Source organism: Gavia stellata, chromosome 30 (genome assembly GCF_030936135.1).
Source record: "Gavia stellata isolate bGavSte3 chromosome 30, bGavSte3.hap2, whole genome shotgun sequence".
NCBI classification, from domain to species: Eukaryota; Metazoa; Chordata; class Aves; order Gaviiformes; family Gaviidae; genus Gavia; species Gavia stellata.
In genome coordinates, this window is record NC_082623.1 from 1,171,646 (window position 1) to 1,241,028 (window position 69,383).

At 47.5% G+C, this 69,383-nt stretch overlaps 1 protein-coding gene across 1 annotated transcript; it reads right to left on the reverse strand.

Annotated features, from left to right (window-relative positions):
* Nucleotides 1-8,475: 8,475 nt before the first annotated feature.
* PKP1 (plakophilin 1) lies at nucleotides 8,476-50,815 on the reverse strand. Its single transcript, XM_009809261.2, has 13 exons — nucleotides 50,614-50,815; nucleotides 43,315-43,415; nucleotides 33,291-33,715; nucleotides 24,431-24,575; nucleotides 22,487-22,694; nucleotides 21,584-21,761; nucleotides 19,350-19,464; nucleotides 17,967-18,122; nucleotides 17,687-17,863; nucleotides 15,461-15,614; nucleotides 14,765-14,951; nucleotides 9,828-9,912; nucleotides 8,476-8,547 (listed from the first exon to the last, which is right to left on the reverse strand). Exons 1-13 carry the CDS (start codon nucleotides 50,813-50,815, stop codon nucleotides 8,476-8,478), a joined length of 2,205 nt encoding a protein of 734 aa, XP_009807563.1.
* Nucleotides 50,816-69,383: the final 18,568 nt, after the last annotated feature.

Sequence of the window (69,383 nt, forward strand, 5' to 3'; positions counted from 1 at the left end):
GGGCTGCGGGTGCCATGCATATGCTGAAGCTCTTCTGCATATGCCTTGCTTTTATGGGGCAGAGCTTTCTGGTATGGGCTGCCATGTGTCCTCCAGCAGTGTTCCATGTGGGACCGTGGCACTCCTAAGGCCTCTGGCCATGAGGCCGGGATGCCGTGGCAGTGCCTCTGCTTGGGGTAATCTCACCCAGCATGTGGGAAACTGAGATAGAGGAACTTTGTTGAGCAAGTGTGTCCCAGCAGGAGATGTTGGTACTGTGGGGTCATTGGTGCTGTTGCGGTGTGTGGCTTGGGCTTGGTGTTTCCTAGGAATGCCCTGTGCAGCACAACGTGGTCTCTGCCGTGAAATTGGGAACTGCTCTTAGCTGGGAAGTGATGATCCTCTGGGGTGTGGCCTGGGGAAGTCGGGTATTTCTGGGCATGCCTGGGATCTGTGGGGAAGGTATCTCATGGGCCTGAAGATGGAGAGTGCTCTGAAAGCATCATGGGCAGTGATAAAGGACTGAAAAGTTGCACTGTGGGATGGGAGAGGGGGCTATATTGGGGGCTGCTTTGCTGGTGGGATAAGGCTTTTCTGGCGGAGCCCCATGCAGTATTTGAGATTCCATGAGCTGTAAGGTCTCCAGGGACTTAGCGCTTGCTCTATTTTGGAGAAGGAGTGGTCTGTGGGCACTCTGCACCCTGCAGCACCCATTTTCTTTCCCTTGAATCCTGCTGCAATACCAATGCTTTTGAGCTAAATCAGTGCATCCATGACTGTCTGCCCCCAAAGAAGTCTCTGGTCTCTGACCCAGCTTCTACAGGAGATGCATGTTTCATCACATCTGAATCACATGAGGAGGACCTCAGTTATCTTTTTCTTGCAAACTGCCCTGTAGTCTTTATGTGTGTCTACAGACTGCTCTGTCTAAAAATGGGCTTTTCTTACATGTTCATACATGGGATACAGGTCCCAAAATAAAAACACATAGTTTTCTTGGTATTCATTTTACATGCTGCAAGTGGACAGAGAGAAATCCAAGCATGTAGTCATCTATCAGCTCCATTGCTGAGCAACTCTTAATTTCTGAATTTGAGGCATGTGCTGAGAGCTATGATGCCACGTCATGCCCTTCTTCAGTGTCCAGAGAGCCTGCTCAAGAATATAGAGGCAGGACTATCTGCATTAATTTTAGATGCTCTGTATCTATGCAAGACCCAGTAGAAGACAACTTCCTCTTCTAGCTTATAATTTATATAATCTTTCTTAGCTGTGCCTTCAAATGCGATTTGTGCCTGAAGAAGCTGCAGAATGGACATCACCAGTATGTATGCGATATCAATATTTAGTCCTATCAAGGAATTCTGGTTACACTGCTCCTTAATGGACTTTTGTAAGACAATTACTTAGGTACTACATTCAAAACCAATTGCAAATATGCCTGCTGCACTGTGGACTAAAAGCAGCTTGAGTAAGGAATGATCACAGCTGTCAATGCAATTTAGGTTTTGAAGTGATGCTGAATAAGGTCCACCCAAAACTGGCTAAGATGTTCGGGTTTGGGTGCTTCAGTTTGTCCCTAATCCTTTAATGATTGCCCACCCTTCAAAAATCTCAGCAAGGCAGCAGCTCCTGGAAAGGAGCTCTGAGCAACGTGGCATGGGGTGAGGCTTGTCCCTTTTCCCATGCAGGGATTCAGGATGTGCCAAGCCTGGCTGATAGGCTGTGAAACCTCTTTTCATAAGATGCTTGTCAGTGGTAAGGATTATTCCTCAGCCTTGCCTTGAGCAAACGAACTGAACACACCTTGTAGCTGAGATCACATTCCCTTTTGATGGGTTTCTTCTTTGAAGAGCCATCTTCTGAAGGAGATCAAGAGGATGCTGCTTCTTTATTTCTTTTGTAAGGCTGCTGCCAGTGTTCATACACTACAGTGTTCCCCAGTACTGGAAGTACAAAGTCTTTTGTGCATCCTGCACTTCAGCTCTCCCCATGTAGACTGGGCTTCAGTTACTGCAGGATGTGATGCAGAGACCAAATTCTTAGATGCTGTCGACAGCAATTTCATGATGCAGACTGGGAAGTCCCCAAAACAGATACAGCCTTACATTTGGTCCTGATTAGCATGAAAAGTCAAGTCTGGCCTAAAATCTTACATTTATAGAGCTGCCCTGTAACTTCAACATCTGGATCAACAAAAGCCTAAATATCCACCACACTGTACTCATCTTCCAGAAGGGGAACTTAAAAGGATGATGCTTGTTAAGGGGAAATGAAAAGAGAGAATTAAACCTTACAGGCAGTGTGGACATTGAAGCACATTCCCAGTACGTCCCACCAGTTCAGAAATCCTTGAGGAAGGGCAGAAGGGAGCTGGCCTGGTTAAGCAGCAGGAGAAGGACGTTATCAGAAGGTGTCTTTCAAATAGCTGAAGACAAAAATAGGAAGGCTTCATAACCTCTGCCAGGTTAAACATAAACCATACTAAGTATACCAAAAAGGAGTTGAAGGAACAACTAGCTGAAGTCAGAAGAATAAGCCATAAATACTAAGAGCATCTTCAAATACATGAGGGCATGCCAGGGAGACTGGAGGGCAAATAAATATCAGGGAAGAAAGGAGTACTCAGAAAGGAGAAGAGCAGGAAAGATCACAGAATCACAGAATCACTAAGGTTGGAAAAGATCTGTAAGATCATCAAGTCCAACCATCAACCCAACACCACCATGCCCACTAAACCATGTCCCACAATGCCTCGTCCACACGTTCCTTGAACACCTCCAGTGATGGTGACTCCACCACCTCCCTGGGCAGCCTGTTCCAGTGTCTCACCACTCTCTCAGTAAAGAAATTTTTCCTAATATCCAGCCTGAACCTCCCCTGGTGCAACTTGAGGCCATTTCCTCTTGTCCTGTTGATCATGTCGATGACCCTGTCGATCATGTCGATGATCCTGTCGATCATGTATTTACTTCTGCTAATTTGTGATGCCTGTAAGAAATGGGAAAGATTTCTACAACATCCTGTACCTGATACAGGGAAACCCACACCACCGCATACCTGAAGACTGAAGGTGATATCTGTATATAAAATTTTGCGGAACTACAGGCCAATAAGGAAAGGGTGGTAAATGACAGACAAACATCAGCATAGAGAAACGTTGTGATACACATGGGGTGAAATAAACTTATCTTCACATGTAAATGATGGGCTTGGAGATGACCAAAACCACTTGGAGGGAACTCTAGGATGGACAGCCCATCCCAGTGACAGCTCGACACACAACAGAGCTGCGGAAACCAAGGTGTATGTTAGGAATTGTTAGGGAAAGAGAAGAGAACAGAAAGGTGGCTATGGTGTCTCTACATAAACCCATGGCTTATTCACTCTTTGCAAATTGTATGCCATTCTGGTCTCCTTGTCTCAGAAAGGAAATAGTTTAATTGGGAAAGGTTCAGAGAAGGTCACTGCACGTGATGAGCCGATGGCTCTATCTGAGGTCTGTGAGCTGGGGCTTTCCAGCCTGGACCAAAGAGAATCTGGGGAGGATCAAATGGTCACACTTTTTAAATATAAGTCCTAGGGAGTTTCAAACACAGCTCATACTAGCCAGTTTCAGAAGAAACTAAGGCGTGGGGTTTTTCCCCACAACAAGCTGTGGATCCATAGAGCAGTGGCACAAATGATGATATTGATAATGAAATTTTTCATGGGTTGAAGAGGTGACTGTAAAAGCTCACGGGATAGAAACCCACTGAGGCTTGCCAAGCATATAATGGTGGAGGAAACATGATTTACAGCTTCATTCCTCGTATTGGCATAAGGTGGAGCAGTCCAGCCTGATCACTGCTGCAGGGTAACAGGCTTTTACAAACCTTTCAAACAGATGCTTTATTCTTTCCTGACACTGTGGCAAGATAACCAAAATAAAACCATTCAAAACAGGAAGCTTGAAGAAATTCCAGCATTTTTTATTGATTTCAGCTTTTCCAATGAAGCAAATACATACAGTACAGCCAAAACAAAACTCTGATACATTATTCTCACATACCTATATCTTACAGAATACACTGTATAGCTATGGACTGGTAGGCTAAGTTGGTCTCAAACTGGTGTGTGGTCAGAAAGGAATAAAACTGCCTACTGCCTTCTACTCGTCCATGAGGCTTCTGAAATGCTGGGGTGGGTTGGATTGTACATACACAAAACAAACAAAGCATTTATGATAAAATAGACCAAAAAGCCCTGCTAAGCCCAGGACAAACAAGTATGGTATTTATTTACATGGTTGTGTGTCCCGCGCACAAATCAGGCCCCAACTGCTCTTATTTCTGCTGCCGGCAGAGCTAACGGTGGTGCTAGCTACAGTCCTTCCCTCCTCAGTAATTCTCCATCACTATGACCCAGGGCATGTGCTACGTGCTGTAGTCCTGCCCTCGTAGGGGGTACGCCCTACCTTGGCTCTTAAAAAAGCAAGAAACAGGAAACCAGCTCATCGAAGAGGATGTCACAGTTAAAAACATGCCTTTTAGAAACAATGCCTCCCTAGAATGAAAAGAACTTTGTATTGGAGGTGAAAACAGCATCCATTTGTGATGGAGGGAACCTCTCTGAGCTCCTGAAACTGCTAGTTATAAGCAAAACTGTTACTCGGATAAGTCTGATTTTCCTTTCTCTTCTCACAACTGGGCATCAGTGTCACTTCACCGACTTGGGTAGAGTCTGTAGTCCAGATTTCAAAAAGAGACAATGAGAGACAAATAAAGTTGAGTATCAGAGAATTTCCTGGGGGGAAAAAATAGCTGCAAAATAGCCCTGGGATGGCAGAGTGGTTACAATTCACACAGCCCACTGCTCTCTCGAGTTAGCTATATTTTGAGGTATGAAAGCAGTAACATACAGCATCATAAAAAAAAAAATCAGATTGGAAAGAACATCTCTGGTCTGCCCAGCTCAAAGCAGCGATAACATCAAAGCCAGTCATGTTTTGAACATCTCTGAGGATGGAGAGAGATTTTATTTTTATCGTTTTATTAGCTTTGGAAAAACAACTTCGCTGTACTTCACCAAATTTATGTGAATGATGTATGTGTCTTTTTGAGTCTAATATTTACTAATGAAATCTCCATTACTTGTAAATTTAATTGTGAGATGATAATCATATAGCTACAGGTCTTTGTGCCTTATATAGTGATTCAGTAAATTACATTACCAGTGAAAGCAGCAGCAGTGTTTTAAAATAAAGCTTAAATAACAGCCAATTAGAATGGATTTCCTCAATATTCCATCATTATATTTTGTCGTTAGGTTTCCCCAATTAATTTTACAGAGAAAAACATTAGCTCCCAGGACTTCTGTTGAACATGTAATTACAGAAACAAATCTGAATGCAAAATTGCACGCAACATACTTTTACACCAAAACTGTAACAATCCTGCCTGTGGATACTGCAGCCATTTTGGACATCCATAGTCTTGGGTCCTGCCGAAAACATTTTGAACCATGCATCTGAGAACATACATCCAGCTAGGTAACAGCTGGCAGGTATGGCAAGGGCATGCCCACGGGCTGGGGCTCCTTTGCTGCTGTTTAAATGCTCCTGAAACTGTCCTACCGGATTCTCCTGGTTCTAGCTCTCCACTTCAAAGGTGCTTTTTTTCTCTCTCATTTGGCTGGGAGCTCTGCGCAGAAAGCTCTCGACTGAATGTGGGTGAAGGCAAGCAAATAGTTGCTGCTCATTAAAGTGCACAAGATTAAGCCACCCTTTGTAGTCCAAGAGAAAAACCAGCTGGAAAATGATCTCCCTCTGTGGACACGTGTTCTCTACAGTCTAAACGGGGGACGAACAAATGCCACCGTGTCGCTTAGGTTAGAGCTGTGGCAGAGCAAGTCTGAACTCTATGGACGGTTCTTTAGAGGGCACGCATCACCCCATTTCTGTGAAATGAATGGGGACATGCTGATTTCCATCAACTGAGGAGTCTGACACTTGCAAAAAATGAGACTGTTTTTTCCTTTCTAGACTCAGCTCCATAATTCACCCTTCCCAAGCACCTCCTGCACCCCTGATATTTGCAAAATGGGGTCCTGTGCCCCTCCACAGTTTGACGAAGCAATAACTGTGTGTGTGGGACAGCCAGCAAATGCATCCTCAGCTGGTCCTTTCCCTGTGGATCTGAGTTGAATCCCCTGTGGGGACAGATAGAGGATATTTTTCTTCCAGAGAGAGGAAGATCAGCCTCTTTCATCACACGGTTACTGTCATAAGGAGTGTGTTGCCCTAAAATGAGCTCAGCAGTCCCCTACCACAGCCTTAGCATCACAGGGTGATCATGTAATTAAAGATACCGAGAAATAAAACATTTCCAAACCTGACTTCACGCAAGTGCTTACACTCCTTTGCATATTAATATTATTTCTTTACATTGATCAATTAAAAACAAAATGTCATTAAAAAGGCCACATCCCTCACTTTTTTCAGTCCTGTGTGGCAGTCAGTGATCCCAGGGAAAAAACACTTTGCCTGTCTCCAGCTCAGCTTCTCAAATGCCACATTTGTCCAGGTACAGTCACGAGATTGAGTTGTTCTGGCTCTCAAAATGATTCGGGACCCAGTAATATTCATGCTCTGCAGATGTGTTGCGATTGTCCCCTCACATACAGCTTCAGAGAAGGGTTAATGAGACCCGGGAGAGAATTTGCAGGCGTCAATTTGCTTCTTGAGATAAAGAGTTCACGTGACAGGAAAGAAAGTACTAATAACTATAAGAGCTCATTGGAGAAAAATTCATAAGCAGAAAAGAAGCCCGTGTTCATAAACTTTAGGAATAACCAGCCTTTGTAAAGAAGAGTATTGTTGTGTGTATCTGTTTATAACGGCCATATGCTATGGGGGGGACTCAACCTAAAATTGGCAATTTGTATACTTGTGAGTAAAAATAGGTTGTGACAAGTTTTTAGTGTGGCAGTATTTGGTGCATGAATCGGGTGAAATTGGACAAAACTCTGCAAGGGGGTTAAACTGCACAACGCACACCAACTTTTGGTGGAAGACAGGGGACTAAACCTGTAGGAAGATCCTACTCACCACGTGTGCGCATGTATGTTGCCTGCATGCACACATACACAGCGACACGTACATAGTTACACAGACACACTCTTTGCAATCAAAAAAATAATTATTGACATCAGGAAAGTATAACCTCAATAGAAGTCCCTTCTCACCCCCTAAAAAGAAGAAAATGCTAAAAAATATCAGTATCATCCACATGAAATCCATATGTTTAGTTTGCTTTACAGTTGAGTTAAACTCAGAAACACTCTACATCTTTAACATCCTAAGTAATTGTGAAAGGGTTGTCTTCCTGGACATGAAACAAATTCCAAGTTCTGAAATGGAGAAAAACAAAGAAAAACCAAAAACCCAAGTAATTAAAGCATTCAAGAAATCTTTCCATTACATTCAAAACCAACTTTTAATCTTTTTTCTTGGCTTGTACCAAGTTTCTGTACTGCCCATCGCTTTTTCCCCCAGACTTCCATGCTCCTCTGAGTCTCAGTGGAAACATCTCAACAGAGCAAGAAGTGAAATCCGTACCTGGGCAGAGGAAAGAAACGGGCTTTTGCACCGTTTTCTCTTACATCAGCACTGTGCTTAGTCTGATCGCAAAGAGCATGTTAGGGAAGGGAGCAAATAATTAATTCTGAATAATCTCAATCCCCATCATAGAGAGAGATGGTATTTGAAAGTGCAGAACTGCTTAACACTTTTCCCTTCATTGGGAATTATGAATCAAAAGTACCTTACAGATTCAAGCCTCATTTCACACTGAATAAAAAATCATAACGATGCGCTGGAAATTCTGCTCATAATTTCTCTAACCTGGTTTCTCTATTGGGATTATTCAGATGTCAGCATGTAGTTCTAAATTGTGACATGAGGCTTACAGGTAGATGATTAAGTAAGTGCTCAAAAAAATCCCTAAGGGTAATGGTTAATTCCATAGCATGTGTGGAATTAATTGCATGTTACTGACATTATCTGGATAACATTATTCAAAATTCAGGAATGAAAGTACTGTCAGAGAGATTCCTGTGAAAAGCCCCACCTGTGAGGATTTGGTAAAATGCAATTAATCAATTATTGCTTGGCAAAGTAAGAAAGAAAAACACAGGAGGCGTAGTCAAGTCCAGCAGCTTTGTCTGTCCTACAGCACCTGCGCTGAGCATGTCTAAAATGCACAGCTGCGTACCGCCGGCAGCATCCGCACTGAAGCCAGGAACAGCACAACTTCTGACTTTTCTTCTAAACAAATACTTTGCACTTTGGGCTGATAGGATTCGTGATGAAAATCTCACAAACCCACGTTAGGGGAGATTAAAATTAGCAAAAAGCCCATGGGGTTCACGCACTGCTCCTTTGCTCCCAAAACCACCCCTTCCCCACGCACGAGGGCCCCATTCTCACCTGCAGCCTGAATGTGCATGGAGAGGCTCCTAAAATCTGGAGGAGAGGGTCCTGAAGGTTGTTCCAGCTAAAGATCCCATCATGTTCTTATCAAATCCTTGCTGAAAGAAGTATATGAAGAGCAGTGAGTGTATATCGGTTTCAAAACTGACAGCTATCTACTGTTGTGAGAGAGAGCCTCCTGCCCCACTTCAGCTGCTGTCCTCCACTTTAACCGTGTGCTTCATCCTCAGCCAAACTCTTCTGTCCTCCCTCTGCGTGCCTTCAACACGTGAACCGTCACCCTTATTGGTGGACTTCATCTTCCTTGCCTTGCTCTCCATCCGCCCAGAGCTGGACTTCCCCAGCTTTTCCGGAGGAAACCTTTACTTTAATCCTTCACTGAATATTATTTCATCTTATTCCTCACCCTGGAAAAATAGCAAAGATACATGCACGATGCATATATCCTTGCAGACTCTCATCCTTCTCGTCTGAGGTATACCTATGCAACGAACATCTGTGTCAACACGGGAGTGACTCAGTCACATCAAAACGAGTTGGCGCAGGCTCCTGGCGCAAAGCTACACAAGCTCCTATGGAGAAAGTCCCTAACCGTTAATATGGGAATGATATTTAGGTACTCTCTACCTTCCTGCCCCCAGGGCACTCCCCTTTGTGGATGTTACTCCTTCTCTTTAATTTGGCCCTTTACTCTCTGCAGGTGCTGCTGTTGAGTTGGAAAAACCCAGCTTGTTCAAAGCAAGCCACTGGGAGCTGGAAGCTGGCTCTGCGCCTCGTCTGGCTCTGCACTTTCGCAGTTTCTATTGCAGGGAGCAAAACAAATCCTAAATACTCTTCTTCTTGGTTTAAAAGATTACCCTCACTGTAGGGGTGATGTAACCACAGGGTAGGGTTATGGACACAGAAGAAAACGGGGGGAAAGAGAGGAGGAACCTTGCCAGGGTTCTGTTGGGACATGCTGATCCTACCTGATGGACCGCAATGAAGGGAATCTCCCAAGCTAGTGCGAAACATCCGGGTCTGTTCCCAGTACGGAGCAATGCTGTGCACACAGGACAGCATTGACTCCAGGAGCATCATGGAAGAGCCCACCCAAGCTAGCACCATCCCCAGGGTGCAAGCTGACCGACGCAGACACGCCGCTGTCCTCTCAGTCCCTAAAGTCAGTCCCGGCAGCTGCGGTTGCGACTCGCTACCTCTCGCTCAGATCTTAGGCGGGTGTGCTGAGAGCATTGTGGTCCTCCCAGTGCCCCGGGTTCCTCCCAGCCACTGCCCATACTCGCTGCTGAATCATGGCCTTTGCAAACTCACCGACTTCAGCGAGTGAGTCAAGACCAGGGTTGTTCTGTCAGCTGAAAAGCAGAAGCGTTTTCCTTACCTGCTTGAGCACACTCTGGAGCTCCCTGTTTGACCAAAGATCTGTCAGGAGGAGGCGAGCAGCTTCGGCCGCTTTTGGACAGGAGCTGGGAAGATGAAAGCAACCCTGGTGAATTATGGCAGGCCACAGAGCAGCAACCCATACATTACCGACAGCCTTTAAATAAGCCCGTCTCCAGCTGGGAGGCTGGCTAGACTTGATGGAGGACTGTCAATAAAACCATCCTTGCTCTCTCAGCAATGTTACGTGACAACAACCTCTGGGACCGGAACAGGACAAATGAAAAAGAGGGGAGGATTTGAGTGGAAAAATGGGCATTCAACTGAGCTGAGGGAGTGTTTCTGGAGTGTGAAATTTGGGAGAGGGAAAGAGAAGGGAAATGGTGCCAACGCTTCCCTGGAGTCTGTAGGAACGGTGTGGGCGAATCTCTCAGGAGGGCAGCAGAGGAATGGGCTCCGTGCTGCCCGGTGAGGATGCAGCAGATGGGAACATTCGTAATAACATCTGCAACCATAAGTCCTTACTCAGCACGTTAATAGATACTTGCTCAACGTAACAGCTCCGAAACCGTGAGTCATAGCAGTACCTTTTATAATTTTGGAACATTTAATACAACAACCTAGATATAAACCTCCTTGCTGGTTCTTATCACTGCTCCTGATCTGCTGGACCTTGTCCTGCCTGTGGGAGACTCCTGATCTGGGTTCAGTGCAACAGCCCCAGGCTGTCTGAACCAGGATGGTGGAGAGGTACGGGACCAGACTCAGGTCCCTCCTTGTATGATACGGCTTCACTAAATGTTGTGTCCTCAAAATAGTCCTCATCAGACTATGAGAAATGGGACTGACAGAGTGGTCATCAGGAACAACCTGGGACCTGCAAGAACCATAGTCTGAGTGTGAAACGACCGGAATGTAACTGTATTCAGTAAATTTTGAGGCATATCTCTAGTATACACAGCAGTTGTTACCAAAGACTGTGTAACCTGAAAGAAATTAGCAAATTTAACCTGGTCATAAGCTCCAAGGGGATTGTGCAGCTCACACACGCTGGTATTGCATGGCAGACTGCAGGAGCTGCGGATAATCAGAAATTCTTGAGCAATGTTTTGGGACAGAAGAACTAGGTTTTGTTGCAAAATCACTTCTCTGGTTATAACCGTCCTATGCCCTGTCACCAGAATGACTATGTTTAAAAAAACTTTATGGATGAAAAATTCTTTGTGATTGAAAAGCCTTTAAAAACCAATAAACTCAGAGATATCTATGATTAGATAATTATTTTTTTTCTATAATTTGCTTCTAATGATGCCAAATATGTGCTTTTTGCCATTGTAACTTCAGAGCACACCTCAAAAGAATTTTTCCTTTCAAACCAAAATTACCAGCATCTCGTATCTGAGCCATTTCCAAATTCAGATGAAGGAATTTGCCCACTCTTAATTCGAAGGATTGATACTGTCTCTGTTTCATACAGCATCTACTGCTATTATTTAGGTATAAAAAGATTAAGCATGGACTGATGGAGCTGTGATCACAACTTCAGTATGTAAAGTAGCATATCCTAAACAAAAGTGCTGGAAACAGTGTTTGACTATAGCAGTGTAGAACATGGAGCAGAGTGTCAAGGACAGCTGATTTTGGGGAAAACTTTCACAAAAACAAGTTACCTGAAAATCAAAGTTGATTTTAAGGACAGTCTGTTTCTTAAAAATAGAATTATTTGTAAAAATTTGTGGAAGGACAACAAGGAAGATGTCCACTGGTGGCAGTGGCAGCAGTCATCCAAAAAACAATTGACTCAACAAAACACAAACAAGAACCTGACCAGAAGGAGATGGTGAGGCTGGGGGAAGCGTGAGGGCAGCACAGAAGATGACATTTTTGTACGTGCATATCAAATAATGGGGGGAAATGCTTCCTCAAAGGACAAAAATATCAAGAACCTTATGTATGTCACAGGAGATGCCAAGGAATGCCTGGAAGAAGGACTTCTTCAGGATGTAGTGAGTTTATAAAATTGATATCAAGGGGCAATCTTTGGAAGAAAAGAGCGATTGGAAATCTGTGGATGAGAACAACTCTCTTCTGCAAAAAAGAATCAAGGAAAGACCTAAGCTTCTTCAAAGATTAATTTTGGTAAAATGTTATGGTAGAATTAACTTGCAAAATTAAATTGTATAATATAAAAGGTGTGAAAAGTGAATGAACAAAGAGAAACTGAAAGAAATCAGTGATAAAGGGATTGTGAGACGAACTGCAAATCTGATGCTCTAAAGTTACCGAAAGAGATTTTAGAGAAAAGCTTTTAGTGCACTCAGTAGAATTATTGAGAAAAATGATAATTTTATCAGTGAAATAGTGTCACTTGAAAATGAGTAGAGGAATATTTTTCAGACAGTTGGAGAAGAAAGATGAAAAGGATATCAGACATCACAGTAAATCAGTAATGGTAGCTTGATTTTCAGAAACACCAACAAAAAAAAGAAGGTAATATTCAATATTTTAGCAACTTGGATTAAAAATGAGAAAGAGTGAATGAACACCATCATTACTATGAAGCCCGTGTCATAGGTGAGGATATATGCAAGAGACGGAGACAATTATTTAATTGGGATGCTCCAGGAAGGAAAAGAAACCACAGCTATCAGATAAACTGCTGAACTGTTGATGCCTTTCAATCAGAATACAGCTACAAGAAACATCCAGAAAAAGAAACCTCAGCTTTGAGGAGTGCTGGTTGACATTTGAGAAGTACATGGGAAAGGAAAGGAAAAGATCCATAACTTACTTGTCTGTAGCCTGGAAGCTCTTTCTAAAATATGAATATGAGTATATGAAATATAAAATATGAATTGCTTGAGCATATTAAACTAATGATTTACAGCTTCAAATGCAACGAGAGACCAGTTCAAAAATACAGGTAAAAAACCATTTGTTTGGTGGCAGAAGCAGCGTGTGCCAGGGAGGCAGACACGCCAGCCGAACCAACAGCAATTCTGGAGGTGATGGAAGTGTGTCCATAGGGAAACTGAAGCAGATTAACACAGAATACTCTGAAAAATACTAACAAAGTACAACATGGCATGGTGTTCTCCATGGCGATTTGGTCACCCCCGAGACCTCCTCTGTTCTCTATTTCTGCTGGCTGCTGTGCTGGGAAGGAGGAGCTTCATAGCGTGGGACTCACCACACTCAACATCAGCGTGGCGAGCATGGGCTCTGCATCCAACCTAGGCAACAGCCCCCAGCAGAGGTGTTGGATCTAGTGGGTGAGGCTCTTTCTGATCTAGGGCTGGACAAATCCCACCCTAAAATTTCTTGTTCATCTTCACAGGCTATACAGGAAAGTGGGACAATTTAGCTAACTTGTGAGCTAGCAAGTGTCCAAGTCACTAGAGGGGACATCTCTTTCACATCTACTTTATAGGAACAGTCTGAAATGACATAGCTTGAATAAGTAAGATTAGTCCTTGGTGTAAATTGTTGTCATTTTTTTGTAAGAATTGAACAGCGTAAAAATTTTTGGGGACAGAAATGAATAATGGAGGAAAAAGAACAATTCACGTTTTGGGCATTGTAAGAACTGGGGAGTTTCTCAAAAGGAATTAATGATAAAGACAAGAGGAAGACACTGAAGACATCTCCAGAGTTTAGTAACTCCTTGCAGTTTAGTGAGTCATTGCAAACAAGCTCGTCGCACAAAACAGTCAAGACAATTAAGGTTCGCACAATCCCACTTATGCAACACTTTGCTGAAGTAGTAAATTGGCTGACGACTGGTCTGAGGGATCCAAAGCGGGACTTTAGGCAGAAGTTAATACCATTCAAAACAACGAAGACTTAGAAGCAGGCTGGGTTTCATGTCAATTGGGCTTGTTGTAGAATGGAAGCATATAAAAGCAGCAAACTGACCGACGTTCATTGGCTGAGGTCCAAACTAAACAAGGACACCACTTCTAATGACTGAGAGTCTCTCTGCTGCCATGAAACAAGTGGTAGATTGTAAGTGGTTTATCAAAGGATGATGGAGAAGGCATGTGAATGTGTTTTCACAACAGAAAACAATAGATCACTTGTATAAGGTATTTTAAAACAAAGACAGATGGTAGGAGAGATGAAAGTCTAGGAAGGAGATTATGTGGTCAAAGACCATGGAAGTTTAACACCAGTTTGGCCAGAAATTAACATACAGTTTGGCAAGGGGTGACAAGCTTTTGCACAGGGCTGTAGGGAGTATGGATAACAAGCAGGACAGAATTACTACCACCAAACTTCAAACCAAGTCCTAAAAGAAAAAGTGATAAAATACGTTGGGATTGCTCAGTTTTTGTAAAATACATGTGAGTAGACCAGGGGAGGTACTTATAAATATATATACACACACACCCCCCCTTCATCAAAGCTGCGTCTTTGCCACTTGAGGTGTATATTCCAACAGCAAGATGAACAAATCTGAGCATTAAAGCTAATCACGATCCCATTATATCAGCAGTGCTTGAATCTCAGACCTGACCTTCATGGTAAGGTTTGCAGGAAGCTGTGAATGGGAAGCCCAGGTGCTAGGGAGTCAGGCTGGGTACTGACATCCCCTGGTTTGAGGGCTGGAATTTTTAACAGGGTTTAAGATGTTGGTCATTCAATTCTTTTTAGAATTTCTTAAAAGTCAGCCAGCAAATTTCCTGAGGCCTCTTTACAAATCCCACCATGGATGGCTCATGCCTGTTTCCAAGAAACCAGTGCTGAGGATTTGTGTCTAACCACATACTTGAATTTTTTTGGCTTTCTCAATTTACAAGCACAGGGAAAGAATAATGCTGTACTATGGCTCTGAAGGGTGTTGGGAAGGCTCTGGGGATTAATCTGGCTTTGCACAGAGTGCATGGGCTCATAAATGTCTCTGCACAACCCTCTCCATGCCTTCTGCCCCAAACTCACCCATTTCGGCACAGGCTTACTACATTATTTAGCATGTTGCTTGTCAAGTAAGACTTTCCCAGGTGTGGGTTGGACATGATGAGGTTCCTCAGAGTGTAACAAGCTGATGTCATGATCTCGCCATAGCTGTTGGTATTTCCAGACTGGAATGACAGGAGACGTGATACATCTGGGAGCACCTGGTGAGCTAAAGAGGTGGAATGTTCCAATCAACATTTAAGTAAAACCTAGCACAAGTGAATGATACTATTTGTGTCAGCATTATTCAGTACAAGAATGCATTGTTGTCTCTGGAAGGAGGCACTAATAATGTTGGGCAGTAATGGCATAATAGTCATCACTTTTCAGAGACAAAGTGAGTGCTGCAGGCCTCTGGAAGGGCAATGATATTGGTCGTGGGTAGTCATGTCCAACTTATTTCCCAAAACACTATCACCATCACTATCCTGCAGATTTGTCATTATCTATAAAGCATACCACATGCTTGTAGAGACTTTGAGATAGCACACATTTTGTTAATTAAGCCTGCAGATATCACCTGTAATTGTCCTTTTTGCCAGAAGAAATGACACCGCTTTGCCCAATTTCGGCGCTTGGTTAAGTACTGTTACGGGGTTTACAAAGCGAGGTGGGCAGATATTAGAGAGTTAGAAACTAGACATTGTTCTGGAATACACTGTAGTGGGAATTACTTACCCATGGTTTTGTGGAGAACAGGATGCCGGGACATGTTGCTCAACAAAGAAGCCCCAGATCGGACAACTTCAGAGCTGTTGGACTGGAGGAGCCGTGCGATGCGAGGCAAACCTTTTTCCTTCAAACCAATCAATTGGCTCATTGCATTGGACATCTAGGAGACAGAACAGAGATGTCGTCTGACTTTTAATGCCAGGAGGACACAACAGGAATGATGTATGGGGCCAGATAAACATGACTACACTATAATATAAGCATCTATATAATACCTTCTTCTGCTACCATAATCCCACTTACTTGGTCATTTACCCCTCTTCGCCACAGGCATTTGCAAAGTCAGCCTCTCATCCCCTGTGATATGGCTGGGACTTATGTGCTCTTTTTGGAGCCTGAGGGGGGACAGTTGCTCAGCCAACTGATATTCTCATAAGCTGGAGAAGTTTCACCTTCATGTTCGGGTTGCCTTTGCTCTTGCACAACGCCCTTGCAGCTCCCTGCCATGTCACAAGTAATAGGTTGCTTTGGAATAGGAACAGCTAGTGATACCTTTAAAAAGCAAGCTGAAGACCAAAAATACTCATCTTGGATCCTGATCTCATGTTTGCTTATGTCAATCTAGAAGAGCTCAGGACATAGCCAGTGCAGATGAGTGTTCATGGATGCTGAAGCACATGCCCTTAATAAATTGCCCTCTTATTGATAGAATTTAAATGGAACTTCTCAGCTACTGCTCCACCAGAAAGCCTGCTGAAGATTGTCGCACCACCAGTGACACATGTCCATCAACAGTGACATGGGGATGGAGGGAACGGGCTGGAAAGCGACCCTCTTCCAGTGGGCTGAGACCCAATTTCCCTCCCATGCTCCAGGAGGCACATGTGCCCCATTACGGATCCACACCTGCAGGACTGTGATGGGTAAAGCTGAGTCCGAGAAGAGATTCAGAGTTCTTCTCTATAAGCTAAAGGGTTCTAGTAAGCTTTGTAAGCTTGTCCTCAGTTTCCCTTTCCTTTAAGTGACAGCAAACCCAGCAACCCACCCCAACTCCAGCTCTGGGCTGGAATAAGACCTTTGAAAGGAGAAGCCACTTCTGCACATCCAGGCAAATTCCAACCATTCCCTTCCTGAAAGCTGAAATAAGTTGCTTCAACACTGTCAGAGCTGGTTTTTATTTGTTTGTTTTCTTCCCCCCTGCCCAAAAGACATTCTTGTGTAATGATCTTGATTGCTGAAAGCCTTTTCATTTCCATGGAGCACATAGCTCCAGCCCCATTTCTCTGATCAGCTTTACCCATATGTGACAGCCTCTCTCCACCTTGTTAGTGCCACTGTTTAGTTCAACTGCAAAAAAAAAAAAAAAGGTTCCCAAAGTATTCCACATTGAAAGACTTGTAAAAAAGCTCCCAGGAGATCAGAGCTGGCAGGTTAATGCTGTCCCAGCAGCGAAGGCTCCTTTCGTGAGTCACTCCGTGTTTCTGGGTGGAACGCTTCGCACACATGACACGCCTCTCCTACGTATGAAATAATTATCTCTTTATCTCCCTAGCCATCTTATTTAAATTGGAATTGATGAAGTTCGACACAAACAGACAAGTTGAGCTTTGTCCACGTGAACCCAGCCTGTGGGGACATGCCCACGGTAGTGATATTGGGCACAGCAGAGGTGCTGTCGTGACGTGGCCCTTGCCGTGCCCTAGCTCCTGCAATACCCACGGCGTCACACAGCCCGTGTCACCTCCACGCTGCCATACCTATGGGTTAGGACATCTATCAGAGCTACTTTACAAGCAGCTCTGATGTGAGGACAAGCCACAATCCACAGCACAACCCACCCTGTTATTAGAGCCACCTCCCACTTAAAAAACGCACACAGGTGGAGGCGCACGCACATCCTTTCTCCCTCCTTTAATGACATCTGTCCACATGTGCACATCTGTGCACATCCTCACTGTGTCCTGCGGGGAGGGTGCCAATGCTGGTAGATGCTGGTGGTATGACCAACCAGCCCCTGGCACATGTTTGGATCTGGGACAGACCCTTGGGATGCTGATTATAACCCCCCATGAGACCCTATTTTTGACATTAATAAATACCTCAGCTGGAGCACCCACTGTGGAAAGACCTGCAATAGTGCCCTGAGGTTTAAAGAGGACATTTTCCTTTCTGATTACTGTAAGGTGCTGACACTTTTGACCGCACGTGTGCAGAGCAGAGAAGAGCGCTTACCAGCCCTCGGCTCGCAGTGAGGTTCTGCAGAGCTCCAGCACAAGCTTCCAAGGTGGCATCCTTCTTGCTATGATCCATCAGGGACAGGTACGTGCGGATGGCATCAGAGTGGTAGAGCCAGCTGGGTCCTTTGGGTTTAAAATCCTCCTCAGGAAGGGGGACACCGTACTCGTCATTCTACAAAGAGATGACAAACTGGACGCTCAGATACCGCTCCTCTCTTGCAGCCCCTGCCCGGGGCTGAATATCAGATTTCCAAGCCCTCTGCAGCACATCTTACCTCCATTTTACCACTCCTACTGTTGAAGCAGCCTGTGAGAGTTTTGTCCATATAAACGCTCCGGGCCATGTGGTTGAGCTGGGTGTATTTGTTGGGAACTTCGGCATCCAGGCGGTAGGAGAGGTTGTGCAGGATGCAGATGCAATTCTCCACAGACTGAAATCACCGCCAGAATAAAAATGCAAGCATCACATTAGGCAGAAAAATATGGAGCAGCACCTACTATAGCTACAGAGAGGACACATACCACGCTATAATTAGCTTTTTTTAGCAGTTATACTGTATAAGCTCCTGACCCTGCTTAAGGCAGCAATGGATTGGAAGGAAGAAGGAGGTAGAGTAGACATGAATGAAGGCCACATAGCCTAAAAGCTGTACCGTGGATCTCAGTGAGCTGACTGACTCAGGGAACCTTGTTAGGTTCCACTGCCACAGACAAGTTGATAAACAGGAAAAGAGAGCGTGCGTGGAGAGGGTGGTTATATCAAACTGCCCGCCATGAAATGCCAAATCTTGAAAGTCTTCCTCTTGCCTTAGTCATCTTCCAATGACTTTGTCCAAGTCACAGTTACAGATTAGGGGACATTTTTTACCAAGAACAGGCTTTTAAGCCTCCTTTACCTGGATGTCAGAGTGTCCAATGTAAAGAGCAAGGGAGAATTTTCACTAGATATCTGTAACCAACACCAAAATATGTGACTACATTTCCAAAGAGCTGTGCTCAGTACGTGCTGTTGAAACTGGTCTTCTTGCAAAAGCCATCCCCAAAAGAGGATGTGCTCAATTCTAAGCTCATTTGAAACAATTTTGGTACTTTACTGGGCATTGAGAACTTTAGGGTGTCTGGCTAGTATCACAGGTGTTGAACTCCTGAAAATGTGGCTATGAACACTATTTTGTCCAAGGTAAGTGACGTTTACACATAGCGATCAGAATCACAGTTAGAGGACTGGCAGAAAGATGCCAGCTCCTGTCTTCATGCCGAATGTGATGCCAATCTGGGGCTTATATACTTGAGTCCTGCTGGATGAAGAGATGTGGTGGTGGGAAGAGCAAGAGATGGAGGTTAAGATGCTGGAAGGATCCCAGGGTGGGAGGGGAAGGGAGGAAAGCATACTGGGGGCTCAGGAGCCAAAATATTTTGCTGTGTCTCTGTGTTTGGTAAAGGGAAATTGTAAAACCCACCGCTACTTCAGGCCCAGAGCACAGAGGACTTGCAATCCTACAACAGATCGCACTGGGATTTGGAAGGACAAGAGCAGCCACAAAGAGTCCAGCCCCCTCTTGTGTTTGTTTGAAAGGGATTTTGAGATATTCCCAAAGTTGCAATGATTAACTACGGGGCTGAACACCAGCAAACAACTCGGGGTGAGCATCTGGTACCTTATCATCAGGTCGGTTAGAAGCCACACAGTTCTGGGCATAAGTCATGACTGAATCGATCAAGCCAGGGTAATTCCTCATGGTCTGGCGCCCCATGTCTGCAGAACTCAAGTTTCTGAAGAAGGCCATTGCAGAGCATGTCAGGAGAGAAGGAGGAGAGAGGATTAGCTGGATTCACTTACTAGTGTCAATGGGCTCTGTCCTGGCTATGACTGTAATTGAATTCAATGATATTTTTGTAGATTCAACCAGGCTGGTGTAGTGCTCTTATTTTGGAGGCCTTCTGTAGGCCTGCACTGGTGTATAGCTCTCTTGTTGCTCTTCAGGATTGATTCCATCTAGGAAAATGCCCTGTTAAGGAACTCTGCATAGAAGACATCTTCCTAGTGAGAGTTACTATCAGCAATATTTTGCCTTAGAGGCTATAGATGTGATATTACACAGACTCATCACCTCCTTGGAGGTATTTCCAAAGAGAAGACTGAATAAAGACCATCTGGGATCATTGTGAAAATCAGGAACGGGCAAATGGTTATAAGCATGGAGCTACAGAGGGTCAACAGCAATATTTGCATGGGAAACGAGGGCAGAGATGCTGAAGAGCAGCAACCACTCTGACCGGAGGGATTGACCAGTTTGCAATGTTGTAATGTGTTCCTGAGCACTGGTTCCTGCCAGGACAGAGGAGTTTTTCCAGTAACAGGAAATGTTTTTTGTTGTTTTGTTGTTTTTTTCTTCCCTGTTTTATTGCCTTGTAGCTTGCAAATGAAAAACAAAGAGAGGTTGGCAGTCGTTGTGAGATATTCACTCCAGGCATTCCAGAACTGGATTTGATGTTCACTGTGATTTGCAGCCTCCTCATTAACATGAATTCATCTGCAATCCAGAAATGCTTGAGCAGCAGTGGCTCGAGCCCAGGGCAAACCCAAGGCTGTTCTCATCTCTGCGTTATGATGTGGCAGGGCAGTGAGTCAGAGCAATCCCAGCTCACCCCTCGGAGCGGGGGCTCTGGACCCAACAACCCTGCTTTCCTTACTCAGCTTGCTCCCCAGTCCTGCTCCCCCCAGCCTTTTGAGCTCCCTCGCTGACCTGCATCTGGCAGTCTTCACTGGGGGTGTTGGATATTACTGCCACCAATAAGTCTCAGGAGACAGAGCCTTGAGTTAAATTCCACGGAAATCTCCTTTTACAAGCTATCATCATACTCTTCCCCTCATTTTAATGGGCTGCTTTGTGGCATCGGTGAGTTGAGATGGTCTGAAAAGTGGAGCACCTCATATGCAACGTACACCACACATCCTGATGTGCAACTGCACAGGGAAGGTGCCTTCCAAGACAGGGAAGGGAGCAGCACTCACCATCTTTCAGACACAGTTCCCAACCACAGAAGACGATAGTATCATGTCTCAAAAGGCCCCTACTGTGTTCACTCATTTCGTTTCATAAGCAGATACAGCTCCTACTAGCTGCATGTCTGGTAAGGGTGCGGTCGGCGCTGCGCTCCCTCGGGGAGAGCTTCAGTTGATGAAAGTACCTAATTATACAGGGTATTTTTTTTTTCCCACTTGTTCCCAGTGAGACAAGGAGCTTGCATCCAAGTGGAGGAGGGTGGTAGGAGAAACAGCAAGTCAGGGCGAAGATCCTCTACAAAAGGGCTCTGGCTTTCCCGTGAAAAAAAATAAATTACTCTGGGCTCAGTCCGCACCTCCTATTTTGTAGCTGACCTGCCTGATGAAATGAGCCAGGAAAAGTCCAGGGCAATGGGACTGCTCTGTACTAAACCACTTATTAAAATCAGTAGGAAAATGCTTGTTTTCCCCACATACAGAATTCTGTCTTTTTGTCACCTAAAACCCGAACCAGTTTGTTTTCTAGCAACCAAAAGTTTCTCTGGAAGCCTCAAAAATCTAAGGACAAAAAGTGTCATGTTTCTGGGTCTGAGCTGAACACTGTCAGCTTTCAGTATTGCAGCTCTCCCATGACAAAGCAACTTATATTTTTTGAGCAGAGACTTAGTAAGAACAAACTTATTTTTAAAAAAAAATCTACTAGAAAAAATATTTACCATGTAATTTTTTCTGCACCTTCTCTTAGTCAGGAAAACCTTCTTAAGGAGAATTTTTTATTAATACAATTGCAGTGAACGTGTCTTCAGATTATTGTACGAGGATTTAGACAGCTTCAGCTTTTGTCAACGGACACAAGCTACAGTAAGTCCCTGTTTGATGACTCACCTCAAACACCCTGTAGCATTGAAGAATACTTCTGGGTCAATAATTTCTCTTGTCCTATTGCAGCTGCCATCAGACCAGCCAGAGAAAGGGATGATAACACAGTCTGTCAAGACGGGGAGTGCCTCCTGTATCAACTCTTCTTTTAATTCATCGGTGGAGGAGAGGTTCCAGAGCAGTCCTAGGAAGGAGGTGGGAGACAAGCTCAAGCAGAGGGTCACCATGCATTAGAAACTTTCTTTAGGTCAGAGTGAATTCCAGCAACAAAGTCCTTCACTCCATCCCTCTTTGAACTAAGGGTGCAGAGGCTGCCCTAAACCCTAGTCTCTGTCCATCCCTATGGGAGACAGGCAGGATGGGCACCAGGAGCATGGTGTCATGTGGAGGTGGGCATCTAAGCATCCTCCTTCTTCCCAAAATTGGTCTTTATTGCCATTACGTTGCAGGGGGAAGGCATCTCTCCAGGCTTGCACATTAGAGCTCAGTCACAGCTGAGGGTGACCTGCACCACCAAACTCAGGTCAATCCTTCAAGAAAAGGTGAGACACAATGAGATAACCTGCCCAACCATACTGGGATTGCCAGCACCCTTGGCGTTCCCTGGGAACAGCATGGGGGCCAGGGGTGCAGGAAGGCATGGGAATGGCAGGGTGACCACAGCTGTGGAGGGAAACACAGCTTCTGCAATGGGCACTTTTGATGTCAGGAACTCTTACAGGACATCAAAGGGCCAGGACCTCCTCTGCCTTCTGTTTCAGGTTGCCATTTGGTGTGACAGGAGCATAAAATGTCCTCTTTGTGGTATGGCAGCACCATAGCTACTGGGCCTCTGCATGCTGGAGCAACACGGACCACAGGCAGGGAGGAGCATGGTGCTTGCTGAGGGTTGAGCAGTCTGCTGTGTACCTGTCAGTTGTTTCTGAATTTCAGTGTTCCCTGTCCTCCGTAGGAGGCTCACGCACTCCCTTATCCCATTCTGCCGCCGGGTTTCTATCTTGTTGGTTGGATTCTTGAAGACCAAATTTCGGAGGGCTCCGGCTGCTGCCCGCTGTACGTTCTGGTTTGTGCTGCGGAGCAGCTCAACAAGCTTGGCGATTCCCCCCAGCCGATAGACCTGTACCAGGAAAGACATGCTGCCATCAGCATGGTGTGCAGAGCATCACTGGGACAGGGACAGCTAGAACCGTCATGGCAATGCAAGGAGTCAACATGGCACATACTCACTGGAGCTGGAAAAGCAGACATGGCAGTATAGGATGGCTAGAGCTTGTAGATGGCATGTCTGGTTCAGGCCATAGGTCATGAGCACAAAGGTGCTGGCCTTGAGGTTGGAGCTTAAACTCCAGAAGTGGATGTCTATGAGTAATGGCCATGGACCAAATCCTTTGCTGATGTAAATGTGCTTGCTCCCACAAACTTTCACCTACCTCCATCAGTTTGCATCAGGTGAAAATGCTGCACTGCCTATCTGTAGAGGTCATTTATAGCAATATAATGACAAGATGTGGTAATTTATCTGCATCCTGAAATCACAGGCTGAGCTTAGAGGGATGGTCATGGTACAGTGTAAACACCCTTGAGGTCAGCCAGAAGCAGTACTGGGCCATACTCCAGCACTCAACAGGGGCAGCATTGGAAAGGGGTGTGAACCCCAACCTGCAGGACACCACACACATGCTGGGGAGGTTTGAAGGCAAATCCCTCCAGCTGAGCTCTCCAAAATGTTGAGGGTTCCCACTGTAGCATGTCCTCTGTACCAGGTCTCCCGGGGACATGATCCTGCATGGAGCCCCTCCCGGCACAAACCAGCCCATCAGCTGGGGATTTGCTGACAATATAAAATGAATGAGCACCTTTTGGAAAGGAAAGAAAACAAGTGTGTGCTCGGATGATTCACATACCTGCTCTGACACATCTTTCTGGGAAGTGGTGGGACAGGTCAGGGCTCAGAGAGTGTTTTCAACGGTAACGAAGGGTGTGGCCACCCCAGAATTAGCGACTGTAACGTGGGCTGGGGTACCTGCACTTGGTTCAGCCGCAGTAAGGGCACAGAGGTATATCCCCATGCTGTGCCAGCATGTCCAGCTCCACTGTTGTGCCAGGAAATGGAATGCCACCTCTGTAGGGATGGCATCTTGATACACCCCTGTTTGCATGACTGCAACCACACCAGGGTGGGGATAAACTTTTGTGACAGTCTTGCTACAGCAGATCCACCCTTAGGACTGCCTCCTTTGCTGCATGTTGGCATAAATTTAGTAATTGGAGAGTAAAAGCATAAGAAAAATAAGCTGCACTATAAGAAGGGCTTCTGTTTGATTAAATATCTTTGTACGTCATCACTAATTAACCCATTGACTTAGATGACTGAAAATGGCTGAAATGGCTGAAAATGTCTGAAATGTCCCTGAGCAATGCACAATGAAGACCACTGTTGGATTCAGGGCAATTTTGTCTGGCTCTGACATGGCACCTCTGAGATAGCAGAAGATTTATGTGGAACCGGGTGCAATTGCATCCAGAAGAGCATCTGGATGGTTGCTCTCATATCCCCAAAACCCGTCAATCTGTGTCATGTCAGCTTATGGCGATAATGTGGACAGTCTCCTCTGCTGCCTGGTAACTATTCCCCTGTGTTAAAATCCTGACTGACTGCTATTAAGAGAAAGTGGCCACTAATAGTTGAAAAATCTGCTTAATTAATTCCTGAGTGTGACTAATGAGGTATAAGGCTCCATCATGAAAATCAAGGGGACCTATGGATCCTTGGTACTGAGGAAAACCAGTTTCATCTATCTCATGTGCCATCACATCCAGTGTGACAGCAGAGCTCTGAAGGAGTTTGCTCACCTCTTGCTTGGCAGACTCATCCTGGAAGCAGGTGTGCTGGAGGTAGTAAGCACCCATAGCCTGGTATTTGTCATCAGAGGAGCACAAAAGTTGTATGGCTTTCTGGATGGTCATTGTACCGCCATCTATCTCATCACCACATATTCTGTGTTAAAGAGAAATACAGCATTGGTTGAGTGCTCAGCCAAAAGGGCTACATCAGTAAGGGGAATTATTAGGAAGGAACCAATTACAAAATGTAAAATATTATCACATCACCGCATAAAAAACATGGTGCACCGGTAGTGCATTTCTCTGTCTCAGAAAAGGAGATGATAGAAGTGGAAAATATACAGTGGAGGACACTAAGGCTAATAAATTATGGATCCAGTCTATCCAGAAACAAAGGAGACAGAAAATAAAAGCTCAGCTGAGGTGCTAGATGTCTAATCATGTCTAAAGTGGAAGGTTTAATGAACAGAGAACCAGTATTCACTGTCCCTCAAATAAAAGAATTAGTGGACGAGAGTGAAACCATCCGTCAGGTTATTAGGACAATCTAAAAGAGGCAGATGGTTTTCCCACAGCATGTGATCCTTTGATGTGAGATGTGGTGGAAGCAAAAATATGAGAGCAGTTGATGGTCTCGGGAAGAGCAGATCCCTTAGGAAAAAGTGACAGGCATGTCTGGAGTGATGAGATGGACAAATATTGAGTTTATGAAATACTAATAATAGCACTGAGACATTATCCTCCCAGGGTATGTTTACATTGGTAGTCTCCAAGCTCTTCATAAAAGTTGGCTACTGTCATCACCCCCTGTTATAGGAAAAGAATGTGCCTACAGACTCTAAAGGGTATGAATACCTCTGGCTTGGAGCAGGACTGATACCTTTGGAAAGACACTGGTCTCTTTGGCTTGTACTTTCTTAGCATCATCTGCAATGTTTTAACCACATAAAATTACAAAAGGGTACAAACTTTCAGACTGATGGAGGGGCTCTGAACTGCAAAGCTTGTCTGTGTTTCCAGTTCTATCAGTTCATCTAATAAAAGTTGCTATCTCTTCTTAGCATCCTCGCACCTCAGGCCTGCAGCTGGCTGCAGCAGGATGTCCGCTCACGGCAGCAGTGTCTGTGTTAATTTGCATCAGAGTAAACAACCACGCAAAGTTCAGGACTGAGAAGAGTCAAAACCCAAACTCCTGCTTGGTTACTACTATTTCAGCAGTGATGGGATACAAATGGGAAACATTTTGTTAACAGTGGATGAAATCAAAAAGTGTGGGGGCTTTGCTAGGACAACTATGTCACCGTTGTGCCTGACTGATGTTATTCTTTGTTCAGGATCCAGTTACAACTCATGGAGTTTTACCTGGAGATCAATGAGGTCAGTTCCTGTTTGTACCACGTTAATTTGTATATAAGCTCTTGCTCCATGTCGTACTAGTGAGCGACTATGTAGAAGGGCTGATCATCTTCAGACAATCCAATAGACTAACAAAACAGAGTGTTTTTTAAGAAGTTCTTTAAATGAACTTATTAGATTTGAAGTATTAAATATTACTATGAGGGAGTGACTTCTTCTAGGCATGGGATATGTAGACTCATTTTGATTGTGCCAAAGAAATATTAAGAGTAAAGGTCTAGAAAGGGCACCCAAGTGTGGTCACCGCCAGCAGTTTACAGTAAGATAAAATATTTTGTCCTTAAGCATCCAAAGGTTCACCTCCACACAGCACGGGCCAGGGAATAATATCCACAATTCTATAGCAAATTTCATACAAAATATCAAAAGCCAACAATTATGCTGTGACACTGGAAGACAGCATGAAAGATTGTTTTGTCTCCCCTACCCTCACTGGTAGAAAGTTGCAGCCAGTTTAAATTGCTCATTTAAGCACCTGTGTAGTCAATGGAGAGGAATAGGTGCTTCCAAAGAACAATTTGCCTTTGTGTGTTAGACATTTTTCCTAAGACAGGAGGACCTGCCCTCTGGAGATACCTGCCTCTGTTGCTATACAGGAATGATGGAAAACAATCTTGGATTGGACCTTAAGCATTCAATGTCTAAGGTTAGATGAACCTCATTCCACTTTCATTTCTACACTACTAACAATAAAACATCACTTCATGATATGATTTTTCATCAGTTTGAACCTCTCTGAAAACTTGACCCCAAGAAACTTCCATTACACTTGCAACCAGGAAACACGAAACTTGAAAGACGAAGTTTAAGCTAGAAACTATGGAACCTCAGAAATCTTTGGCTTGGATCCAGGATGCTGTGATTTTCTCTTAGTCTTTCTTATGTTCCTGAGACACTCAGGAGCATGAGAAGGCTCATCACAGCTGAGACACCAATGGATCTAGCATGAGTAGCACCAGAGGGACTTCTGCTTTGAGAATTCAGACCTGGGCTGGCAGTGTGAGGAGGGAGGCGTATTAATAAAAATACCAGGTCAGTGGCCATGCAGCATATGTAAATATAGTGAATATTTTTTTTTTTCTTTTTAATTTACCAAATTGAGAAAACCCCTAAATGAGGTGCACTTTTTATGAGAAAGAAGAATGTCAACTTGGTCCAGCTACTCAAGGAAAGCAATTTTCTACACGTCTACTCCGTAAGAGGGACAAGCCCTCCTTCAGCAGGGAAAAACTAGGCATTCAGGTCCAGTTCTTTGTGGGAAAAGATGGGGAATGTTCCGTTTCCCCTGCTGGCTCACCAACAGGAGAATTTCACAGAGGGTGAGCAGCTGGGCTCAGTCATGCTGCCCAAGAAGAAGCAGTGATTTCTCCTAGCTGAGAGTATAATCACCCTGGCAAAGCCCATGCTAATGGGAGATTGTTCATCAGCCAGTCAGGGATATTCCTAACCAGATCTACACTACGTGAACAACAGTCTGCTCCAAGACAAATTCTTGGACTGTGGCCATCTCCAACCTGGGCCAATGTGCCTGGTAGGAAGAGCTCCAAAGGTTGTTCTTCTTCCACAAGAAAGAAGCAATCAGAATAGGGAGAGACCTCAATTAGAAATGATTCAACAGGAGACAAATTAGATGATCAGATTCAGGTGTGGAAGGGAAACAAATACTTGAGAGGATCAGTATCACAGAAAGGCAAATTCCCTCATTTGATACTAATGCCTTTCATTTGTATTAGCAGATTGGTTTGCGTTAATAAGATCAAAGTCTCCATCCTGGTTGTTAGGGCTACTAGTCCCAGGAGAGGAGGAAGCCAGAAAACTCTAACAAATTCCATTGCTCATTAATAAAATCAGAGTGAAAGCACTCAAAACAGAGTGTCTAGCACATCCAAGCCTTCCAGAGTCAGCCCACACTGGAGTGTACCCAATAGCCATGCTCCACACCAAGCAGCCATCTCCGCCTCTGGGACATGGCACCAAGGTTTTGATGCCACTGAAAGCTCAGCTGGAGCTTCCCCTCAGGCTTTGCTTTGTGGTAGGTACCAGGGAAGATGAGCACAGTTTGACACTGAGCCAGGGAGGAGGGGATCCTCACCATGTGCAATGATATGAACCCTGCCAGGACACCATCATGCACAGCTCCACAGCAATTGCTTTGCATGCAAACACACAGTGCAGACAAGTTCACGTCACAAAGAGCCAGCACGGTGAAATAGTCAATTTTAGAGAGAGTTTATGCCAAATAAGAACAAACCAAAATGAGGGTGCTTATGATCGTACTGGATTCTGCTTTCATTGTGTGGCATAGCCCTGGAGAATTCATGTTTTGATACTGATCGCCTTTATTTATCCCAAAAGAGAGGAGATGTATCAGAAAACACCCTCAGTACCTTTTCTGACTCTTTCAATAACTCTTGTATCTTTTCACTGTTTATAGTATTTACAGAGAGACTGAGCTCCTGCCTAGGAATGAATGGTTACAGGACACACACTTACTGTCCCTGAACTTTAGCCACAGCTCACAGAGGCTGCTGCAGCTCGGCTGGGGCCAAGTCAGCATCACCGTAGACAAATATGACCATACGGAAAATCCAAAGGGTTGCCCCAGCCTTTACTGCCTCTTCTATAGCTGCCAGCCAGGGTATTCAAGACCTTTAACAGAGTAGCACCAAAATATTACATATTTCCAGGTGCCTTGAGAGGCACTTGCTTTCACATGTTCTCTGATGAGGTGGTTTAGTCTCTTTCTCCCATACACAGAGAACACCAAAGGGAAATGCATCCATGTCTTAAAAGGAGGCCAAAGGTACATGTAGTATTACGGAAGACAACACACATTGTAGGTGTCCATTAATGGCTCCTGATCTATATCAGCAACCCTTAAGCAGGGGAATGTCTGCAGACACCCCAGCTCACCTCTTCATCTTCACAAATGAGAATACCCTGAATCCTTCACAAGGGGTGAGATTAGTCTGGCCTCTCAGTAAAGTCTCCAGACCAGACACCTGTGTTTCCCCTGAAATCAGCCAAGAGGCACCGACTTTGTCAGGGGGTAACTCACTGACCTACCTCAGATTTCGGCTCCATTGGCCACTGACTGCATCTCTGCAAGGGCAACAGGGGCACCCAGCTCAGACGCAGGCATCTCCTAAAGAAGTGACACACACATAACCAGTTGACTACTGCACAGACTATTGCAGAGCCACAACCACCACATATGATGATCTAGCCTGGCCCTGGGCTGTCAGTCTCATGTGCACGTGGTATCTGACACACTACGTGCAACACGTCTGCAAGCAGAACTAATACAATGTCAGCCAGTGGTAGGCACAGTTTTCTTGTACCTCAAGTTTCAGCTGGAGGGGCACAAAGACTCAAAGTTTTCTAGGATGCATTAAACATCGCATCCTTTACTATTGCTTCTCGTTATCTCTACCTGATGACTAAGGAGGATGTAGAAACTTTTTTACTGACTGGGCTGAATTGCAACATGTTATTTAGCTAAAAGCTGGCTAGCTCAAGATGACACACTGTCACTTGAAGCATGTTGCAAGTACCACCCATCAGAGGAAATGGTTAAAAACAGGCAAATACGCATAGTCTTCATCAGCTGCTGAAACCACTGCTGCTGCCAGTTTCCAGGATGAAAGGCTGCAGAGCTGCTGGATGTCATAAGAGCCCAAAATGGAGAAGGGTTCCAGGGAGAAGAGGGAGCCCTGGACATGAAGAAGACTCTCTCCATCTCTATCAGGTAGAAGAACTGACTCCAGAGAGCTGTATGGTGGCAAAATGTGAGTGTCTTTGGGCAGGAGCCACCAGAATAACCCATGAACTTCTGAGTGCAGGACAGATATACTGAGGTTGGAAATGTTGTTCCAGATATGACATAATGCTTGCAAAGGCTTAAGTCCCTGGGTGGTTATAGAGAATTATGTCTGGAAGGGACATCAGAAGGTTGCTCTCTGCTCACTGAGGCAGGATCATAACAACAGGGTTGGTGGAAGAGAATATACTTCAGGAGGAGGTTTCTCAAAGCAAGTCAGTACTGTTTAACCTCCTGATCTGAACAAACAGTGCAAAACTCAGATTTCATCACCAGAACCAATACTATGGGATGAATAAAACCCTACATCATGATTTAGTTTTTCCTAGAATCATAGAATGGCTTTTCCCAAAAAACATTTAGGTGTTAAAATACTCATCAGCTGGCTGGAGGCAAGGTGCTTTCATCAACTACAGTTTCTTCTGTAAGAGGAAAGACTCTTCTGAGAGATAGTTATCGAAGAGACAGCTCTTCCCTGTCTTACATAGCCAAAGCCAGTTCAATAAATGGAAGCCATCACACAGTCAAGAACAGTTGCATCAATTAAATAACTTTGTGACCAAATGCAGAGGGACTGTTCAGTACAGATAGTTTGACAGTTCTTGCTTACTGAGTATTTTGATATCTACACGCCACTCTCACTGTCTGAGAACATCCAATGACCCCTTTTTCATCTCACACCATCTAAGGAGATCAGATCTGTAGCACAGGACACCTGAGAAGCACCACTCTTGAACCGGTACTGACACTGTCCACAGTCACTGCATTACAGAGCAGTTTTGTATCACAGTCAGACCCAGGTGCCAGTGTAATCACTCTCACAGCAATGGAAATCGCCCCACTGGATCACCTCTGAAAGCACGGAAATTATCTAGTCCTCCCCTTGCTCATACATATGGTTTGCTAACCTTCAGACAAGATATCCACCTACACAGGAGATTTGCAGCATGAAAACTGAACACAAAATTATCCTTGTTATAAAGGCAAACACTCTACCTGAAGAACGACTAGAATAGGAAGAACAGAGCCCCAAACAGGGAACTACCAGCAGCTATTACCCAGCTAAGCCCTCTTCCTGCATGCGGAGGTTAATAATGGGATGCCTACAAGCAAACCTCTCCCTACTCAAAGACCAGGCTACCCAAATGAAGATCAAGCTCTCCAAGTGCAGAATCCTCCAACCAGAAACAGTCCTATGCAGCAATGAGAGCCGAGATATGGTCCTAACCCATCTCTGAAGGCCCCTTCCCAACAAAAGCACACTACAGACCAAGGCTAACAGTGACCTGCCAGATAGTTTATAAGGGCTAATGGCCTTCCAAACAAATAATTTTTTCAAAGAGGACAACTCCTTAGTGTATTTCCAAAACTTTAAGGACAACTGCTGCCAACCTCATCTCCTATGAATCAAGAGCAGAAGCACTTGTACACACTGCCCTCAGAACTAATCCAGCTCTGCAGTGAGTTTCACGCGAAGCAGGGGAGCGTGCCCCAGCCAAATCAGATTTACCCAGGGGACACAGCCCCAGCTGAGCCTACGACTTGAAGCCCAACGTTTCCACATCAGAACCAGTTCCACCAGATGAGCCATGCCCCAAGCCAGGAGAAGTGTATAAATGGAGCCACTCCCTAACCAAAGGGCATCCAGCGCTGGAGAGTATACCTCTCACAACAGCAGTTCTCTTTCTCTTCACAAAATGCCATTATTCTTCAAGTGACCTTTCCAAAGCAATGATCAAGTCTACAACCGTGCGTGTTGCACAGTGCAGAGCAGGGTTTGCTTTGGAGAGAGCCTGCCTGCCTGGTACTAACTTCTCAAAAGCAGTATTTTCCCTAGGCAGAAGCCAGCTGCAGTCACATGTTTAATCATTCTGTCATCCCGCCCACTACACTTTTATGCTCTTCAGTCAGAAATTCCCTAGAACAAGTTGCTTCCAGTCTCTGTTTCCTATTCCAGAGGAATTACAAAGCTCTGAAAGTAGCAAGCCAATGCCACCAGTGCTCCACGTTGGCCAGGGCTAATTTTGCATGTGTTAAACATGAAGCAACTGGGCAAGCATGAAGCACATGGGAAGCTAATGTTTCATGACAACATGCTAACAGGTCAGTGACATTTCTTGGCATACACACTCTGGGACATACTTCTCCTGCTCAATACAAAATGAGGGAGGCTGAGCAGAGAATTAGCCAGAGAAATCTGGAAATCAACATTCAGATGTGCAAAAGGGCATGATTTGGCTCACACTGCTGACGGTGAGGGGGGATTTTCTCAATATCTACATCACGCCTTGGGTCAACAACTCAACAATCTCAGGTGTGACTTCCGACAAAGGCTATGAGCCCTGATAATTAGTCTCACACTTACGCTGCAGTGTGCAAATTCTGATTTGGACCAGGGACCACCAGGAGTGAACTTGGGAGCTTCTAGGGTTTGTGTGACAAGCTGCCACATCTGTCTGGGAGTTGTGGTAACTTCTGGGTTGGTGGGGAGCAGGCCCTGTATGACAGTGATGCAGCAACAGTAGTGCAGTAGCCCCTGCGAATGCTTGTGGAAGATGCACACCCTCCTTCTCCAGCCCAATAAAATGTTGCAACCTTGAAATGCAAAGTTTTGCAGTTCAAAATGTGCAAGCCATAGTCTTCCAAGACTGGTTTGTGCAGACCAAATCTCTTCCAAGACTATGGCAGAATATGGTTGGTGCTCCAGAGCCGGAGGCAGTGTAGCCATCAGCAGCAGGGCAGCTTCGAATCAACATCACTGTAATGCCATCAAACCCTACTAGGTTTTTTTACAGTGAGAGCTCTGTTGCATTGCACAGATATATCTGTGCAATAGCTTGGGAGTGTCTGAGCTCACTGGTGTGTTTTACATGCCCTATTGTTGAAGGCAACATTTACAAGAAGGGACCTGATGCTAACTGAGACATGAAGGACCATCCTCCACCCTTGCATAATTCCTAGCCCCAATGGGACTGGATGCTCTGGACAGGAATAAACTGAACAGCTTCCATTCCCTCCTCTTTCCTGGCTAGGTAAACTATTCCAATTAGGCTATTTATTTCAATTTCTGACTCAATTTTTTCTGGAACACAAATCAGACCTTTTGGGCAAACGAAGCAAGGGCTGGGTGGAAAGACAGAGGGGTAAATACAACCGCTCAGCAGGTTCTCAGCTCTGTTCTGAGTCAGACCCTCAGGAACCAACTCCTTCAAAGTTAGTTGAATTTTTAGATTTGTTTTCTGCCAAATCAAAGCAGTGTGACAGCCAGGAGAGGAACCCAAACTGCACACCAGGCTTTCCGCTCTTCACCTGCCCACCCTCATCTTGCAAAGGAGCTGTCAGCTAATACCGCCACAGAGATGGGGGATCGTCTTGCCCAACATCACACAGCTACAGCAGAGTGAACCAGTCATATTGGTTTCCCTCTATAGCCCATGAAAAGAAATAAGCCCTTTAAGAGCGTGACTCATCTGACCCACTTTAGACTCTACTGCAGGATGCGATTAAGCGCTGGTGCACTGGTGAGCAGATCTCCAGTGGCTATAAAGCAGCTCAGGTGACTAGCTCTGATGGACAGACCTCCACAGCAGATGTCTACATTTACTCAGATTCAGCCCATTGCAGCAGACTTACTTGGAGCTGGACTGAGCCTGTCCATAAACCACGTCCTGCTTGCAGCTCATCATGGGCTGGGCATAGACCACATCGGGCTTGTTGCTTGAGGGGCAGGAGAGGGCCCGTGCTGGCATTTTTTTACTTGTCCTGGTAGTTCCTTGCTGGGTGCTACAGCTGCTGTAGATGCTCTGGCGATTCAAGGTTGCCTTGTGCTCTGCCCGGCCCCCCACCTGACTCTTCCTCAGTGTGCCCCGGGGCGGTTCGCAGTAGAGGTCGGGCTCACTTCGGCTGCTCTTGATGTTCTGCACAAAGCAGTAGTCGCTGCCGGCCCTGGCAGGGCTGCAGACAGCTTTGCTGTAGTGCTTGCTGCCCCAGCCCTCCATCTGGCTGTACGAGCTGTAGCGCCTGTTCTCCACATCCCGCTTCAGGGTCCCGTTGTAGAGCTGGTCAAGGAGAAAAGAGGAGACAAAAAAATTAGGAAAGGGTTGAGCTGCAGATCGACATTACCAAACCCACTCTTGCATGGGTATCATGGCTACCAAATTCCTATGCCTTTTAGGGGTTTTTGTGGCCCAAGATTTACGGGAGGTTAGCCCACCTGCAGCCCTTACAAAGGCGCCAAACCCTCCCTTGAAATCTGGGGACACTTAGTGATCAGGATATGGCATTCAGGAACTTGAAAGCAGAATTGAAAGCTCAAACGTGACCCTGGCATTACAGAAAATGCCTAATTTACAACACATGGGGTCTAACCCAACCTGTAATTAGAGGAGCTCACACCACACCCCTCGCCATCACAGAGAATGATGCCCCCTTCTGACCTTCCAGCACTGCTGGCATTTATTTTTATTTTCCTTATGCTATTTTGTTCCCCTTTCATCTGTAAGTTCCTTAGGAAGGGAGTAAAGGGAATGAAAAGTCAGTAAGAAGGGATTCTTGAATCTCATTGTGCCAAGAAACAAGTAGAGACAATGAATATCTGTTTATGAGTTACAAGGTGTGTAGTATCAGCTCATATAATGGGATGTCTGAGAACAATGGGCGATATGCAATAAGAATTGAGATGACTAAGCCAGGAAGAAAAAAAAAGAATAAAAGACAGTAAAAAACCAACTGCAATTAATCAAATGAAAAAAAGGCTTTAGCTGGCCTGCTGTCAGTTCAAAATGTCTTCACCACTTCACCAAAAGGCCTCCAGATTTGCCCCAAGTACACCAGTATTCAATCCAATATTCTTTTGCAATAGTAAACCTTCTGGATGTCAATGCCAGTACCTGGAAGCCTGCAGGGTTGTACCCAAGTAAGAGACAAGTCACTAAGGTGTGTACTCCAGAAAGGAAAATAAATAAAGCTATTTTAGTGCTGTTTGCACTGTGATACTGAGTCTTTCCACTGCATCCCTCTCAGCATGCTGGCAAGCAGATCTCCAAGACATACAGCAAACAGTCATAAAAAGAACTAAAGAATAAAACTGCCTGCCCCATCCCCTTTGGATTTATCTCGGGAAAGCTCATCCGTGCTCTCTTGTTGGGCCAAGGTTTTTTTTCTCACCTAACTTTAAGCAGCAGTACTTTGGATGCCTCTTTCTGCAAAAGCCACCCAAGGATCCCTTGGGCTTGGAGAGAAAAGTCAACACTGTCACCTTGTTATTTCCATGGAGGTTCAAGACACAAGGTGTGAAAAGCCTGTGCCTGGTGCAATGTCACTGAAAAAAAAATCCGTATTTCCTAACCTCGAAACACCACATGACAGAGAAATTGATATCCTCTGCAGGCTCACCCTGAGTCCTGCTGCTCTGCCCCAACTTTATCCCGGCCCTGAGCACACTCAGCATCATTCCTGTCTCCAACACTCTGCAGAATTGTCATTATGTTAATTAATTAAGCCAAATATTTCCATTAACAAACTGATCTTCAGGAATGCAGGGAATCCTCTCTGCTGTGTCCCAGAGAGTTGCACAGATAACGGCTGAAAACTTTTAAAAGGGGTTAGCTAGCAGGCATGCCATCTGGATAAGAAGAAACCCTTTAGTCCAGCTATGCCGATACCCAGATTGCTCCGTCATTTGAGCACCAGTCTGAATTAGTTTTCATACTTTCATTCTGCAGGTTTGCATCTAAACAGGTGAATTGCTGGAAGGGGAGAAAAGGGGAGCAAATTCTCTTTGCGTTTACTCCAGAGGACACAGAAAAAACCTGTTAGTACTGCAGCAGAGCAGGTAACAGGTTGGGTGCTTACTGCTGAGCTCCCAGGGATTTGGAAGGAGAATTTGCATGTGATAAGAAGAGCAAGGACCAGGCACATGGGTAAGTGCAATTAGTCTCCGGGGCTCCCCTGGCAGTGGGGCAAGCCCACTGAAATTTCCAGGATGGCCATGCACAGAGGTTCTCTCCTTCCTGGTTTTGCTTTGGATGCGGCACACACGCAGCAACGGCAAAGTGACCTTTCATGAAGTCATGATCTACCCCACTGGGGATGAGTATGTCCTTCTAAGGATTATATCATCCTCATTTTTTCTTCATTTTCCTGGATTCAGAAACCCTCGGGACACTGAGGGACAGGACAGGGCTGCGGCAGGAAGGTGCTGGGTGGACTTAGCTGCTCGGTGGAGCAGGGAACCCACTGCCAGGGCTCGCCACTGGCAGCAGCTGGCAGGGGGACAAAGTATCAGCTTCTTAGATGTTTTTCTTTATGAGTCAGTATACCCTGGGATTATTCTCTAGGGCAGTCAGAAGCTTGGCAGAGCTGTGGAGCCCCTGGGCATTTGCTGAAGCCAATTCAGCTAACCGTGGAAGAGCCAACTTGTTATTTATCTAAAGCTATTGTTTGCTCTCCAGTGTGCTCACATGGGCTGTCCGCCAGCAGAACGGGTGAGGGAAGGTGTGAGTGTGTCTGTATAGGTGCAGAATTATCAATTCTGTATTTCCTGCTGTATTTTTAGTGTCATATAGCATTGTCCTCTTTCTTGCCAGCCCTGAGATGGGTGAAGCAAAGTGACTGTCTGTTTGAAAAGACACCTTTCTGCAACACAGGGAGCCCTGAGCGGCAAGTCAGTGCAGGTCCTGGCAGGGCGGGGAAGCCTTTTGCAAACTCATGGGAAAATAGTTCCCGTGTGATGTGAAGCTCATTACCAAAGTCAGTGCATGACTTTTATTGCTGATTCTACCAGATGCTTGGCTGAGCCCATTTTAATCTCTTTCAAGTGGCACGGACCTAATTGGTATCTTAGAATTCCTCTTTGCGGCAGGAGCCTGATCCAAAGCCTCCAAATCGATGAGGAGTCTTCTGCCAGCTTCAGCGGATTTCAGACCTGCTTGCCAAATAGTCTCTATGAATCCTTGCACAGACGTAGCTGACCTGATCACTTCTAGATCTCGGCAAGGTGCTGTGTTTGTGCCTTAAAAGCAGCTTTCTCACACTAAAACCTATGTCCCCATTTCAGATGTTCACCAAGCTAAGTTAGAGACCTTCACTTCCAACACAGAGCAAACGTGGCCGAGGGAATGGAGTTCCCTGTGTTGTTATCTCTTCGCTGGATGCAGCGATCAGTGAGATAGGATGCACAGCGAGGTAGAAGCGAGGCACTCTGCCGTCTGGAGAAGAGATGACATCTCTGAAGGTGAAGGTGATGCTATTACATAGTCTGTGGTTTAAAGAGCCACCTGACAACAATCTCGTAACTTTTGCTGATGCCATTATGTGTGTAGAGTGAGCTCTCCCTATGCAGAATAGCATTAGTGAAAGGAAATAATCAATCTCTTGCCTTCAAACCTCATAAACCGCCCAGATTTCCTAACACTCTGAATTGCATCTGCCCACTTCTTGTGGGTGTTTGCATGGGGAGGTGGGCCAGCTCCTCACCTCCTCCCTTTAGAGGAAATGCTGGAAAAGACGAGGAAGTCCCTCAAAGCAGGGTGGAGACAGAAAGCAGTGATTCCCTCTGCACTGCAAGATCTGGAAACCATTTTAGAAGAGCACGGGCTGTCACCAAGACTTCTCCCCATGGGAGAGTCGAGGCAACTTGGTAGGTCTCTCCTTGCAGCCAGACACCATCACACACTGGCAGTCCCCTGTACTCGTAATGCTGAAGGATGCTCACGTGCATGGCACGTGTTGGCATGGCAATGCCAACATCCTGAATTTTAGCCTGAACTTCTCCCTGCTGTCACACAAACCTGTGTGTTTGAGGTCAAGCCTTGGGAGCCGTTCATTCATATTAAAAGAAGGAGGGGAGGCACGGGGAGGAAAGGCAGTGAAGATGAGCACTGATAGTGCGCAGGTGCTCTTGTCAGGCCCAAGGAGTAAGTGCTTTCCTTCACCGGCAGCAGCAAAGACCTGCCTTTAAATTAATAAGCATTTGTGGATCACCAGTTCTCAGCCTGCAATATGGGACCATTTTAGGAACATCAGCTGGACTATCCAACATTTGCATAAGATAGGTAAATAAGTATCTTTAACCTCTTATTTCAATTGGAGTACGACTGGTGCTAGAGAGGAAGTCAAAACGGCATTATCCCAATCATTGCTCATGAGTCCTTTTCTGTTTTTTTCATCCATAAACCCTTTGTTTAACAGGAAAAGTCCCTCTCCTCCTCCTGCTTTCCAGAGAAGCAGAAGCACAGAGCAAGGCACACCAGCCCCGGGAATCGCGCTCCGATCTCAGTGCTGCCTTTCTACGTCGGAGGCCGTCCCAGATAACTGGGTGTTTCTGACTCCTGCATCTAAGGACGCGATCAGTTCATTACCTAGCTCTAATTTTTTCCCTTGCAATTTGTTTGTTTCTAGAGCAGCAGACAGAAAGTAAAGGACTCCGTATAAACACGTCAGGAGCAGGTTTCTCCCAGGCTGGAGGGCAAAGCACAGGCAATGCAACATGACAGCGTCCCACCCTGAGTGATGGGTGGGGAAAACTCTTCATGCTACTTGCGAAATGCTGTAGCTGCTGCCTGCTACACACTCCATTGCAGGGAGAAAAATTGCAAAACCAGCAAATATATTGTTTATCTATTTCTGAAACGCTGTTTCCCACCTCTCCTGGGTTCTGCCTTTCCATATGCTTTTTCATCCGGTTCTTTATGCAGCTGAGATTTAGGTCTTGATGGTTCAGTTTGTTCTGGTCAGGGAAGGTAATGTCCAACTTGCTACTCCATAAAGCTTCTTGCAAAATCTCACAAGGAAACCGGGGTCTGACCAAGCAATGATGTGCAACAACTATAAATCTTTGTTTTCTTTGATGAGATTGCCCAAACCACTCTATTTTGGGGGTTCTTTTAAACTTGATTTGTGTCATCACAGCAAATGACAAATTTTGTCCTGAAATCCTTATGGAACAAAGCTCCCACTGATGATGAGAGATTTTTGTCCACAGAGGCAAAGCCAGCCAGGGATAGCAGGGAGTGTTCCTGTCTCGTGGCAAACACCTCTCATGCAGATAATGCATTTGGGAGAGAAAGCTCTGCAACTTTCTCCCACAGAGAACATTTGTTTAACAATCTACATACAGTCTCTAGAGCAGAGGGGTCACCAAAGTGCATGTTTTTCATTAGTGCCATAACGGACTTAATTGCTACAGAAACCAAGCTGGGTGGGCCAGTGTGGCACAGAGCCCGAGACCCCAGCAGTAGTGCCTGAGGAAAGCAGTGGTGAGCACTGGTGGCCCACTAGCCACTGGTCCTCAACTGTTATGTGCCAGGAGCCAACTCAGTTAACTGCTTTAACCGCACCAGCATCAGACATGCCAAATATTCCTTGGTCTGGGAGCAGGGCTGCTCTCAGAAACGTTACTCACTGTGTGCCCCAGGCTGAGGTCAGCTCTGTGGGGATGACGATCTGCTCACCCTGTTGAGGCAGAGCACCCTAAGGTCCGGGATGCGCCTCCTTCCCTATCCAGCGCACCAGGGGCTTGTTTGCCCCTCGTTTGGGGCAGTGCCGGGGGGCGGCACGCTGCGGCTTACACGCACGTCATGCCGGTGCATTTCCTTCTTGTGGAAGCAGCAGGACGGGGAGGTGGGCTGTGCTTCTGCACCTTGTCCTGCTACTGCAACATCTTGGCAGTGCCGAAACAGACACGGGACCTGGGAATCCCCCCGACTCTCTAGCAGGGATGCACCTGCCGATCCAGCAGACCCAGGCAAGAGCAGTATTGCTGCAGGGGGGGATTAAGCCTCAGAGGGTCTTTGCTGACAGCGTGCATCCTGGCTCCACATACTGCCTTCACTTGGTGTTGGGGATTTGGCTGTGGATCTCCAAAGCTGTGCCTACACTTGGGGTGAACAGGACACTCACTGCAACCCACGGGCCACCAGAATGTGACAGTGGCTTTGAGCCCAGTGCTGAACAGATCCCATTTTTGGGGTTGTATTGAAGTGTCAGAGCCAAGGGCGCAGCTCATGCTGAGACTTCTCCTGCCATGACTGCAATGCTCTAGGTGCCCAGTTCAGCTTACTTAAACCTCCCTCAGGTTTGTCTGTGTAAATTGTGGTCACGGCTGTACCTTCTGTGGGACCTCAGGCACTGCTCAGGCCTTACATCAGGTCATGGCATAGCCAGCTCCTGCGGTCAGATGGCTTTGGGAACTGGTGGCCACTCATAACTCACATTGTAAGTAGGGTGACAAATGCCTCTAAGGGTCTTCTGGGCTCAACAACATCTGGATTGAAAGTTCACCTAACACGGAGAGGTTTGCAGTCACTAATGCACCCATTACTGCATCCCACCATGGTCGCTGTGCAAATGGGACTGGGGACATCATCCCTGAAGGCTGAGCCAACCCCTGACACGTCAGCCAAGGAAACGCTGCAGCCAAGTGCAAACCTGCTGCCCTCAGAGTGCCTGTTTCTGGAGTGGTCCCACTGATTTCAGTGTTACCTACACCGATAACGAGTAGGTACTCATTGCAATGCTAGTTACAGTGATGCTACAAACAAGGCACTCCACGAGAGGAATAAACAGAAAATAGCCTTTAATAATGGGTAAATCAAAGGTTTTAGCCAGAAGTGTTGACTGATCCAGAGAGAGCTCTTCCTCCAGATCTATAATTTCTTTTGCTCTAATATTTGAACATCAGTATCATAAGGTTGGGAAGAAAACTCAGAAGCAAAAAGCTTGAGATATCCAAGAAGACACAAAACAAGACAAAAGGAGGAAGTCAGCAATAATAGTTTTTAAGAGCTGTGGGTGAGACAGGATACCTCCTGCCTTAGATTAAGGCAATCTAAGAGTGTGTCTAAGTTGCAGATGCTGTGGAGCAGCAACATGGACATGGATTGCCTGTTATACCTTTTAGCTCCAGAAGTATTAAGAGTAAGTAATTTTCATGAATACTATACTGGCTCATTTCCCTGAAATATCTAAATTTGCCTGTGCGTCTGAAAGGACTTGTGACTTCTCAGAAACATTCACAGCATCAGCTCTACAGGGAAAGAAGTCCAGCAATTTGGTCTTCAAAAATAGATTTGCGTTATCTATGATTTCATGTCTGACAACCCAGGAATTACAAATAGGAAACATTTTTTAGAATGCTTAGAACCTGCACAGACTTCAAACAGGTCTGTAGACAAAAGTTAAAGTTAACCCAAGCTGGAGGCTCATCGTGGACATGTGTAAACCTTTAATACTTTTCTGGAAGAAGCAAAATGGAGGACGTTCCTCAGTGAGGTTGGGGAGTGTGATGTCTGTTAAGCTTGTTAAGCATATTTAGGCTTGAGGTTATATCTTCCAATGTGCCAATGGCACTTGGGACTCATCGCCCCTAACTGCAGTCATCTACCTGTTAGGTGACTGCTCCAATCCAGCTACCAGTGGAAGGAGATAGGCGTCCAGAGGGGCTGATTCATCCTGACCTGACAGATCTCCAAGATAGGTGAGATGAATCACCTCCTCGTAGCTCTCTCTTTGTTGGCTATGGGAGGAGTCTAGACGACTTGTTAAGACTAAATGGCTGATTTTCAGATAGACACAGTTAGGTAAGACAGATTTTAGTGTGAATCCTTCACAAGTCCCAGTCCCTTTTTCTAAAGTAGCCCGAGTCCTGAAGACCTTTACCAAAAATTTCACACAGACAGAAAGCCTTTCAGCTTAGGTTTGGAGAAAGACCTTCCCTCATCAGTAAATGCAGAAGAGCCCTTCAGAGAAAAGCCATGAGCTGTGTAAGCCCATGGTGAACCAGAAGTGACTGAACTGCTGTGTCCATGGTACTCTACAGTGTCTAATGGAGGCCCTAATCTTCATAATCATCTTGCAAGCTGTTCACCAGAACACCAACATTGCTGGACTGAAATCCCCAGCAGCCAGTGGCATTTCTGACTACCTAGCACTTGTCCAGCTGTCCTAATGATTGGGAGGAAGATCATGAATGAACAAAATTTAACAATAATCCTCACACCAGCAACGGTATCTGCAGTACCACCTTGCCAGCACGAGCATGAGCTGGAGGGGCAACTGCAGAGCTGGGGCTTAGCTTCCTCTCTAACAAAAAAAACCAGCTAGAAACTGCTGGAATGGCTGGAACAGTGCAGTTTTGCTTAGACAAAGCATAACAAGCTCCATTCAGGAATCACAATAGACAAACAGCAATATATCATCAAAACAAGACATCACAATCATTTGGCTTATGAAGCTCAGACACTCCACATCTGGTTCAGGAGGTCACTCAGGTGCAAATTTCTGGTGGCCACAAAAACATTCAGGGATACATCACTGCCTGCTTATCATGCTTAGACCCTTCTGCAGGGGCCCATCACTGCCTTAGTGATGGAGACATGACACTTGGCTGATTGGACCTCTGCTCTGACCCATCATAGTCACCCTTTTGCTCATAGACCAGGCAGAAACACGATTGTCCGGGGTTTAACCAGCTCAGCAAAGGACAGTGAAACAAGTCAACAGACAGTTTGTAAATAAAAATTTCAAAGACATGCCAGTGCTCCCAGTCCTTCCTACTCAACATGCAGTAGGCAGCAAACCCAGTGATGCAAACCTAGCAAGTGACATCGCTGTCTTGAAGCAAGCATGATACACCAAGGCCATTAAGAAAGACAACAGATAAACCTTTCTGAAGCTGAAGAATGCTGATGCTATGAACAGGCAGAGGATCTGGCAACTACCAGGAAAAGCTTCAATCCTCTGTCTGTGTGCTTGAAGCCAACATAAGCAGCTTTCCTGGTTCAACCCTTTGATGGTTGACAGGGAGCTGCTTTACAGTCCCAGAGTTGTTGAAAGGAGCCCTTTCTTTTTCCCATATTCAAATCCCAGATCTGTGAATTGCTCCTTTCTACTTCATAGCTGACGAAAACCAGGGAAGAACAGAATATAGGTCTGAGGTGGAGGGGCAACATGAGCACAAGTTGTCCCAATAGATGATAGAGTGGTTTGGAGTGATTCCCAGCGTACCAAGAGTCTGTCACCAAAGACAAGACCAGGACTTCTGTGGGATGTATAAATTCAGATGGCACAAAGACAAGTACTAGCTCACACCTGTGCTTTTTCTGGTGATCTAAAATCTTTTCTTTGGAAATCACTATGAAAGAATTGGACCACCTCTTTTCTAAGCTCAGAGAATAGCTGAAAAGGGTCTGCACTAGCACTGAGACTGGGAATAGCAACACAGTTATAATGCAAATGCCCCGATCATCACCACTCAACCACATTAATGTTCACAGAGAAGTTTTGGTACATGGAAACTGTTCCAAGTGAGCAATGAATGTGCTCCAAATTTGAACTGAGTTGTAAGAGTCTGAACCCATGACTAATCCTTCAGACAGCTTCAAACCTCTTGTGCCATGTGGATATTAATCCACAAAACCAAACTAAATCTTGTCCACACTAAAATCCCCAACCACATACAAATAGATATAGGTTCCTTGATCATTCTCTTCCATTGCATTAAATTACTTTCTAAGATAGCCATAGCCATGCATAATCTCTCTTGGGCAAGTTTCTGAAGTGCTATGACCTTGCTACATGACTGCTCCTGCTAGAGGGTGCTTTCTGTACAGGTTACCTCAAGAGTGTGCCACAGCTCCCAGATAAAAGAGTATCTTACCGGATATCCCCAGCTGCTGTTTCCTGTTTGGGTTTTGGCATAATAGCTGCCCCGGGATGTCCCATAGCCATAACCATCAGCTAAACCATCATACATGGAACCTGTAAATGGAAAAAGCACAGTCAGCAGGAGAAAGCGGTCCCAGCAGGCACCCCTTCAGAGCACAGCACTCTTTTTTCCAGTGAGTTTAGTTACTGAATAACAAAGTTAGAAACCTTAACAGAAACATGGGAAGACAGGCAGTAAGTTGAGCCCTTGCCATTGCAGGCGACTCATAGAAGATGCTCATTGCAGAAGAGCTCTTGGAAATTCCAGCCCTCAGACCACAAGCAGAAGCCTAAGTTTTTCGTCACAAAAGACCAAGACAGGGTCAGAAACTGGGCCAATGTCTTAGGTCTTTGCTATATGAGAGGAACTGGATGATATTTTGTGCTACACATCCTGGAGGGTCTGAACCTGGAACATATTTCCTTTATTCTGACTTGGAGGTAAACAAAATTTGAACCTTCTCTGAAGGCAAAACCCACCACTGACTCTTTCACCAGTCTGGCTTTCCTGGTCTGAATGCTAATAACCACATCAACAGAAGCAGCCTGAGCAAGGCTTGCTAAATTCAATAAATAGTAAATAACAAAAACGATGGGTAAATGATGATCAAGACTATTTAAAACCCGGGGATCTGAAATAGTCAAACACTAAAAAACCTAATTGCACTGCTTTAAATTTCAGTCTCTGGTCTCTAAAAAATCCCTCTGTGTACTTGTACTTTCTTTCCCTGAAAATGTATTAAGCTCCATCATTATTTTGGGGGTGCTGGGGAGATATGTGAGACTAGATCTCAGATACATTCTGTAAAGATGCAAATATCTTGGACTGGGAGGAACCCATCAGCCATTTCTACTGCTTCTCAGTGCCTTATTCAGTGTTTGGATTTACCTATCCCAGACCTACTAAAAGCTCTTCCAGCTGTCTCTCACCAGTAGCCCTCGGCAGTCCAATCTTTGGATCCCTCCTAGAAGTATTTTACTCAATGTTATCTTCACAACTACAAGAAAAAAGGAAGCGCGTCATTCTCTTTCCATGCCGGAATTACCTTAACCCCCTTCAGATGGTCCAAAAGAGTTTAAGGTCATTAAGTTTCACTTTCAAAAGTGCTCAATAATTGTGGCATCCTAAGTCCCGTTATGAGGAAGTGCAAACCCTACACTCCAATTAACTTCCAGGGGAAGCTCTGAATGTCTAACAAAGTACAAAATCAGGACTTACCTGTCTTAAGTTATGCACCTAAACTGGTGGGTAATGTCAGAAATATCCTAATCTCTCTGATTGCTTGATAAGACTCATCTCTTAGATAAACTGGATAAGCTCAACCACAAAGGCCCTGAAGCCACTCAGGTCTTCTACAGCCACTGATCCTTGGAATAAATCTAGTTTATTGCCTTGCCTGAGGCACCCAGAACCTGTTATGGTGATTTGGTTCCTGGCTAAAAATTCTTGCATTTTCTCAGGAAGATGATTCCCGTAGATATGGTATAAATGAGATTTGCTTTCTATTGTCAACAAGAGAGGAGCAAGACTGCATAGATGGCAGCACCTGAAGAACATTACTGAATGCAGAATAAGCAAGAGCAAAGTAATTTCACAGACATATACTTGTGCAGAAAACCAAAAGATCTTGTTTTCCATATCTAGAGACTTGATGGGAATTATTCCCTGTTAATATCTCTCCAGCCCTGATTGCTTCATATATATGAAGTTGCACAGAACTTGCTGATAAGGCCAGGAAACGGCCATTGACGTGCCGTGGGAGATACAATTCAGCTGTGACCTGCACCTTGTGCTTCCCTCCCCACCCTGGGATTTCAAAGCACCTCCAGATCAGGACATTAGCGTTGGGCCTCAGCAGAAGCAAGGCAGGGCTTGAAATGGTAAGCTTGAGCCAGGTGATTCACCAGGGGACAGACTTAGCTGACAGCAACAGTTCTGAGCACAAAGATAAAACAATCCCATGATAACAGTTTCCTGGGAAGTCTTTCTTACAATCAACCTCTTGTTCTGTGCAAACAGCATGTAACGGCAAGCAGGAGTACCTGGGAGCGTTCTCCTAACACTATGAGTGAGCAGTCGGAAGAAAGGGTTTCTGGGCATGACTCACAGGTTAATCTGACCAGTCCTCCCTGGGGACCATGCTTTTCACGATCCATTCTTGCCATGCACTGCACTAAAGACTTTGGGATTGAGCAAGGAGAGACCAAAAATAAGCCAGTTTAGGCACATCTCTAATTTTCTTGTATAAAGTTGCTGCTACATGGCCAAATTCAAGAGACCAGGCAGTTCATGCAAGTTTATGTTCTTCAGTTGTTGAAGAGTCACCTTCACCTCTAAGAACTTGTACAGAGCTTATAAATATATAATTATATATAACCTCAAATGTTCAAGGCATTTTGAAGCCACCTTGCTGGTTGGAGAAGGTGCTTCTCCTGCCACCACGCAGCTGCGATTTATTGCTTGAAGAGCTCAGTCTGAAGGCCAGGAAGAACCTGGGGATTTTCTGATGGAGGTGGCTAAAGAAAACATCATCTTTGTTTAGTCCTGCAAGTTTAGACACTTCTCTGCCTGGTTCATCTCAAGGGCCAGCTTGGAGGTGTATCACCAGCTCTCCGGGAGAGGAATGATATTCCTCTTTTCAACCACCTCAGGGGTAAAGACTATACAAGTTGATCACAGGTCCTGAGAATCTGGGATAAAAACAGACTATGTCCTGAAAAAAACATTTTGGCAGGGGGTGGAAATGCTCTTTGAGGGAGATGCCTCCCTGGTGCTTTTTTCTAGCTATGTCTGTATGTCTGTCTCCCATTTGTTGTCATCCAAGCAGCTGTTTAGGTCTCTGAAGTGCCCACCTGCACTTGGACATACACAGAGCCAGTTAAAACCACTGTATTAGCAGCAGATAACAGATGGGACAGAGGCAGAAAATATATGGGTGAGAATCACTCAGATGAAGCACAGCCTCCCAGGGACCATGGTTGTGGGCAGAAAACACCCCTGAGGGCTGCTCAGGCGCTGACTGGGCTGTTGTAGGGACCCCTCTTCCCACTCCCAAATTGTCAATCCTCAAGGCATTTTGTTCAAAACTTGGTCAATCTAAAATCTCGTTTAACTTCAGTGGGACAGTTCACGAGGGTAAAAACTAGCTACAACAGGTAAGGATTGCAAGACCTTGTGCATAATCACAGTGAGCCCCACTACATGCTGTCCTTGCCCTCTTCCTCAGCTCTATAGCTGTTATCAATCACTGCAGAGAAAACTGAGACTTCCATCTAACCCAATATGCCTTGTTTGATGAGTTCTTTACTTTCTTCAAAGGCAACTTTACACCCCTTGAAGCTAAGAGACTAATGATAACGAGAAGAATTGTGTTAAAAGTGCGATTTTTCAAGCACGACAGTGAAAGACTTCAGCTGGACACCTGAAGTTAACAGGGAGCGTTGTGGAAATGGATATATGTTAATAAATATTAATCTGTGGCAGGGAAAGGCAAGACAAGAACCAGTCACTGGTAGTGCAGGCTAGACAAGTTAAATAATGAACTATGCACGGCTTTAAAACAATAAGGATGATTAAACACAGGAAAAACGTAGTAAGAGAAGAGGGCCTGTGGGAGGCACAAAGCCTGGATGCCTCCTAGGAGAGAAGTGTTAGCGAAATCCCAGAAGTTGAGAGTCTGGCAGGAAAGGCCAAACTTTATTTCTGCCTTTTGGCCTATGAGCTAAAGGGTTTTGGTATTTTTCCCGTACCAATCATCTAAGGTTTGTGGAAGAGTGGATGGCTTTCACTGAATCATCTCATGCTGGGGAAGGTTACAAAAGTCTTCAAAAGACTTACTCTCCCCAAAAGCTCCTCTTCCCTTCACATCAGAGTAATGACCCCCATTAGAGCTAGGTGGGATCCCACTGGAGCTAAGTGGGATTTCTCCTCTCTCAGCCACAGCCAGCATAGCAAACCTCTAAATCACAGCTCAGCTGCAAGACAGTTGGATGCGACACTCCTCAGTTGGGTTTCCTCAGATCTTTGCTCCCTGCTCTACCCTCCCAGCCAGTGACGAGTCACTGGCAAAACTTTTCTTTAGCCAGAGGACTTTGCAGACTAGTGCTGTTGGCTACAAGGAGCTGGTTCAGCTTGGCCTGGCCTTTTCTCCTGCCCTGCCACTGAAATTAATTTTCTGTGGAAATTGGTATTACTCTCAAATTCAGAGGGAGCCATCCAGTTAGCTATTCCTATGGTGAGAAGGGCAGATATGCCCTAGGGACCCCACGGACCAAAATCCCAAGGAAGGCAGACTCTACAGACCCAAGCCATCCTTGGAAACACCCATAGCGGCTGTGCTGAGAAAAGGCCCCACTGTGGGTGCAGGATTATGCTGCTTGCAACCGTTTTCTGCTCACTGCCCTCTCCCAGTGCACACCAGTTTGAACCCAGATGGATCACTTTGCCCTGCTGTGGCTTGTGCAGGTATTGGGTGACACCAGATCTTCAGAGAGTGGCCACAAGGCCTTGATCCGCTGGACTCCAAATAAGCAACTAATTTTATGTATCCATCAATTAGCAGGACGTTGAGGGAACATCTGTTGACCCTCTAAAGAAACTCCAGTTACGAGATACAACAACACCCATCCTTGCCACATGCAAGAGGGGTCCATGTCCATGCTCCCCATCCTACATACACAGGCGCATGCATTCCTGAAGCTGGGGGAAGCTCTGCACCGTGCTTCAGCTCCTGCTCAAACCACAGGTCCAAATGCAGTAACAGACGGCTGGACTTGGACCAACACTTAACCAGACACATGGAGGAAACTGTCTGGGTGCAGAGTGAACAAAGCACTCGAACGTTTATCAAGGGGCTTTGTGCTTGTGCTGCCTTTGAGGAGCATCTCTGAGAAATCATGGGGGGATGCAGGTAGCTGATGTTGGAGGAGCATTTGAACAGGCAGTCATCCACGCATGACAGACTCATGTAGCCTGTTTGTAGGAAACATTAATGTTTCTCCTTAGGTCTGCTCAGCTAACCTTTGGACCAACAGCAGAAAAAATTAATACTTGAAAGTTTAGCCTGACCTCTCAGGCTTCAACCCAGAAGAAAACCCCAAAAATAAATGGCAACTTCTTGCCCTTCTGGGATTCCGTCCAGACACGCACTGAGAGAGCAGCCGCTGGGGTGAATCAGCCATCAGGACCTTCATGCTGGCCAACCTGCCCACGGTGGGAACGGGGCGGCCTCGGCCCCGTGTTTGGAGGCAGCTCCTGGGAGCTGGATGTGACTCAGCTTCCCTGGGACACAGAAACCAGAGCTGCACATTTCCACGCAATTCCCATTCCCAGACATTTCCAAAAGTGTCTGGAGGAGGGGTTTAGCTTCAGCCTGTCGAGCAGAGATGGGCAGCTTGGGAATTTTCTTTTTTTTTTCCTTTCCCACAGGTGTCACCTGGGCTCATCTCCAAGCGGAATAATGCCCCTCCACCTCCCTTCCTTCCTGCCTGTGGGAAGCAGTGGGAGACATCTTTCTGCCCGCTTCCCCTTGAAATACCCCTCCGCTGGAAAGGGAGGCTGGCAGTGCCCAAATCCCCATCCAGAGCCTCTTGTCTCATTCTGGTTTGTATTTTATTTTGTCAGGTCTGGCACCGCAACACCTTAAGCAATAAACCTGCCTGAGGTAGGAGGAGATTTGCATCTTGAATTTTGGTGGCAGAAGAAAGCTCACCTTGCCCCGTCCCTTGGAGTCTATGTCCACAAACACACAAAAAAAGGGAAAGCAGAGATTCGTTCCTGGCGGTGCCCATCACAGGTCACTGCACACATGCCATGTTCCGTGAAGCTGCTCTATTCCCTCCATCGCAGCAACTGCAATGCATACAGCCAGGATGGCTCCTGTGGGAGCACCACCTCCACTCTTCACCCAGCAGCCTAGTGCCAAACAGCTTCTCTTGGTAAACCAGCCCAAACCGTGTGTCTGGACCATGACACCTCACCAGTGCTGGATTCAGCCTCACGATCCAGCTTGGAAAAGCTGCCAGGCAAGCCATAGTCCCTGAAAGAGGTGGCAGAGACTGGCCCAGCTGACCCAGCTTTCCAGCAAAACCCCCCTACATGCTGCTCACTCTGGACATGGCTGAATGGTTTAGTCCCGCTCCAGCACCCCCCTCTCCCCCAAATCCTCATCCTCCTCTCCCCCAAGTCCTTGGGCTTTTCTCTTCCCGGTGAACTCAGCCAGGCCAGTGAGCTCGCTGCAGCTGCTGGCGAAAGCACCTCTGAGAGCCAGGATGTTTTGCACTGTGGCTGTCGCAACCCTCTGAGTTTGCAGCTCCCGGATGGGGAAAGCTGGGGTTTACCTCCAGATCGACTTTCTCCAGATGCAAGGACAGCGAAGAAAAACCATTTGCCAAGCCTTAACCCAAAGAGGAAAGTATTTCAGTAGGAATCTCGGCTCCAGGACTCAGCTGATCACTTGCTTTCTGTGGCACAGACTCAGTGCATGGAGGTGGACCGGCTGCCCGGACCCCTACACCCCTTTCTACTCATCTGCAAAATGGAGGGGGCTGTGAGGCACCCCCAAGGAACCAACACAAGCCACTGCGGTAAGAAAAGGACATTTCTCCTCCTAACTCATCTCCTTCCTACCACTCACACTGGGGTGTCCCGGAGGCTCCCACACTTCTGAGCCTGCAAATGGGAAACATGTTGGGAGCTTCAGAGGCGAATCCCAAGCTCAGGTTTGTGTCCTGTGTGTAGGCAGAGCTGCCCGCTCTCCACCTGCCACAACGCTCAGGAGACAGCCGAGCCCCGGCGTGCGGCCAGCTCCCAGCCCCATGGCGGGATGGGAGAGCAATGCTGTTAGCTTTGGCCATCCACAGGAGGGGATGGGTCTGGTGGAGGATTCCAACCATGGGGATGCTCGCAGAGGAAGGATTTGCAAAGGTTAGGCAGCTACTCCAGCTTTAGAGCCAGGGAACAAATGGTTAATAGCACCACACTGAAACGTCCAAATGCCTCAGGGATGTGGAGCAGTGCAGCACTCCAAGGAGATCGGCTCCGCCTCGGAGGGAGTCGATGCATCCAGCTCCGTGTCTTGTCCTAACTCTTCCATCCAGTGCAAGAGACCTCGGCATCCCCTGCCCAGGGTAACCCGTGAGAGACGCAAACTGGTCTGTCCCCCACAAACAAAACCCCACAAAAGCACCCCATAGCATCTGCTCTGTCCCCAGAGGGGACCCCCTTGCTGTCCAGAGCGCGGTGAGATTTTACCTCGGTTGGAGTGGCCAACGCTTGACGACACGGATGACTTTTGCTTCTGCCGCTTCACCGTCATCATCACTTGCTCTTGGACCCGCTGTTTTCCTGTGCCCTTAGTTTTCAACTTGTGGTCCGAGGGCAGAGCCAGAGTGGAGCTGGCCTGGTCTTGGAAACACTCATACGCCAACGCTGTTTTCAGTGGAGAGTGAAGCATGGCTGCAAGCAGACCGTGGGGCTGGGGGGGAGAGGGGGCTGCACTTCACCTGACCGCACACGACACAAGGCGACAACAAACGCGTCTCGTGCTGGGGTTAATCTCCCGAACCCCTCCTTGCCATACGTCCCCCGGCCGAGGGTGTCTCAGGGCTCCTGCTCCCGGCTCGGCTCCCCGGCGTGTGAGCAGGCACACCCTCTGCCAGACTGGATATACAGCCCTGCCTGCACACACCCACGCGCTCCCCGCCGTGGCTCGCTCACAGCCCCCGCGCCGCCGCTGCAGGGCACACAGCTCCCCACTGCCCTTGCCCCAAATCTGCCTCCCCCAGCCTGCACCAAAACAGATGGGTCGAGGGGTGTGCGGGTACCAATGGGGAGCAGGCAAGGCTGGGAGGCTTGAGGGTTGGGGATGGACATTGCCACCCCCTTCACTGTGAAGGGTTCACGGGTGAGGCTTTGTGGGTCTGAGTAGCAAATGGTGCTCTTTGGCAGCAGGAGGGCTGGAGGATCTCCCACACAGCCTGCTCATCTTGTATTTTATTATTTCCCTTAGTCTAAACTGGATCAAAATGGTGTCTCAGTGCCAAGAGCCTGGGGACGCCCCTGCTAGCAGGAGGCAGCATTGCACACGCCATGGGTCAGAGGAGCAACACTGCCCGCAGTGCCCGTTCCTGCCTGGGGGTCCAGCCTCTGTCCTGCCAAGATGCTCCCGGGTCAATGTGTCCAGCTCCCCATTTGCAAAAAGCTTCCTCTGCCTGCACAGGTTGCAAAACCACCCCGCTGAGCCCAGGACTGCAGGGTGTCCTGCAGAGCACCTAAAGTAGGTGCTCATGGAGGGTCCTGCTCACTGCAGGATGCTGCTGTGTTCATGGGCATGAGACCTCTTCCCAAAACAGGTCCCACTTTTTGCAGGGACAGCTCTATGGAGAAACCAGGGCAGCCGCCAGCCAAAGAGTTCAGCCAATCTTTGCATGTAACTTGGCATAGCACAGAGAAAAATAGGACTTTTAGCAAGAAGAATAGAAGATAAAATGGCTGTACAAGAAATGACATGCCAGGTTATGAATTTGAGCAGAGAATTTTCTCTCTGCCAAGCCACACTGCAGCAACTCGTTTGCAGAGAACCGAACACCTCGGTGCTGGTGTGACCAGTTTCAGGTCACAGCAAGCGCTGACAAAGCTCCTGCCAAGCCACAAGAGGCTGATACAGGAGAAGAGGCACAAAACCCATCAGGAGGGAGGCCGAGGGGAGGGTGCCCAGGGCAGAGGCTTCCTGGGTCCCCCAGGACCAGGTCCTGGGTGCTTGTGTCAACACACAGCCCGGAGAAGGGCCAGGAGGGGCAGTGTCCTCCACACTGCTGGATGGAGCAGATTTGTGGGGTTTCTCTTGGGTGGGAATCATCCGTGCTTGGGGTCTGTCTGCCCGCAGGCCTAGTGCTTTCAGCTCACAGATGCTGGGTCCCTCCTTGAAAGCAACAGGAAAGCACTTTATTTCATTCCCATTCATCAGGTTTCATGTTTCCCTGGTGGCTTGTGAGCACGTAGGTGCCATATTTCGTGTTTCGTAGGAACAAAAGCAGTATCAGAAAGCACAGGGCATGCTCCTGGGAAGATGAACAGTGTGCACCTTCCTCTTCTGATGCTCCAGGATGCTCCTCCAGTGAAACCCAACAGCAGAAACCCAAGCTTTGTCAACGAGACACAGGACTAGAGCAACTAGAGGGTAATTACCCTTGGTCCCCTCTCCCCACGTTTCCTGACACCTCACCCAAGGGATGCAGTGGCTTCACTCTGCTCCATCACCCAACCAGCCCAAGCAAGGCCAGCCAGGATGAGGGGTGAGTGCTGACCAAGACCGGGTGGCCGATGCCCAGTGAGATGGAGGAGGATTTTCTGCTGCTCCTGGGCATTTCACAGAGCAGGGATAAGTCTGTGTGCTTCCAGTCCAGGTAGGGAACAGAGAAGCAATACCTGGGTGTTGTTTTCCTCTGTCCTACTTGTTTCTCCTGAAAGCTTGTTATCGATGCCAAACGATGTTTTCGCAAATCAATGACAGGCTGTCAGCGTCAGATGGCTTCTGCACAACAAAGTGCCCAGCTCTTGCAAACCTGTAATGTCATTTCCCCCACGGCAAGGAACAGCCCTCACCCTGTCCCTGCACGGGAGAGCCAAGTGTTTATCACATCCCGTCATTTGCTGGTGGATAATACAAATGCTGCACTCCGGCATCTGCCCTGTTTCATAACTCGCCCAAAACGCTGAGCTGGGCTGCAGAGCCGGGGACAGGGAGCTTATGGAGGCTTTCAAGAAACAATAGTTTCTTTGGGTGAGTTCGCACGGGCTAGCCCAAGGGAGGGCATCTCCCGGGTTTCTGCAACAAACTCCAAACCCATAACCAAAAGAGCAAAAGGTACTTGAACAAAAGCGTTTATTGCACCTCTATGCAAACTGCTGTTTCTGCTCTGAATCACGGGCTGGGGATGCTTACTTAGCAGGGCATGGTGAGTGTCATCCCCAGCAAGCCCAGCGCAGCACCGGCACAGCAGCAGAGCTTGCATCTACCAGAGCCTGAAGCAAATTCCCTGTCTGCCTTTCTGTCTGGAGCTCGCAGGCAGCAGCGGGGGAAGGCTGAAAGGGAAACAAAACCTATGCTGAATTTGGGGTGTGATTGGCAAAAGATTGGAGGGTTAAAAAGAATTGAAATAAATAGGCAACTGGTGATTTGAGGGAAACGGGGCCTTCGCTGCGGTCCGACGGCTGCATGTGCGCGCACCAAGCATCGCATGGCGATGCCGTGAATCACCGCTCCGCACCCCACACAGGGACACGCCTTGTGCATCTGGCCTCTTCAAAGCATTTTTGTACGAGTTCCTGGGATTCCTGCCAACTCGCTGATTGCAATCAAAGGGCTCGCTGGCCCAATACTGCTCCCAGAGCCGTGCAGGGTTTGCTGTTCAAACTTGTCAGGCGCTCCTCAGCTGAAAGTGTCTGCAGATCGCTGCAAAATCTGCTGGGGGAAAATATTTGGCCCCCAAAATTGGTGACAGGGGTTTTTTTTAGGACCTAGGGTTGCTTCTTCCTCAGGGCACGTGGTCACCAGGAGGGACAGAGGTAAGGGTGCTGGGAGTTTCTTGTATTTCCCAGGATAATGCCATTTCCTGACCAGTGACTCAGCCTAACCCCAGCACAGCTGAGACTTCCCAGAGCCTGGCAAGGTTTCTCCAGGAGGAAACCTGCTCTTCAGATTTGCAAAGCCTTAGTTACACTCTGCCTCTCATGAAAGGCTCTCTTTCTTCTGTGGGACCAGAAAGTGCCACAGGAATGGGGCAGATGGAGAACCAGATCCAATGGGGTAACCAGGATCCAGCTGAAAGTGAGCATGGAGCTGCCAAGTTGAAGAAAGCCACCCAGAAGCCTGCTGAGACACGCAGACAGGTTGCTCTTGAGCAAAACCTTCCCTCCACTCCTCACACACGTGTGGCACTGAGATGTTTTAGGGGTGGTGCTGTGGGAGGACGAGAAGGCGACAGTGCCAGGCAGATCATGGGCTGGCCCTTCGCAAAGCGGGTAGACTTCACCAAGCCCCAGAGAGCTCCCATTGTGGATGGGAGCTTAGGTGAGGAAAGTAAGGAAATCCCTGATTTCTCCATGAAAAAGAAAGATGGCTCACGTAGAGCAGCTGCAAGGCTACATGCAGCAAGATGAAAGTGTTGCGTAATGGAGATAAAGTACCTGGGAACAAAGTTAATGCATCATTAAGGTGTGCCCTAACATGGAATAATTTAGATAGGAAGGCACTGACCCTCTGCCCAAAGCAGGGCCAGCTTTACTGAACCGGACTGGGACCCAGTTGCTCCAGACCCTGTCCAGTTGAGGTTTGATGGAGATCCCACAGCCTTTCTGGCCTCTCTCCCAGTATTTGACTACCTTTATGGTGAATTATTTTTCAAGGTATCTAAGAGGAATTTCTAATGTCCCAGCTTGTTCTGGTTGCCTGCCTTCCTCTCCCCATGCACCTCAGAAGATCTGGCTTCATCTTCTCTGCATCCTCCAGTTAATTAGCTGCAGAGAGCTGTAAGATCACTCCAAACTTTCCCTTCTTCATTCTGAACCAACCCAGCTCTCCCAGCCTTTCCTTGTGTGCCCTGTGCTCCACTCCTGGCCATCTTGGGGCTGAAGAGCAGGCCAAGTCCTTGCCCTTGTCAGCTGGACCTCCATGGCTCACGTTCCTGGTTCCCTGCTTTCGCTGCCCCTCTTTGTGGGACATGGCACATGTAACACGCACACGGGGACACAAAGCAGGGCAGGACATCTGTGGGCTGGAGACCACCCTTAGAGCTCTGTGCAGGAACCTGCAGGTGCCTGACAGCAGGTCCAGACTCAGCGCTATCAAGGCTGAGGATACAGGTTGTCCCTTCTGCCCTTCCCTACCCTCGGACAGCCCCTGCCAAACTGTCACGTCCCAGGTCCCACTTTTGATGAACAACAACATTGCAGGCTTGTCAGCAGCTAAAAAGGGACATGCCTTGGTCAGCAGGTCACTCTGGAAACAAGCACCAGGAGTGGCCATGCAGCTGCCAGGGAAGGGCAGGCATCAGGGAGGTGCCCTGGGAGGGGAGGATGGTGATGGAGAAGGAAGGAGCTCTGCTTCCCCTCCAGGAGAAGGCCATCAAGTTGGCCAATCCACCCAGTTTTCATCTCCTTGTGTCCCCTTGTGTGTGTAGAGGAGCCTCTACAAAATTGGTCAAGGAGCTGCTGATCTCCTCCCATCTCTACCCCGCTCTCTCTGCCAGGGCAATGTCCACTTCAGGGTGCGCTCAGCCTGTAGTTGTCTCATCACTCATCTCTGTGAAGGAGATGCACTGCGGGGGAGATGCTTCACACCAAGACTTACACTGCTGGCAAAGCCCCTCCTTGCTACAGTCCTTGCCCAGCAGCCCAAGGGCAAAGCTTGCGACAGTGTCTGAGTGAGTCTGGGATAACGAACTCCTTTGCAGACCGAGTCCCAGGAGACTGCATGAAGATCCCAGCTCAGGATCTCTGGGGCTGGCCCTCTCCCAAGGACTTCCCCGGTGCTGGTGCACCTCAGCGGAAGGTTGTTACATCTGCAGGAGAGGACATGTGGGAGGGGATGGGTGCAATGAGGGACTCCTTGTGCTCATGGCACTTACCTTTGGCAGTGTACAGCCTGTTCTTGGGGACCAATTACCTGGGGTTACTGCAAGAGGCTTCCCTTGAAAGTGGGCAGTGCTGTTGATATAAGCGTGGGAGGTTGGTCTACATGTCTGTGTCATGCTACTGCCCACCACATCCAGCCATGTGCACTCGGGGCTGGGCTCTCATGGCTGCTTGTGAGGACACGCCAGCCCCTCAGCACGGTTGTGTTCCCACTACAGGCTACCAAGTGACAGTGAAACCTGCTTGACCATGCCTAGAAGACCTGACAGGCCTCTGTGGTAGACACCTTCTCCCTAGCTTCATCTACCTGCTCCGTTTCTCTAGCTCTTGAGGGCCACACAAGGACCTGACCAGTGCCTTTCTTGCTTCTAGATGTTTACTGGGTTGAAGAGTCCCCCCTCTCCATGCCATCTCATGTCTGGCAAGTCCAAAGGGAGCTGGCTGACAATGGAGGCAGAGCTTTAGGATGGCTGGGGTTGGAATAACCACATTCAGACTGGGGAGAAGAGCCCACATTGCCATGAAAAACCCCAGAGATAACCTAAGTGTGTTTCAGAGGCCCCATGGGGTGCATGAGCGTTACCTGGGTGGTGCCCTGTAAATGCAGCCAAGTCAGATCCTGCCAGGTGCATCTGCTGCTTCCAGGGGCAGTTGGAGGGAGGGCTGGGGTGTGGGGCACCATCTCCAGAGGTGATGCTGCCAGGCCCAGGAGCACATGAACACACTGCGCAGGAAGTCGAGGAGAGGACTTGATCCCATGTCCACCATAAGTCAAGACATAGTTCAGGGAGGTGACTACAACCAAATAGGTGTGAATGGTCTCCTGCAGCTGAGGGGCCCAGGGCGGGAAAGGTAGGTAGACAGACATCTCAATGAGGACGGTACCTGGAGTCTTCACCTTCCCATGCCCATCACAATCTGGACCAGCTCAGAAACACTGCAGGGAAGGGAGAGCTTTTTCCCACCATGGAAGATGCAGAGACGACAGGGCCAAGTTTAGAAAAGGAGCGAATGTGTAAATGGCGCGAGGATGCCCTCGATTCCACGGTGTTGTGAAATCCCCCGCACGGCTGGTGGGGGAGGAAACCTCGCAGATCAGCTTATGTAATGATTTAGCAACATATCCCAGTGTGACCCGACTCGTTAAAGCAGCCTCTGGCAGGGGGAGCAGGGAGAGGGAAGCGATCACGCCATAGTCCCCTGGGACAGATGGGGAACACGGGGTGTGACCAGGAGCGGAGGAGGGCTGCAAGCACCACATGGACCACGACCCATGCCATGGCAAATGCTGGCTGCTCCACTGGGTTACGTGTGGCCACACCACGTCTGGCAGCACCATCGCTCCATCACCGCGTGCTCTGCAAGGAGGTGCAGATGCTCCTGGCACCAGCAGAGCATTTTCCCTTCCCTCCAGAGCACCGTTTCAATACAGGGCTTTGACATGGGGTTTTATTTCTCCCTACACCCTGCAATAGGGAGTCCCATCAAAGTTTCATCCTAGCTTCAGCACAAAGGTACTGTTTGACATTGGCATGGTTGCGCTCTCACTAGGAGAATCAGAGCAGCCTGAGCATTGGAATCACCAGTTTGCGGTGATGCCATCTCACTACCTGTCCTCCAGGCCTGGCCTCTTGCCTACCCGACCTCCGAGGGTTTCTCTGCAACTGCCAACGTAAGCGAGTCCTCTCCAGATGAAAACATTGGCTGACCCCGTGTGCGCAGTGTCCTGCAGCATTAATCCCATCAGTATCTGACACCAGCACCACTCGGCACTGCTGCCCACTGGGATCCGTGGTGGGTGACAGTGTCCTTCATCAGTCACATTGAAGCCACATCCCCTCCTTTGGAAAAGCAGCTGCTGGAGGAGTTTGCCTCCCCATCCTCCTTGAAGCCTCCCCATCCTGCATTTGGGAAGGCTCTGACGCCTACACAGCACCTAGTTACTCCCTGGTGTGCGATGCACCAGGCCATGCTGATGGACACCCTCCTCCACCCACATGCAGGGCAGTGGCATCCCCTCTGCAGTCCTTGGAGGAGCCTCAGCTGCTACGAGAAGCCCTGGCCAAGAAGAAGAGAAGATGATTGAGAAGAGGACACAGACTCCCAAATTACTCCCAAGACCAAATGAGCACCACCAGGCTCCCATTGGGGAAGGCTCTGGGATGCCATGGTCTGTGGCAGCACATCTCTGCTCCACGCTGGGGATGCTCACCGGGTGGGAGACACGTAGAGCAGGGCTGACCCACGGGGACTCGTCCTCCATCCCATCCTACCCCAAGGTCCCAGAGGTCCTGTGGTGTCAAGGTCAAGCACAAGGAGGCAAAGTGGGATGGGGAGATGAAGAGGGCACATGGACATCAAGCGTGGGGCAGAGGTGGTCCTTGCAGGACTTTATTTATTCACCTGGCATCCACTGGGGGGTGCAGGGAGGGACTTTGATGATAGTAATAATCCCAGTCCTAAAGGATGAACCAGATAACCCAGAAGTTCATTCTGTTTTCTAAATAAATTATGAAACCCTGTTAAATAAAAACTACTATGAGCCAATCAATAGATTTACGTGAGTCACACTACTAACATTATTTCTTAAGAATATTGTTTATTTTAATAGCGAAATCTAATACTAGCTTTTAGAGATAATATTTGAGGCTAATCTATACATCATGCACAGGTTATCTGTTTCATTCATGTCTGCTTTCCAGGAAGAGTCCATGCTGAGATGGGTTTTCAAGATGGACAGTTATTCACATGGTTACCTTCAGACTAAACAGGGAAAAAGAGATTTTCAAAGCCAATTTATGGCCAGGCACATGAACAGTCTTCAGGTAACAGTGCTAGAGACGAGGCAAGAAGCTTCCTTGAAATCCAAGGGGATGGTCAACCATTTGAGTTATATCTGCACACTCAGTGCTGATCCTTACATGGCCTCCAAGACCCTTTTGCCAGGTCTCTTCTTGCTAAATCCCCTCTCTATTGGAAATATACTGAAGTGCCAGGCTAGATTTTTGCAGTCCTGTCTATACATGCAGAGGGAAAGCTGGGCTGCTCCGGGAAGCACGGTGCTGCCGGTCCAGCCCCTCTCCCCATGGCACCGCATGCTGGGGAGCGAGCCTGGCTGCCCCACTGCCAGGACAGCCTGACCTGTCTCCGACACCCAGCTCAGAGAGCTCGGGGCAGAGGAGGTGCGCGCCTCCCCTCTGCCTTGGTTTAAGAATGCAATTTATTCCGCCTCCCAGCTAGTTGGCTGGGCTCCTGCTCCACATCCCTGCGGCCCCAGGCACCATGGAGAGACTTGGCGACATCAGCTGGCAAGTCCAAAGTGGAGTCGGGGGTAGAAACGGTGCTTGGCTCTCAGTTGAGGTCTGATGTCTCGACCATGACACAAAATCAAGGAGGAGAACAGGAGGCTCTTCCTCCAGGGCGCATCCCTCACCTCCTGCCATGCTGCTGGAGGACAGCACACACCTATCCCTGTTTTATAATGGAAACAACTAACCAAGTCATCTGTGCAGGGATGTCCTACACACGACATGCCCTGGTGCAGAGAAAGCAGGCTGTGTTTTTTGCGCCAGCTCCTCCTACCATTTTCAAGGCTGCCAAAGCTCAAGCAAGATATGACATTTTCAAGGGCCATCTCCCTTTTTCAAGTCTTCTGTAGGGTGCAACAAGCTATCACACATGTGTACATGCCGCTGCCCTTCAACAGGGGAAAATCATAGAATGATTTGTGTTGGAAGGGACTTTTAGAGGTTCTGAGTCCAACATCATGTTCAAAGTAGGTGTCGCTGCAAAGCCAGCTCAGGTTGCACCAGTCCTTGCCCAGCTGAGTTTTGAATATCCTCAAAAAAAGCTCCCATCCCAGGGCTGCACGTCTCTCACAGGAATAAGCAGCTTCTGCACAGTGTCACTGGTACGTTAGTTTTTTGGTGCACCTTGGAGAAGGACCTGTCCCTTCCTCCCACGGTGGAGGAAGGCTGCTGGGTAAGCCCGCTTCAGCTTCTGCTTCTCCAGGCTGAGGGCACCACCTCCTTCAGCCTCCCCATACGTGGTGTGCTCTGGCCCCAACCATCTTCCCTGACAAGGGAAAAATGGGTTTTTAAGCACGCTGACCACCAGCCTCAGGGACTTACGGAGAGTTTCATTGCACAGACTAGGGATGATCACTGTGCAACCAAACTGGACAAATATAGTAATTTTTAACAACAAAGTTATTCATAACAACTGGGGGACTGCAAACATCCCTGTGAAAGGGTAGGAATGAGTAGTCTGGCAGCTAAAATGTGGCTAACAGTGGGGTCTACCATGTTTGTTTGCCCTTTCTGCAAAACTCAAGGCTAATGATCTGCAGTGGAAAGATGCCAAGGTTGCAGAGTGGGTTCACCACTTCTGTGACACCAGAAAGCAATTTCTCTTTTCTTTAAAGGCATCGTAACTGCTGAGGTTGAAATACACATATAATTTCATTAAAATTAAATCATTAAGGACTGCTCTACTGCTTAGGAATGACTGAAAAAAAAAAATCTTACCTTGCTTCTGTAGATCAAAGTGCCTTGTCTTCCTCTTGTAATAAAAACAGTCTGAAATTTTATACAAATGTTTAATCTAGAAAACCAGAAAGGATGTTCCAGTAGTTATTAAGTAGCAGCTGCCCTGAATAATTTTTAACCTCCAATTTAAGTTGATTTGGCAAAATAAAATAAAATTAAGAGCCTTCTGTGCAGAAATGGGTTTTAACACAAATTTTCTAGACAGCTCTACTCCATTTGCTATTTCAGGCCTCATCTCCTGGAAATTTCCTGCCCTTGTGGGCAACTGAACAGGAGTGGAAAGGCCACCTTGCTGCAGCCCAGCAGGAGCTTCTGAAGGAGAAGGACCTCCTTGGGAAGGGAAACTATTTGTCCTTGGCACAGCACATGGCATTCAAAGCATTTACACCGGCTGTGGGAAGGAAAAGAGGACAAATTTGCAATTAGGACACTTTTTCAGCTTTGGGCAGTACAAAATGTCCTGTCCTAATAGCTAGGACACAGAAGGGTTGGCCAAGGGGACTCCCACCCAGCCCAGGGATGTCCCGAGGGTCTTCCCTGCTCGGTGACATTGGCAGTGTCATCACAGCTTATGCAAGAGGGACAGAGACTAATCCCTGGTCCTGAGGCAGGTAGCATGGGCGGGCTCGCCGTCACCCTGCTTTGGGTCGTCCCTCTTCAGAGCAGGCTGCGTCTACAGATCACGCTCTTCAGACCCACGTGTAGGCCTATGACATAATTATTATTCTCAGAGGGGTTTTTTTTGCCTGGCTGAAATGTCAGAAATAATTTGAGGGCAGAGGGTGGGGCTTTTATAGCATGAAACCCAGGCTTTGTCCTGAAGAGGACTGGGTGGAATAACTCAAAACAAAGCTGAAGAGTGAGCTAATGATGGAGGATCCTGGATCAGGACTGGAGCTGCTTACTGGACACCCTCCTCAGCAGCACACGTATACCTAGACAGGTAGGTCACTGTGTCTCCATGTCGGGACACAAACACATGTGAGACACCAGCAGATGATCCACGTGTGGTCCAGATTTCTCTAAGGCCCCTGACAGCTATCCCAGCAACACAAAAAGCTCAATAGCCCCAGCACAGCTGCTGCAATGGCCTCGGCAGCATCACAGCATCTTCCCGCAGTACCTGGTCTTTCCCACACAGGAAACACGACTGTCTTAAAGGCTCAGCATTGTCCCAGTGTTTCACAGCTGATGTCGCTCCAGGGGACAGGAGGCTGCACCCAAACTCTGACCTATCTTGGCTGGTGGGGATGGTTAATGAGGAAGATAGTTCCTGGACTCTTCCTACCAGCAGACTGAAAAAGGGGTCTTGAGGGGAAAAAAAGAAGCTGCTGGTGATTTCGGGCAAGTGCCTTGTTACCCCAGTAACACAAGGACCCTACAGCACTGGAAGTCTTTAAGAAGACAGACACTTCTTTTGAGCAAGGGTTGGTGGTACTGGGTCCTGCACTGGAGCAGGGGAAGGACCAGGTGACTTTTTGAGCTTTCTTCCCATCCTGCAACGTTACAATCCTGCCATTCCTCATGCACCATGAGAATCCCTCCACCGCAGAGGGCCAGCAGCCAAGGCAATGGCAACTCACGGCAGAGACAGCAGAGACAAGCAGTGACAGGGATGCTCCGGGAATCTGCCATATGACCAGCTTAGAAGAGGCAAGCCGTGCTCCCAGGGTGTGTGGTCCACGCCGGCATGCACTCCTCGCACGCTGCCCAGGGCTCTGCCCTGGACCCAGGACAGCGCATGGCTTGCTCAGCAGAAGAGGGCTGCTGCAGCGGCTGGTCGTTGCTGTCTGCCCGATCAAGTGAAGGCTGTCACGCACCTGACTCACAGCCAGGCTTTCCTGGTGGCTGGAGGCAACTGTGCAGTCAGCACGCATCCCTGCAGGGCGTGCCGGCAATGAATTCCTGCTGCCCAGAGATTTCAGGGTCATCACCATGAAGCTTACTCACATATTTGATTGTTTTAAAGGCAATGAGCTCCTTTCTGGGCCAGTTTTCTAGGAGGGTGGAAAGGAGAGGTGGTGCAGCCCTGTTTAGGCATGTGCACAGGCACTCTCCTGCAGCCTCGCTGCTCTTTGGACCAAGGCTCCTGAAGCTGTGATTTGCCTTGCCAGACGAGTTTTCAAAAGCCAACTATCAGCTCCTTGCTCCCAAACACGTGTCCCTGTAATAGAGGCAGTTTATCCTCTGCTAGAATTGAGCAACTCAACCCTCCTCTTGCATTACCGAGCCTTTTAAGCATCATTTGATAAGCAGTATGAGCGCAGCTCCTCAGGCATTGCTACATCTTTTGGCGTGCTTTGCTCTGCCAAAACTGTGTTTCAAGCTAGCTATAAATTATGCTTCACGGTCGCCTTTCATCTGCTCGCCATGCAACGGGCGAGAACAAAGGCCACTACGTGCCACACCAAGGCAGAAGAGCCAAGAGCCGGGTGTAGGCAGGGGCAAGGCAGGCGGCAGTCTGGTGGAGGAAGCAAAACAACCTCAGCCCGCTGCCAGCCTTACATCAGAGATGTGGAAAGCCGGGGTGGCTGCTGCTGCCAGCAAAAGAGCTGTGGTATGGTGGGTGAGGGAGAGGAGGGGAAAGAGGGCAGAGAAATCTGGTTTTGCCTGCACAGCGCTAAGCAGTTACAGCAGCAAAAGCAGTAGCAGCAGGCGGCAAGGGGGGAGGCAGCCATCGCCCCAGCAAAGGGATGGCGCAGAACACAGGCGGCTGTGCACAGACAAGGTAGGGGAGAAAGGCTGTGGACCCAGAAAACGAAGAGCTGCACAAGCCAACACATCTAGAAACTCCAGCTACTCTGAGGCCACCCTAGAGGGAATGGCATTGCCCAGACCAGCGGTTCGGGCCAGGTCAGAGAACGGCTTCGCTTGCACAGGGGTGAGCAAATAAGAGGAAATGTCATTTGCAGGGTAACAGAACTTCATAGGTCAGTGCCTCTGGCTCTGTCATGCAAATCTGCATCTGCTGGAGAAGGCTGTGCCTGCCGAGGGTGAGGAGGAGCCAGTGTCACCGGCAAGGCTAAGGGAAACAAGTGTCAGCCAGTACAAGCACATTACCGTTTGCTACTCTGGGTGATTTTACTCAAGTTTCATTTCGGCATGGTCCTTTTTGGTTGAGTTCTCAGATAGCTTTGACTCCTTGGAGGACCACAGCCCGTGGATCAGATACTCAAGTCCTTCTGGCAGTGCCAGGGCTGGGCAGAGAGGAAGAAGTGAAGCTGGAGGCCTCAAAAGTCCCTTTTTACAGCAGGAATGAGCTGCACAGATGTTCCACTGATTTCCTTATCTTTGTGCAAACACCCCAGCTCCTTGTGACTTCACAGGATCTTTTCCATGAATCAAGGTGCCTCCTGAGGCTGCTGCGAGAGTAACCGAGCACACAGAACATCACCTTTTACTGAACTGGTGCTGCCTGCTGTGTCCTGGCTTAAAATAAAACTCCTTGAACAACAGCGAGCTCCATCAGATACAGCAGCGCTTAGTTTAATCACATGCCTATGGCCCACAGACCGTGTTCAGTGGTAACACAGATGGAGATCCAGTCCACATTGTATTCACCTTGCCTGACTTTAGCAGTTAACGGCTAGTAACATCCTCGCTGCAGTGTTTTTGTTTTGTCTTTCATGTTACCATGCCCAGAAGTAAGATTAAGCAGGAAATTACGGTCTGGTTGACACGTCCATCCAGCTTTGCACTGCCAGCGTTACTAACAGGTCCATTTGGGTCGAGAAGCTTGAGAAGCTCGTGCATTTTGATGTGCAGCCCTGTAGGAAACCTGCCTTGGATGACCATCAAGGTAAGCGTGGAAGTGCCCTGAGAGCTGCAGCTTTGCACTGACTGCCTAAATCACACGAGAGGTTCAGCTGAGATGGGCAGCTGCCGGACTCCCATCAGATGCTGAATCACTGCTGAGACATGCTACAGAGGGTTTAGAAATACTCCAGGCTTGTCCAGTTTTACTTCTTTGCATTGCCAATTGCAGCAGAGTTTCAGCCAGGCATCCCATAGCATTTGAGGGTGACTAACCCAGACAATATTAGCTTTCAGTGCCTGCACCCCTCTAAACTCACAAACATACTGCCTGTGCTAATGCAGAAAAGAGATTACAGCTTAAATGGTTCTGACAGAGCATGCAAGGGACCTCCAGGGCCAGGGGGACATGGTGAAGGCACCCACACACCCGTGGCATCCCAAATCCACAAAGACAAAGGGTAAGGACTTGGAATCTGCTAGAAGTAGAGCTTTCCCCCTTGGGAGAATCATCCCTGCACATAGAGTATCCCAGTACTCAAGGGAGGGAAGTTGCAACCAGTGCAGATCCAGGACCAACAGTCAGAAAGTGGGTCCATCTTGTCTTCCATGTAGCCCCGTGTCTGTCCTTCCCCAGACAAACATGGTGGATAAAGAGATCGGGTTCCTTTTACTTCCCTTGAACAAATCAAGCAAAGCTGACCCTGCAGAGTAGGTCACAGAATCACAGAATCACTATGGTTGGAAAAGACCTGTAAGATCATCAAGTCCAACCATCAACCAACCCCACCATGCCCATTAAACCATGTCCCACAACGCCATGTCCACACGTTCCTTGAACACCTCCAGGGATGGTGACTCCACCACTTCCCTGGGCAGCTTATTCCAGTGTTTCACCACTCTCTCAGTAAAGAAATTTTTCCTACTATCCAGCCTGAACCTCCCCTGGTGCAACTTGAGGCCATTTCCTCTTGTCCTGTCGCTTGTCACTTGGGAGAAGAGACCAACACCCACCTCTCTGCAACCCCCTTTCAGATAGTTGTAGAGAGCGAGAAGGTCTCCCCTCAGCCTCCTCTTCTCCAGACTGAACAACCCCAGTTCCCTCAGCCGCTCCTCATCAGACTTGTGCTCCAGACCCCTGCCTCCAGCAAGCTGTGGAGCAACCCAACATCCCATTGGGTTGCCATTCACCCTCCCCAGGAGAGCCACTACCCAAACCAGCATCTTCCAGTACAAAGCATCCTTCCCTGGCCAGACTGTCCTGGTGTAGGTGTTACAGGACACTCTGGAGTTGGGACTACGTCCTTCAAAAATGGGCAATGCTATAATCAACATCAAATTCATCCCTTTCATGTGGGCTAGCTGCTCTCCCAAGACTTCCAGTGCAATTGCTCAGACTAGGATAGGCAGGCTGGGGCTGGCTAACATCAGTCCTTTCACACTCTACTCTGCTTGCCAATTCATAGCATGCTTGCTACCTGGCTGACCAGCTTCCATGGGGAATGGGAGACAGTATAAAAGGAAAAAAAAAATTCTTATCTGAGATTGGGAAAAGGAAGGGAGCCATGGGAGACTGAAAGCAGACCAGAGCAGTTCAACTTTTAGTTCTTCTACCTCGAGCAGGACAGTGAGCTGGACCTGGGTGAAGCCACAGCCCCCATCCTGCCCCACCACATAACGCTGCCCTGGGCTGGTGACCACAGGGCCTGGAGAGATCTGGGAGCAGAGCATGAGTGCTCTGGTTTGTATGCACTCAAGCTCTGCTCCCAGATCTCTCCATCCTCCAGCCACCCAACCAGAGCTGAACGTGGCACGGAGGGAACGCAGCAGGACACGTGACAGAGTACCATGGCTGTCCCCTCCCACACAGACTGAATTCCTGCCGCAGTGCAGCCTGCAACCCCCTCTGTGTGGGGTGCATGTGCCTTTCTCACCTCCCTTTGGGAGCTCCAGCAGCAGCTGCCTCCTGGTCTGCATCTCCAGACCAGCTGCACTGACTCCACTCAGGAGTGAAGGGAGAGACAGGCTTTGGAAGCAGAGATGATGCTGTTGGGATCTAAGCTACGAGAGCCCACAGAAGAGCATCATCTTCAAAGATTTGGAGGAGAGACTGCCAGGGCACCCTTGAGTGTACAGCTACTCCTGACCTAATCTCATCATCCAGGAAGGAATTGTTCAGCCCTCTAGCTAGAGGTAAGGCACGCCAATGGCAGCTCTTAAATGAAGTCTCATGGAGGATGTTAGGGCTCTAAAGTGTCTCAAGCCTCTGAAGGAGCTGGAATTGCAGAGCCTCCCAGGCTGGAAAACCCTCTCTGCCTTGTCCCTGGGGAGACCTGGAGGGCTCTGCAGTCCTATAGCACCACTCCCTGGAGATGAAGGGATGGGACCGGCTGTGCAGCCAGGGAGGAGCACGGACAGAGGCTGTTCCAAAGGCTGCCTCTCCCTGCTGAGCGCTGCCATCTCCAGAGGCAACCGGGTCCCCTCCTGCAGCAGCCAGATCCAGGATATGAGTGCGAAAGTTGGCAGCCATTGTTCCAAGTGCTGCCCAGGGTCAATTCATCACCGTCTTGCCCTGCCAGGAGGATGGGTTGTGAACCCCTCCTGTAGCTATAGAGGAGTTATCCTTCCCAAAGGGGAAAGGACCCTGAATTCAACCTCATGGGCTGCTCACGGGCTCACACCAACACAGCCAGACCCTTCTGTGTGGAAGGCTGATACACTGCCAGATCCATTGATACTCTTCACGTTGAAAGACTTCCCAAGGACAGCATAAGTGCCCACTCCACCTCCTGCCTACCAGCCAAACAAGATCATCATCCAAACAGCCTTTAAACTCTTGGGTGCACACAGAGGCAGGACTGCAGCAGCATCTCCTTCTAGAGAACTTTAACCAGAAAGCTGAGGCCATAGCCCTGACCACCACTATCCTGGAGAGAAGGGACCAAGGACATACAGCTGTACAGCGTGAACATATGGACATGGACAGCCACAGCGCACAGCAGACTGGGAACCTGCAGAGGAAGATGCCTTCTGCCCTTTAGAGCCTTGGTCACTGACTGTGATGGATGGAAAAAAGCCTTTGCTAAGCAGAACCTAAGAAGGGAAAATCAACGAGAAAGGAAAGAAGGTCCAGACAGTCCCTAGGGCTGACGTTAGCACTAGAAACCAGCATGGAAAAGCACTGCTGATTTATCAGCAGACCTGATCTTGTTCTCCAAGGCACCAAAGATCACAGAAGTTGGAGTCCTCACAAGAGATTTTTTTTTTTTTGCTGCAAATCAGCCGAACACACCAAGCACACCTACTGCCAAGGAAGGCTCCTGTGTGAGGACGTGCTTTCTGCCCTAACAGGATCCATCATCACATACTCAAGGGCTAAGAGAGGATTTTGCTCTTACGCTGTTGAAACCTGCTCTCCAGCTTGTTCATCCCAAGCTGGCACAGCTGCTCTCCCTCACCAGTGATACATACATCAAAATTAGCCAGGCCCAGCCCCACCTGTGAAGAGAGGGGGAAAAATCCAAGTGTTGGCAGAGGCATCCTTAGCATATCCACCAACACACCCTGCGTCCTCCACCTGGGGTGGGAATCAGCAGAAGAGCTCGTCTGTCCCTCCCAGCTCAGGAGCATTGCTCTCCTCAGTGCTCATAACCTGATTTTAGAGACAAACTCCACTAATCTGATATTGCTGTTCCTTCATCGGATGGGAATTTGGGGGGAGTGGCTCCAAGGGACTGCAAGGCAAGTGCCAGCGGAGGCTGAGCGCTGCAGAGGCAGGCTGCAGCAGTGCCACACACCAGCATGCTGGCAGTCCTGGGAAGCCCTGGTCTCCTGGGAGATGGTTTCTGTAAGAAGATTTGGGGGGGTTTGGCAGCCCATAGGCTGGGAGAACTAACCAGAGGTGCCCACACGTGGTGGGAAAGTGAGGAACAGACAGCTGTGCCCCGGTGGATAGAGGACACTTAGAGGGGAGTAGCCCTGTATTTCTCTTGCATACAACAGGTGGAATGTGCCCAGGCTTCATCTGGTGGATCAAGGAGGGCCTGAGACAGGGCTCACAACACAGTGGTGACAGTTCTCATGGGATAAATGAAACGATCCTTGATTAAGATTGGCACGCAACATAAAAGTTCCCAGTAGCAGCTGGTATCGACAGCTTCAAGGAAGGAGGTGTGAGATCACTTGCCATGGGTGCATCCTGATCAGTAAGTGGCTGGCTTATGCTGCCATACACTTTTTTTTTTTGACCCTAATTTGCATGATTACAGACTGCACTACTCTGCCACTCTGTCAGCATGCTCAGATATTCGTGAGAAATAAACTTATAAAAGCCTTATATCAATTGTTCTTCTGTTCTTCCAAGATTAAACAGGGAGGTACATATGCAATACAGGGGGAGGGGTGAACTTACGTAGCCATTACATGTGAAAACTGCAACAGACATGGATTGGCATTCAGGAACTGGCTGGGCTTCCTTCTCCAAAATAAACATTTACTCATGGTAGATTTTACTGAATTATGGTTTAATTTCATAATCTACTGTTGCTATGTCTGTACAACATTGTACAAAATATAATCAAAAAGAATATTTCAGCCCCACATAAATGTTTGACTGGCTGTCTGAGGATCCAGTGGCTTTGAGCCTTTGATTTAGACTCTCCTGTCTTCTAGATGCTGTCATCAAAGTACCTTTGGTGCTAAGGCTACAATGCTATACGGTTGTACAATCATGGTAACATTTGTGCTTTCCAGTCTCTTTCTCCAGTCAGTGATGGAATCCCTCCGCCATGGCAGAAGATCTCTTGTGGTACCTCATATTTCTGGTCAAACATGGTAGATTTTTAACCTCTTTTTGCATTAGGCAAAAACATTCTAGCAATGTCATGAGGTAGGGGCAGTTGTGTTTCAAAGGTGATGCTAGCGTGGTAGTTTAGGACTGATAACATCCTTTTTTACAGCACTTGCTATAGTAGGTTTTTTAAGTACAGCATTGATCTGCTCACACTAATACAACTGGTTCTGGATTTCCATTCATTCCTATCAATGCATTTTCACTGTGAGTAGCACTACCCCATGTTAGCCTAGCCT

What these genes read in the sequence shown, in the direction of transcription:
- PKP1 (XM_009809261.2), bottom strand. Translation starts at nt 50,815, where the DNA reads ATGCTTCACTCTCCACTGAAAACAGCGTTGGCGTATGAGTGTTTCCAA. An exon ending in CGTTGGCCACTCCAACCGAG is followed by an intron (nt 43,416 to 50,613) that starts GTAAAATCTCAC and finishes TTCCATTTACAG; the next exon opens with GTTCCATGTATGATGGTTTA. An exon ending in GTAAGCCTGTGCCGAAATGG is followed by an intron (nt 9,913 to 14,764) that starts GTGAGTTTGGGG and finishes TCATCTTCCCAG; the next exon opens with CTCCTGTCCAAAAGCGGCCG.